Source organism: Zingiber officinale, chromosome 10B, assembly GCF_018446385.1.
Source record: "Zingiber officinale cultivar Zhangliang chromosome 10B, Zo_v1.1, whole genome shotgun sequence".
Taxonomy (NCBI): domain Eukaryota; kingdom Viridiplantae; phylum Streptophyta; class Magnoliopsida; order Zingiberales; family Zingiberaceae; genus Zingiber; species Zingiber officinale.
In genome coordinates this window covers 4,549,095-4,619,828 of record NC_056005.1, presented here as the reverse complement: position 1 = coordinate 4,619,828, position 70,734 = coordinate 4,549,095, and the positions used below count along the sequence as shown (strand labels likewise).

General features: G+C 38.6%; 6 protein-coding genes across 26 annotated transcripts in view; 2 read left to right on the top strand and 4 right to left on the bottom strand.

Annotated features, from left to right (window-relative positions):
• LOC122029603 (probable trehalose-phosphate phosphatase 6) overlaps nt 1-1,836 on the bottom strand; it is a 2,233-nt gene extending 397 nt beyond the window's left edge. The window contains exons 1-10 of the mRNA XM_042588666.1: nt 1,505-1,836; nt 1,283-1,423; nt 1,114-1,185; nt 948-1,043; nt 803-859; nt 626-727; nt 430-507; nt 255-324; nt 92-162; nt 1-7 (exon numbers count right to left, since the gene is read on the bottom strand). The exon at nt 1-7 is cut by the window's left edge and continues 86 nt beyond it. Coding sequence (XP_042444600.1) covers nt 1-7; nt 92-162; nt 255-324; nt 430-507; nt 626-727; nt 803-859; nt 948-1,043; nt 1,114-1,185; nt 1,283-1,423; nt 1,505-1,741 — 931 coding nt within the window. The 5' untranslated portion in view covers nt 1,742-1,836. The remainder of the gene's footprint in view (nt 8-91; nt 163-254; nt 325-429; nt 508-625; nt 728-802; nt 860-947; nt 1,044-1,113; nt 1,186-1,282; nt 1,424-1,504) is intronic.
• Nucleotides 1,837-4,383: 2,547 nt separating this feature from the next.
• On the bottom strand, nt 4,384-6,708 carry LOC122030043 (protein FAR1-RELATED SEQUENCE 5-like). Its single transcript, XM_042589191.1, has 3 exons — nt 4,745-6,708; nt 4,595-4,657; nt 4,384-4,504 (listed from the first exon to the last, which is right to left on the bottom strand). Exons 1-3 carry the CDS (start codon nt 6,497-6,499, stop codon nt 4,427-4,429), a joined length of 1,896 nt encoding a protein of 631 aa, XP_042445125.1. The 5' UTR covers nt 6,500-6,708; the 3' UTR covers nt 4,384-4,426.
• Nucleotides 6,709-16,195: 9,487 nt separating this feature from the next.
• LOC122029691 (translation factor GUF1 homolog, chloroplastic-like) lies at nt 16,196-20,298 on the top strand. 20 transcript variants are annotated; one of them, XM_042588787.1, is made up of 11 exons: nt 16,196-16,458; nt 16,587-16,730; nt 18,044-18,151; nt 18,246-18,290; nt 18,362-18,418; nt 18,513-18,557; nt 18,691-18,786; nt 19,574-19,609; nt 19,692-19,755; nt 19,846-19,944; nt 20,029-20,298. In XM_042588787.1, exons 6-11 carry the CDS (start codon nt 18,535-18,537, stop codon nt 20,125-20,127), a joined length of 417 nt encoding a protein of 138 aa, XP_042444721.1. In that variant the 5' UTR covers nt 16,196-16,458; nt 16,587-16,730; nt 18,044-18,151; nt 18,246-18,290; nt 18,362-18,418; nt 18,513-18,534; the 3' UTR covers nt 20,128-20,298. The 20 variants fall into 20 exon arrangements, 11 of the variants coding, with proteins under 11 accessions (XP_042444721.1, XP_042444717.1, XP_042444719.1 ...); XM_042588788.1 differs by having other exon boundaries at nt 16,197-16,458; nt 18,372-18,418; XR_006125145.1 differs by having other exon boundaries at nt 18,044-18,106; nt 18,372-18,418; nt 18,691-19,609.
• A 1,753-nt stretch (nt 20,299-22,051) lies between these two features.
• Nucleotides 22,052-23,136, bottom strand: LOC122029873 (chlorophyll a-b binding protein CP24 10A, chloroplastic-like). The gene is made up of 2 exons (XM_042589015.1): nt 22,843-23,136; nt 22,052-22,751 (listed from the first exon to the last, which is right to left on the bottom strand). Exons 1-2 carry the CDS (start codon nt 23,067-23,069, stop codon nt 22,202-22,204), a joined length of 777 nt encoding a protein of 258 aa, XP_042444949.1. The 5' UTR covers nt 23,070-23,136; the 3' UTR covers nt 22,052-22,201.
• Nucleotides 23,137-43,147: 20,011 nt separating this feature from the next.
• LOC122030392 (uncharacterized J domain-containing protein C3E7.11c-like) lies at nt 43,148-60,611 on the bottom strand. Its single transcript, XM_042589599.1, has 3 exons — nt 60,240-60,611; nt 43,590-43,687; nt 43,148-43,409 (listed from the first exon to the last, which is right to left on the bottom strand). Exons 1-3 carry the CDS (start codon nt 60,609-60,611, stop codon nt 43,148-43,150), a joined length of 732 nt encoding a protein of 243 aa, XP_042445533.1.
• A 3,560-nt stretch (nt 60,612-64,171) lies between these two features.
• Nucleotides 64,172-70,734, top strand: part of LOC122028777 (uncharacterized protein DDB_G0271670-like) — a 10,035-nt gene continuing 3,472 nt past the window's right edge. The window contains exons 1-4 of one of the 2 annotated variants that reach the window (XM_042587663.1): nt 64,172-64,426; nt 66,850-67,018; nt 67,088-67,773; nt 68,188-68,340. In XM_042587663.1, coding sequence (XP_042443597.1) covers nt 64,295-64,426; nt 66,850-67,018; nt 67,088-67,773; nt 68,188-68,340 — 1,140 coding nt within the window. In that variant the 5' untranslated portion in view covers nt 64,172-64,294. Of the gene's footprint in view, nt 64,427-66,849; nt 67,774-68,187; nt 68,341-70,734 lie in introns of both variants that reach the window. The other variant, XM_042587662.1, reaches the window with a different exon arrangement.

Here is a 70,734-nt window from a genome sequence, read left to right as displayed (position 1 = left end):
TCAAAACCTATTAGATGATATGTTAATGTTTACACCACTAGCTATTTAATTTAGCTTGCAAACTAGCTAGCACGACTTATATGAAGCTCGCCTTGAATGCATCTTCATCGGTGCGATCATCGCCGATGTAAACTGGCATTACATTCTTGCGGTCGGCGTATCCTGTGAGGGAAAAGAAGATTTTGTTTGGATGTCAATGAATGAACCAAAAATGATGGATGTGTTGTGATGTTAACGCATGCTTGTGAGCATACCAAGTGATTCCAATAAGAACTCTAATGCCTTCCCCTTGTCCCACTTAATAGTGGGACGAATCTCTAGCACCTACAGTTGAGGCCACCAATAAATCATGTCACAATCATATAATAGCCAGACGGTAACGTGCAATGCTCCCTTGGCCAGTGAAAGATACACAGAACAATATCGCACCTTTCTTCCTTGAGTGAGCCGCAGTTTGGGGTAGTCCTTCAACACAGACCTCACTTGCTCGAATAATGCACTCCATCCCTGACAAATAGATCGGAAGAATAAAATGGCAGAATTTGATAAAGCAACAACGATTTGTGTTCGTCCCGTTCTTGCATAAGGTAGGATGTCGATGTCAAATTTGATGCAAAAATCCAACCTTTTCATCCACGCATCTGAAGTGGACAGATACGCAGAACTTGTTGTTCTCCACCCTGGCGCCGGCAGTGGACTTGGTTCTCTCCAGCAATGCTCTGTATATCTGAGGAAGCGCGCGGTGGCGTATTAGTCGACAGGAATGGTAGATTCATGAGGAGAATAGAGAAGAGAGACGAACCGCATCTATCATTGGGAGGAATTCGCATGCTGGTTGAAAGAGGACGGGCTTGGTAGCCTGAACCACCCAAAATGAGAGGTGAGGATAAGCACCAAAGCAGAAAGTTATGAGAGGAATGTGAGAGTTTGATGTGCAATTCACTTACCCTGGACTTGGTGTGGCTGGCCTTTGCGGGGCCTTTGATGTCCATGCCGTGGCTGCCAGCATAGTATAGTCCGCTAAGCTTCACGAAGTTAATCACCTGAACGGCGTTGTTGTAAGTTAACGGAGTCAGTTAAGAAACAGTAGCCAGATTGGCAGTCGAAATGTACCTTGTCGAGGCGTCGCCCGCTAACGATGGCAGTGGGGAAGTACATAGCAACGTTCTTGACTGCTTCTCTCATCTGATAGCCGAAAAAAAAAAACAGAATCAATATCGCTCGAATCCTTGCATAAGGATGAAACATGGGAAGAGGAGAAGAAGAAGGACAAAGAGCTGACCGCCGTCGACATGAAGGCGGAGTCAGGATCGTCAACGATGGGCGAGAGCGTCCCGTCGTAATCCAAAAACATGACGATCCGCTTCCCTTTGGAGTCTCTCACGATCTGCTCGAACATGCTTAACGCCGAGGGATGCCGCATCTACCAAAACAGAGTTAGCGGCGAACGGGACGCAGGGATGTGATGAAGAGGAAGCCCGAAGGAGAACCTGACACCACTCACCACCCACTCTGACTGCTCGTCGTCGACGTCGGTTTCCTCGGGAGGCGCCAAGGCGACGGCCGCCTTGGCGTGAGTAGGGGAAGAGGCCTTCATGGACTCCATCCACGACTTGATCACGCAATCGCCGAGCTCGATTTGCGAGAGGTACTTCACCCGGCTTCCGGCGAGGGGTGTCGGGTACGGGAACATGGGGGTGGCCGCCACGGCCTCCGCCGGCATGACATTCTGCTTCGTCATGGATCGACGAGACGGAGTCGCAGCGGTGATCGTGAAAGCTCAGGAAAGACTGAAGCTTCCGATCTCCCTCCGGATAAAAATCGGATTTTTGTGGGGTGCGGAGCACGGGGTGGAGGTGACGACGGTGGGAAGGCGAAGATTTATAGGAGGAGACGGAGGGTGGAGTCGAGGAGGAGGGCCCGGAGCAGAGCAAGCTCGAGGGAGGGGTCCGTCCTAGTAGACTCCCACTGCACGTGCGACATCGTTGGTCCCACATGGCGTGTACACGTGTTGGCTTCCGGAAAACCCCTCCTCATTTGTTCCGAGAACGGATCTTCTGCGCCCGCGTCTCCTGCGCCCTCTGCGCCCGTCGCTACACGACAAACAAAAAAACACGTGCTTAGCGCAAAAAAAAAAAAAAAAAGAGTAATAATATTTGCCTCGACAATTCGCCGCTTGCCGCGACAACGCACTGATCGGTCTGTAGACCGATCAGGAGGCAACCTGATCGGTCTACAGACCGATCAGTAAAAGGGAGCTGAACTCACTTGTTAATGGCTTTCAGAATATATGTCAATAAGCCACTTATAGATTTTCTGCATTCTGCAAAATTCTATGTAGATAATACCCAAAGTCCAAAGACATATGAAATATATCATTGAAATTCCATCTTCACCTTCTTTTTCAGTTGATAGTATTTTCCTGCATTTATCAAGGTTATTCATATTGATACTCATCACTGTTCCATGATACGTAGATACTAGAACTTAAGCATAATTTGAAGTCAATCTCCAAGTCATTACATGGAATCCTGTTCTACTAAACATGACATTACTGATGTATATCGTATGCTCCCAAATCAGTGCTGCTAAATGCCCCCAAGGCACATTAACTGGTCAGGTTTGGTATCTTATTTTGGGACTCTAAAGAGCATTATCATAAAGTGAGCCTGGATCCTGTAGTGTTTGCAGATCAAATGATGCAGTTTATGAACAATGACAAGAGTTTGTCAGCTGAAAGCCTCCTAATTATTCAAAGTATAGCTCAGAAACAATTTAGGCATGTTCCTATATTCAGGCATGTTCCTATATTTTTAAGAGTATTTCCTATATTTCACGAGAAAGCCATTACTGATCGGTCTGTAGACCGATCAGGTTTCCTCCTGATCGGTCTACAGACCGATCAGTGCGTTGTCGCGGCAAGTTGTCGCGGCGAATTGTCGCGGCAAATATCATTACTCAAAAAAAAAAAAAGCCCAATTTTTTTTTTCGAACTCACCGAGAATTACTGATCGGTCTGTAGACCGATCAGGAGCAACGCATTGGATCGGTCTGTTGACCGATCCAGTGGTACTATGGATATCTGATCGGTCTGTTGACCGATCCAGTGATACTATGGTTATCTGATCGGTCACCAGACCGATCAGTAACCAATCAGTAACTCACTGTGAGAATTACTGATCGGTCTGTAGACCGATCAGGAGAGTTGCTCGGGAGAAAGGATAGGGGATCGGTCTGTGGACCGATCCACCTATAGCTTGATCGGTCCACAGACCGATCAGAACCCTCATGGACCGATTCTGATCAGTCCAAAAAGGATGTGGATCGGTCTGCTGACCGATCCACAATAATGTCTGTAGTTGTCTTTATTGTCTTTATAATGCTTGAGGGTGAATGCTCGAGTTAGGAACTAATATGTGTTAACTTTGACCCCGAGGCTAGATAGGAGTCGTTAGATGAGTGATATAAGAGTTGTTTTCTCCCTTATACAGATATCATCGAGGAATTGATCAACAATGGACATCAGCTAGATGTAATAAGCTTTGCTCATGAAGCTGGTTTGCAGGAGAAGTTCCCTCTAGTTCAATTGCTAAAATCCTTCCAATATGGATCACAGATAGCAACTTCAACTGCAGAAGACAGCAACAACAGTGGGCAAACTGTAGTATGTCAACTCATTCTGGATTTCATTTTTCTATAAAGCTTTAACTTATTGAAAATGCATAAAGTAAATACTAATAGTTCTGTAATACTCAAGTATTGCTAGCATTTGTTACAGAATACCACAATCCGCTAGCATTTGTTACAGAATACAACAAGCCGCTAGCATTTGTTACAGAATATCACAAGCCGCTAGCATTTGTTACAGAATACCACAAATGTATTCAAGAATACCACAAATGTATTCGGCCCGCTATCAAATGTATTCAAGAATACAGAATGTACTCAAGTTTCTGAGCTATTTAGCTCAAGAGGTACCATGTTTTTCCTTTTGATGCCCGTGATGTCCGCCTGTATCTAGAATATGCCCACATGTAAACATCATGTCACCTATAAACTTGATATGTGAATATTGGTAATAAAAAATGAGACTCACCGTGGTGTGGAGCTGATGTACCAGGATACTCAAAGAGTGGATATCCAGAAGATGGATAACCAGCTAGGGGATATCCCGAAGGTGGATAACCAATTGGAGGATATCCGAAAGGTGGATGTCCTGGAGGAAAAAATCTGGCAGGCGGTATCCAACAGGTGGTATCCAGCGAGTGGTATCCAGTAGGTGGATAAATATAACTATGTGAGAAGTAGAGAGTAGGCAAAGCAATAATAAGCAGATTAGGCAAGACAATAATACTCATGATGTATTGTAATAAACACATAATGTAAATGTCAAACTATCATAATAAAATATGATAGCAGGCGGTATTCATCTTACTTGTTCTTCGTTTAATCTGTTGTCCAAAGCTGAGATAGCAGTCTGAAATTTTGAAGTTGAGGAAGTCACCTGATAATAATCACTAACAAAGTTAGTCTAGATAGTTGTCTGAATTTATTAATAAATATTTAATTTTGGAATGTTAAAAAATAAGTAAACCTGAGATAGTTGTGTTGGCAAAAGTGGTGGAAATTGATCTTCTATATTAGGATCTTCTATACCCTATTAAAAAAATAAAATTATTTAATTCTATATGCTTTTTAAATGTAACATCAAACAAAAAAAATCTAATATTAGTAAGAATAAAACCTGAACAATTGTTGAAGTTTGGTTAGTTTTGCTTGCCCCTTTCTTTTTTCTAGAAATTTGTTCTATGCCTCTTTTCAACCTCTTGCCTGAAACTATTTTCTTCTTAGGTTTAATTCCTTTGACTGTAAGATTGTTTTCTTCGTCAATTTGATAGTCTGTTTCATTCAAATTCCTTGTTGTGTCATCTAGAGATTGAACCAACTGACTAGCTTCTTGGCTAAGATTTGATTGATGCACAATTGATTCATTAACTTGTAATTTTTCATCAACCATCTTACATAAGCTCAACATAACATTTTTAACAACCATGTGGGTGTCATCCCTTTCTGCTGCTTTGGTAACCAATTGAACAGATAACCCACACAAATCTCTATATCGCATATTGTGAAGAATTTTTTGATCCAAACTATCTTTGTTCACAATTGTATCATTACCTTCAAAGTATCCACCTTTTGCATTTCTTGTCCATCTTTTCAAAATATACTCATTTGGGATCTTCATAATATTTTTCATAGAAAATATTCTCAAAATATGAGAACATAAAATCCCAGCAAATTCATATTTTCTACAACTACAACTGCACTGAATTTTTTCAGAAGATGAATAGAGTGTAACTATATGATGGTGTTTCTTTTTGTGCGAAGTAACTTTGTATGTTGCATGTGATCCAACAATCTCACAAATTTCTACAATAGAATCATGAGATTTATACCATTCTTTTTCAAAACACTTGAATGCCTCAGGAGTATAAGTATAACTAGCATGTTTTAATATTTCAACCGGATACAATAAACATGGAACACTTGAATTGGATCTAAAATCTGCTTTTAACTCTTCATATCGACGATCCTGAAGCAATCTTTCGAAGTGATTGAAAAACTCTAAAAACTTATGCTGATAAGTGACATACCTTTTCAAAATGCTATTCATGCTCTCACTTCTTTGGGTTGTAGTCATATCCGCACAAAATATTTGTCTTCCATATACTAACGCCCATTTTTCCTTTATGCTAAACAAACGTCTCAACCAATCATTATCTTCAAGTGCATACTTAGTCAACATCAAGTTCCAAGTAGAAAGAAAGTCTTCCTCTTCATCAAAATCATATATACAAGAGGCAAAATCTTTAGCAAACTCTTTGAATTGAGAAAAAACTCCACTCAAATGTATTGCGGCATTTTGATAAATGTGCCAAATGCATAAACGATGATGTGTTTCAGGCCATCTGGAAGCTAAAGCCTTTGCCATTGCAGCATCTTGATCTGTAAGAATAGTTGTTGGTTTTTTCTCAGACATAGCTTTAGTGAAGGTATCAAACAACCATTCAAATGACAAAGTAGTTTCATCATATAATAAAGCTGCACCAAAAATTATGGATTGCTTATGATGATTAACACCTACGAACAATGCAATTGGACGACCTTCATTGTTCTTCCTATAGGTTGTGTCAAAACAAACAACATCTCCAAAATTGCCATAATCAGCTCTCATCTTAGCATCAGACCAAAAAATGTTTGTGATCAAATCATCTTCATCAACTTGAATAGCATTAAAAAAATTTGGATCATCACATTGCATTTTCTGCAAATATTCTAGAACACCTCCTGTATCCCCCACTCTCATATTTCTTGTTCTTTTAGATCGCAAGTAGTTCTTATAGTCTTCAGGAATAAACCCTAAATTCTCCCTCCCACCTGCTTGTCTCATCATAAGATCATGAGATGCTTTTGGGGGGATTCCCACCTCACTTGCCATCTCAATTTGTATCGCTGCAGAAGAAGATATGTTCCTATGACATCTGTAGAGATGTGTTTTGTTTGGGCTTGAAAGATAATGATTATGCTCTTTAATGAAGTTCACCACACAAAACTTGTCATTATTTCGACAACTAATCCTCAGTTTAGCATCACAACCAAATCTTGTCTCAGCACGACTTTGCTTCACATAAATATCTCGTTTGTCCTTTCCCCTCACTACAACAAAACGTCCTGTCAATTAATCTGCCCGAATTATCATTATGGGTTCTTGTCCTTCGTATGCCAAATCCAACTTGTTTAGCATATTTCAAATAAAAGTCATACGCTTCCTCTTCTGTTTGAAATTTCATACCAATTTTTGGCACCAATTCATCTGTGCTTAATGGGGGGGAAATCTCTATATCATCTTCATTGCCTTTAAAATTAATCAATTAATGCAAACAAATCAATTAACAATGCACATAGTTAATCAAATTATGTAAAAATCGAAGTATATAAAGTTCAATATAACGCACTATGACTCTTATTACCTTCATCAGCCTTTTTTTCTACATTAACTTCATAATCAAGCCTTGGTTTGCTTCAGAATACTCTTCAATTGACTCATCAAAATTCAGCCTACGACTACTCGTAGATTCGCCCTCCATGATAATAACTTTAAACCTGAAAAAAGTGCGCCACAATAAAAGATTAATATATAAATTTAAGTACATTGTCAAAATCTAGCAACATCATTGTCAGAATTCAGCTCCTACCTAAAATTTTATAGTATTACCTAAATGTTTGTCTAGCTCTTACCAACAATAGTGACAGATAATTTTTGAAGATAGTATGACAAGTTATTATCTAGTTAAGACATTTCTTTTTAAATCTAAGAAACAAGATAGAAAACAGTTGTACATGGAAACATGGCGTCAAATTAATAGATGAACATATACAGAAGTAACATAACACAACAAAATGCAGGTTTTTGAATTAATAGGTTGCAGTTTGCATGAGCAAGTAAGATAAACAGAGAAATATTGAGGTTTCCTACTCCAACATAAGGATCAAGCATGTCCTGAGATACAAAACCAATATCTAGGATTTTAGTAACATGGTTGAGCAATAGATTGCACAGGGCATTGTTGTAGATGCAGCTTGATCTAATAAAAATTAAGAAATGCACAAATAAATATGCTATCCCTCGTAAAATCATATGTTAATAATGATTCATTATGATACAATCTTGACTGTTTTGTTACCTCCTGGCGAAGAGGAGGAGACACTTCGACGGGCGAAGAGGGCACGCGGGCGCAGGGGGCACAGAGGGAATCGGCGGGGAGCTAGGGATCGCGAGGTAAGCACGTGAAGAAGAAGCGGAGAAGGAGGAGGGTTGGCGTCGGCTGGAGAAGCGAAGAGGAGCTCTGCGTCGTCGGCTGGAGAAGAAGCGGAGAGGAGAAGAGGGCTTTTTCGGCGGGAGAAGAGGGCTTCTTTTTTTTTGCGCTAAGCACGTGTTTTTTTTGTCGTGTAGCGACGGGCGCAGAGGGCGCAGGGGACGCGGGCGCAGAAGATCCGTTCTCCATTTGTTCCACCCCGAACAGCTGATTCGGATGATGATCAGTCGCTTACATGTTATTTATATATATTTTTTATTATTTCCATGTCTTCTTGTTAGTATCTTGGTCAAGTACTCATTATCAGTGTCATTAGTACTAACAATGATCTATATTGCTTAACGACACTTGTTTATCAATGCAACATGTTCTGACTTCTGTCATACCAAATTGGTAAGAAAGAACTAAAAAAAACTAAAGACTTTAGAGTTCAGGCACTCATGTGCTTGGCACTCACTTTGGGCTTCATTATCCATCTTTTTTTCTGGTAAAATCCTTCCTCTGCCAATGATTATTGATGTCTAAATAATAACTAAGAGTGCCTGAATATAGAGAGAAAAAGAGTAGAGGAAATATTAAATATTTTTTAATATTTAATGTAGTAGAAAAATAAGGTCAACAAGTAAATTTTTTGCTCAACAATTTTTTTATTCATCCACAAACTTTGGAACCTATTAAGGTTTTATTCTGTCCTCCAAATCTCCATTCTTCACTTTCATAGTTTCATTCATGCAGACAAAGATCAATTTGAGAAGCTAATGTGGCTGACCAAACCAAGAAGGTTGGTCGAACAAATTCGTTGAGCCGAGTGATCCGAGCAAGGTGGTTGGGCTGAGTGGTCCAAACAAATCCGATCAATTTTACATTCCACATCGATCTCTCTACGCTGGAAAATGTTTGGTCCTGGTCCTCCAATGATAGAGTTTCACGTGGTCGCAAGCTTAGCTCAGACTGTTGAGAACAACATGAACTTATTAGGATAAGGTCGTGCCTACTACAATCCAAATTGATTTAAATCATGTCGAGCTCAACACAAGATCGACTTGATGAGTCGTATTCAATCTTTACCGTATATTAACCGGCGATTATAATTAATTAATTAATAAAATCGCATTCAAATTAAATTAATACTGTTTTAACTTTCGGCAAAAATGTCATTTTGCAGGCTGCCATCAGCCTCCAATCTAATTGACCGTCACATCACGTTTCATCATTTTAGAAGTGAATTTTAGAGGAGTTGGATAGTTTTTTATTCGGGGCTAAAAACTTAAACAAGTCTGTCGTTATTCATTCCAAATGGAATAATAGAATTAAACGGAACGAAAACTTTCATTCCCTCAAAGAACGAGGTGCACTTGCTACCAACTTTTTTTAAGAATGATCTGTGCCATCGTTATCATAATGTCTCCTCGAGTTCTTTATGTCGCCTTACGAAGGAACCGCGAGCACCATGCAGTTTCCGTTTGAGATTCGCGACGCCTCCTTGCATGTGCTCCTGCGGATCCGCCTCCTCCTCGACGCTGTCTCACACTTTTCGACGGAGTATTGGCGGCTTGCGTTGGACTCGACAGCCTTATGCTGTGCCGCCGGTACAGTGGAACCACCTGTATTGAAAAGTGTACATTAATGCCCACGATTATAGTATTTTTTTTTGATTTATTTTGGTATTTGGTGAAAAAATTTTAGGGATTCAATCGTTAATTTTTTATACTGACTATAAAATTAAAAAAAAATGATGATGGGATATCCAACAAATGGAAAAACACATTGGCCGGTAAAGATTTAAAGCGAATACTAAAAGAAAAATATTTATATTGTAAACTTTAGCAGCATTCATAGTATATAAAATAATGGGATTCATCGTCACAGGATACTCATCTCTGCGATCTCTAAGCCATCGTTGGAGGTTTTATGGTCCTACCACATAATTAGCTTTAGTTCCCCAATTTATTTCTCTCCCCACAAAAAGAAAAGGAGTTAATAAAAAGAAACAATCAATTCCTTTGGAGGAATCTAATTGGAGATATCAATCCACATCTCCATTGGTCCTCTTGTCTGGACTCCGGTTGGGTTTGATTAGTAAGTACATGAGATAATAATTATAATAGTCAGATCAAAATTTGATAGAGAATTTCATTATCTCGGTGAGCTCCGGCCCATATACTCTCTTTATGTGACTAACATGATGATACCGTACCACTTTCTTTGTGATCGTTGTCTTTTATCATCATTATCATTAATGTTATCTCATTAGGCATAATTTTTAGCACTATATACCTAGACCTTGTTTTAACCAATTAATAGTTTAATGATTGATGATGTGCCTTTCTATTTGTTCGGGTTCCTCTACTCTGGGAAACTGGATCATTCTCTGAACTCATGAAATCCGGTGGCTTGAAAGGTAACACATGTTAGGGGTTGGCCTATGATATGGCCGGATCCTACCGTCTCACGTGTCCTGTGTAGTCAAGAATCGTATTGAGTTATCAGTCAAAGTCAAGGTGGATCAAACGTGATCCAAAGAGAATCGGACTTGGCCTACAAGGGACTCGAGTCTAGTCTAATTGGCTTGGTACATTCATCCCAAGGAGTTAGTTCAACCAGGGACAAGTCATCTCTAACTCAACATCAAACGCCAACCTCGTCTACAATTCAGTAAAGGCATCTCCCTTAGATCCCGGTATCATCTCTCAGCCTCAGATCTCGGCATCATGACTCGACCTCAAATCTCAACATCAAGTCTCGGTCTTAAGTCCCGGCATCATGTCTCCAGTTTAGATCTCGACATTTCGTCGTGGCCTCAAATCTCAACATCTTGTCTCGATCCTAGATTCTGACAACCTATCTTGGCCTCATCTTATCTCGACCCTATATATCAACATCCTATCTCGGTCTCATCCTGTCTCAGCCCAGATCTCAGCATCTTATCTCAGCCTCATCTTGTCTCAGCCTTAGATCTTGATATTCTCTCTCGGCCTCATCCCGTCTTGCCCCATATCTCAACCTCATCTTGTCTCAGCCCCATATCTCGGCAATCCCAAATCCCAGTCTCAGTCTCAGATCCCAACATCACCTATGTCACGACCTCAATCGCCAACTTCATCTATCCTCAAAGCCCCTCCGTCCTCGGATCAAATCCATACTAACCTCTCATTATTGAGGCTGATTTTCCAAAGGTAAAAACAACAACAATGAATATTCTAGAACATGTGACACAAGATAAATAAAGAACCGATTAAAGGGTTGTCAGATCTAGTCTCCTAGATTCTCTTTCAAACATGTGGCACATAGATGATGGAGAGACAACTAATGATGATCGGATTAGATCCCCTCATCGATACTAACATGAAGATGCTCTTTTAACAGATATATAAACTCTAGAGAAGGGAAATGCAGGAGGCTTCTCCTTTTTAACTCTGACACACCCTCTACTATATCATTTATACCCTTCTTCTTCTTCTTCCTGCTACTCTAGCTTCAAACTATTATATTCGAGAGGTGTCCTAAAGCACTCATCTTAGATATTGTATTATTTATTGGATAAATAAATTTACTATTTGAGTATACATTCTCAATATATATGATTGAATCTTAAACTAATTTATTAAATATCCGCAATATAATTCATAACATGAGAGAATTTGTGATTAAATCATAACTAGTGAGCATCTCTACATGTATAATGATGCAGCGATAAAGGGGGGCCCACCCAACACAGGTCAACTATCGAGGTGGAGGTTAAAGTCAATTGTCGAGGTGGAGGTCAAAGTCAATGTGGTCAACGCCAGGGTGTCAGAGGGCTTGGATACGGTGGACTAGTGGAGGACCATAGTAAGGCCTGCGGCAAGAGACTTGTCCAAGCTGACCACCCATCCAGCTCCGGATAACAGTAAGATAGCCAAATGCTTAGTATGGAACAACAAGACGCTGAGGAGACCGAAGAGCTTGTCTAATCGGGAGAGACAAGCTACTACACCTAGTCACAACAAGGAAGAGCAGCTGATGCAGATAGAACGAAGGAGTCCCAGCCGAGCGGCTACCATGCTCGGCCAAGTAGCGAGACCATTATTATATCTCTCGATATCCTTTTGGGAGATAGTGTCGCTGACACGAGGCATGGTTGATAGGTGGATCGTACGACGGAAGCTTCTACTGTCTTATTAGGGATATGCATACTTTGTTAAGGTATGGTGTCAGAGGCACTTTCCTGATAGGTTCTTTCATAGGACATATTGAAAAACGTATCTATGTCTCGAGGAGCGTGCATGTTGTCCACCAGGGCTCTATAAAGGGGGATCCAAGCACCGGTGGAGGTACGCGTTATTCACTATTTGTGCTTGCATTATTGTTGTTCCTTTGTCCTCTAAACTGACTTGAGCGTCGGAGGCCAACCTCGGGGACCCCTTCCTTGGCTCGACACTGACGTTACTTGTTTTACAAAGTAGGATGTGGTCTACATCCAATCAACGCAGCAGCCAACATCCCTAGCTTTCCACCTTCCCATTTTTGGATAGGATCATTTTGGCACCGTATGTGGAAACGTAGTCTGCATCCAAAAAGAGAAGATGGAGGACTCTGGACAAATCATCACGGTGACGCTGACAAAGGACGAGCTTAATATGCTTATACAAGCTTGAGCGACGAGGATAGTAGAGCAACAACAACAACAAGCGCTAACCGAGCACCAAGCGCATGAGCCTGCGACATCAGCGACAAGGCATCAAGCAGGATATGGAGATTGAGCAGAGCATGCATCCGCTCAGGGACAGAACAAGAAGTTGACCGGCAGATATGGGGAGACATCCAATATGTCGATCCCCTTTCATCGTGCAGTGTTCCGGACTCTATCAGAGGAACGGGGCCAAGCAGACAAGAATTGGGGGTCTTCCTTGAATGACACACCCGTTCGAGACGCGCGAAAAGGGAAGACACCAAGGGACAATGAATCGCTCAAGAGGATCAATCAACAATTCTTGCAGGGGATTCTGGATGATCCTCTGTCCAAATACTACACCTCGTTGACGGTTGGAGAATACAACGGAACTACCGATCCGGACGACCATTTAGCCAAGTTTGACAACGTGTCCACACTTCATCAGTACACCGACGGGGTGAAGTGTCGGATCTTCCTCATCACCCTCTCCAGATCAGCACAATGTTGGTTTAAGATATTGTCGAACGAATCAATTCACAATTTTAAGGACTTCCGAGCGACGTTTTTACACCACTTCGCCAATAGTCGCCGCCACCAGAAGACAAGCGTCAATATATTCTTCTTGAAGCAAGGGCCCACGGAGACACTGAGGGCCTATATCCAACGCTTCAACCAGATGGCATGAATATTCTCTCGATCTCTATAGAAGTATTGGTGAACGCCTTCGCCCAAAGCCTCACCGAAGGGGAGTTCTTCTGATTAATCATTTGGAAGCTGTCGAGGGATTTCAACCACCTGCTCAAGAGGGTCACGGAATACATAAACGTGGAGGAAGCCCAAGCGGCCAAAAGAAATGAGGCGCCTGCCGAGCCTATAGCAGCGCCCAAGCGACGACCATCGAGTAGCCATCAACCCCCAAAGCGATCTCGATCGGGAGAAGCCCAACAATATCAGGAGCCAAGGACATATGACGTGCAGCATGTAGTAGCCGATCACCTAAAGGCTACAAAAGGAAAGGCATGGACGCCACTATTCTGCTTCTTCCATCAGTCAGCGATGCACAATACGTGTGATTTCTATGGTCTGACTCTGATTGCAAGCCGACCGGCTCCACGAGGATATCATCATCAGTCACCATCACCCGATAGGCATCATAGACGCTGATCAACTGGCTAGAAGGAGGAAGAGAGAGGGGTGTCTGAGCGGTGCCATCAACAGCCCCAGTGAAGGAACAACACGAGTCTCATCCGAACTTCTACTGAGCAGGATAGACCCTCGGCTCAAGAGGAAGAAAACAGGAGCAATGCCACTCGGGGAGAAATTAGAATGATTACTGGTGGGGCGACCGACAGTGATTCTAATAGTGCGAGAAAATTAATTCTTATGAAGCTATATATATGTTTATATAAGGTCTAACCCCATAAATAAGAAAGCAAAGAAATCTTAATATATGGACTACAATTTAAAAAAAAATCTTTCCAGAAAAAAAATCTCTTGATAGAAATTAAAATTAATAAATAGACTAACTATGAACTATAATTATAGAAATATTAAAAATATTTTAAATATTATAAAAATAAAAATTATTAAAAATATTAATAAAATATTAGAGGCTTAGTTGAAGGCCTGCATAATTTGAGCTTGAAAGTTGGTGAATATATATATATATATATATATGTGAAATTTACAGAGCTTAATTTTAGGTTTAGAATAAAAAGTTACGACCAGTTAAAGTTAATAAATTATATTGGAATGATTTAGATTAAGACGGAATGAAATAAGAATTGTATTTCAATGTCAATTTTTTTTTAGGTTAATTTATTGTTCTATAAAAAAGATAAAATTATTGAGATGATAAAATCTAGTAAATAGTGCTAAACCGGTCTCTGACTTAATTAATTCCTCTGTATTAAGTCTTGTCGTCGTCCTTCAGCTGAAAGTACACCGATTTGATCCATATATATCACATCGCGATCTAATTAAGATGAAAAATATCATCTAATAAAACAACGAGCGTATCTGTTTGATACAAAGGTGAACTCTAATTAGCAGTGGTGCCAGTGGCTTCCTTTTGATGTTGAGCTGTTCGAGCACATGGCGAGCTTTGTTTGGAAGCTAAGCAAATTTCCTTTGATCATGTCGTCGTTTTCCAGTGGTACAGTTGTTTTGAGCGTTTTTTCCCCTTAGTTTGAATATGAAATATTCGGTGCACGAAGCCCACCATGCATAGATTTACTTTAATCTGAGGTAGTTAGCTGTATATACATTGGTTACATGAACTCGGGCAGAGCAAAAGGATGATGGTAATTGCTGGTTTAGTGTATTATTTCAGATAAGGAGTGAGAAAACATACGCTTCTATCGAGCAATTTTAACCTTATTCACTCGATCGGCGCGCGGTCAGCTCGAGGAGAAAGAAACCGTAGTTCCACTCGTCTGTCTTCTTGGACACCGAGCGGATGTGCAGGTAATCCGGCGACCTGTAGCTCACCCTTCTACGGACCGCACGCGACGTGAGACACCAGAGGCAGAAGAAGGCCGTAGCTGGCCACTAACCATCGCTTGTGGGCAGCTTCGTGTGCCACTTTCAGTCTGGAGACCTACGTAAATGGGCTCCTGTCGACGCCTCTGCCTGTTCAATTTGATTCCGACAAATAATGAAATCAACTCTGAACAAAGCTAAGGAAGAAATGACATCCTAATAGTGTCCATTAACTCAAAAGAAGGATCCCATGTTTTGGTATCTGTACTTAGTTGTCATTTATGATTTCCTCTCCATATTAGCTTAAAGATGGGTTGACAGGAACGCTCAGACAAATGAATCCCCTATTTTAAGAAGGATATTTTTACTAATAATATTTTAGTCTAATAGCGAAGTGAATTAGATGAGAATAGTTTTCGTCACAGTCCATGTTTATTTTAAATTTGCACATGTGGTCTAATCTACTAAAGAGGAGGATGACAGTAAAATGGTTTTAGCACCGTGTTTGATAATGTTTCAAAATTGAAGAGATAATGTGCTGGATCGGTGGTGATGTGGTTGACTGATTGAAAACTTTGTGAGGGTGAGAAGATGATAAACTAGAATAAAATAAGAGTTCTAAGTACCTTTCTCTATTCTATACACACTCAAAAGAGTAGATAAGATGTCAATACTTAAAAATCAGAGAACAAGTTTCTGATGATGGTTCTCCAATGTTCTAGTACGATATTCGAGCAGGTAAAACAGAGAGCAGAATAGTAGAATGTGTGCGCGTATATGTGTATGAGTGTGCGTACCTTACCAACAGAGAGGATCCCTTTTATATACCACCTCTTATAGCTTCCGCAATCATGAAGTGACAGAGAATATCAAATGTTGTTGATATATATGTGAAAATCGGCAATAGACTTCGTTATTATTTACTTCGACAATCAATAATTATGAAATAATATATTACAATTAACTTCGGTACGAAATTTAATATAGTAAATACTATTTTAGACTTCATAGATTAAAAAAATATAAATTTTACTTCTAATTTTATCTAATATTTTACTTCGTAATATATATTTAATGAAGTAATAAGTCATAAAATTAAACTATATGTCTAAATGTTAAGTAATAAGTTATAACTTGTAAAATACTAGCTGAATCGGTCGGTTTATTTTTTTTCCCACGCGGGAACCCTAATTACTTTACTTTTCTCCCGCCGTGCGCCCTCTGTCTCCTTCTATTTTCTTCGCCTTTTTCCTCCTTGCGCCTCTTCGTGTTTTTTCGCCCGACGCACGATTCAACTCCACTCGACAACCTTCGACTCCCCCAGCGGCCTTCCACTCACCGCTGGCGACATTTGACTCCCTCGACAGCAAATCTTCTGCACCCAGCCGACGGTCTTCGAGTTGTTCCCCAGAACGCACAAATATCGTTTCCTCTCTACAGAGCTAGGTTTGTTCCCTCTTCGACCTCTTCTTTCCTCGCCTCTCTGCCTCGCCGTTAGATTTCTTTTCCTTTCCTCTCTGTTGCTTTGTCTCTAACTGATCCTAACTATTGTTTTTTTGTCGTGTGTCGTTTAGGTCTTCTTCGTGTTTTTAGCCTTGCACCCTCTGCTTGTTTTTTCGCCCGACGCAAACAATCGACTTCACCCGATGTCCTTTGACTCCACAAGCGACAAATCGACTTTACCTGGCGGTCGTCCTTCAGGTTTTCTACAGCTCTAGGTTTGTTCCCTCTCCGACCCCTTCTTTCCTTTCCTCTCTACCTTGCCGTTAGATTTCATTTCCTTTCAACTCTGTTGTGCTGTTTCTAACCAATTGGCAAGTCTGATGGAGCAAGACAAGAATTATACATATGAACTAAGGCATCTTGCTTGGGGTTTGTAATGATTTCTTAATAGCAGATTCTATTATATACATGTTATAAAGAACATATTTTCTTGAGGATGTATACCTTGTCAATACATGTTATATAAGAACATAATTGCATTTGCAACCATAACTTTTCTATTACAAAGTTTTATGCTTGCTCAGTGTGTTTATAGACACCTGGATCACTAGTCATTTTGAAACCGTATGGATAGTTACTTATTTTCAGAGTACAATTGGCAGCTTTCCACCAAAAGATACAATATCTTGATGTAGGATAGTCTGACTTGGCAACTTGTCATAATCTAGCTGTTTTTTTTCTAGCTTGCAACTGGAAGCTCTTTGATTGTCAATCCATCAACCAAATCGATGAGGAGTTTTCCATATGTGCCCTTGCAAGAACATACTCCCTAAGCTTATAACTTTCATTCTTTTTTATACTTGTTTTAATTAGGTTGACTTCTCCCCACTAAGTTAGATTGACTTCCGCATTGGAGGAGGAATTCTAAGAACCTTCTGAGGTATTCTTTCATGCAGGATACAAAAACTTGTAATTTGGGATGCTATACTGCTACGTAGTAGTGTAACACCAATCTTGTGAAGGCCATCTTAGGAACATCTTAATTTGGCTTAAGCAACTTAGTTCGTCATTCGTCCTCTCTGTCATCCCATGTAGACACTTAGGCTATCTTTTTAAGTGTTTCATATCATCAATAAGCTCTAAAAAAGAGCATGGTTTCTCTCCAAATTTTTTTTCTTATAATTTCACTTCTTGTTATTCTCGTTTTCCAGTAGACAACTCTGCTTATATTATTTTGACTTCATATAATAGATAAAAGAGGTACTAACTAGTTAAAGCGATTAGCTGTGGCTCTGATGATAAGAACTAAGTTCTTGGGCAAGTGGCCTCCTTCAAACTTCTGTATTCAACATCTATTCAAGAATGATCAACAAATGTTTGAAATTGTGACTTTCTTGGATGCTTGTCAAATTCTAAGATCAATCAACAACAAATTATCCTTCAAGATTTATTTTTTTTCCTTAAAAAAGAAGTTATCCTTAGAGATAATTAATTTTCAGTTTTAATTGAATTTTCTGTTGATTATCGTTTTACATGCACTTGATTTGAGGTTCATAATCAGAAAAAAAATGTATTTGTCTTGATGTAGGTTTTGAATAAAATAGATCTACCAGGTGCTGAACCTGATCGCATTGCACAGGAGATTGCAGAGGTTTGTGAAGGAATGCTTGTTTCTCATACTTAAATCTTGTCCTCAGTAAGTTTGTTACCTGTAATGAACTTTCCAGATACTACTCTAATACAACCTTCTCTACCCTTTACCTATGATCTCTGATATTCTCCTTTTGCAGATTATTGGGCTCGACTGCAGTAATGCGATTCACTGTTCAGCAAAGGTTTGTTTGTTTGTGTCTGAACTGATTATTTGATCCTTTATTGGGCTAGACTGCAGTAATGCATTGCACAGGAGATTACAGAGGTTTGTGAAGGAATGCTTGTTTCTCATACTTAAATCTTGTCCTCAGTAAGTTTGTTACCTGTAATGAACTTTCCAGATACTACTCTAATACAACCTTCTCTACCCTTTACCTATGATCTCTGATATTCTCCTTTTGCAGATTATTGGGCTAGACTGCAGTAATGCGATTCATTGTTCAGCAAAGGTTTGTTTGTTTGTGTTTGAACTGATTATTTGATCATAAAAAGTCATAATTATTTGTTGGACATAGTAGGATGTCCCATGTTCTTTTCAATGAGAAATGTAGATCACTTAACATTGTGTCAATCTGTTTATAGGAGGGGTATAACTGAATTTTTAAATGCTATTATAACAAGGATTCCTCCTCCAAAGGATATCTCAGAAAGCCCTATGAGAGCTCTTATATTTGATAGGTGACTACAGATTTTGAACATAATTACTTTTTGTTTTTGTTTTCCTTATGTTTGTTAACTTTTTTCGATATTTTTGTTGTTTGTGTTTGACCTCTTTGTTTCCTTGCTATTAAGATATAAAATGTAACTATGTTACTAGGACTCGAGTATGATTATTCAATATGGGTGTCGATTTGTGTGTTTGACATGGTATTTCTTAGTTTTTTACACAATATCAAGAGGAATGTTGAGTTTTGACTTGGAGTGTCCATGTCAGACATGGGTGAAGAGTCCAATTGTTAGAGATTATGTAATATGCTTCTATTTTCTTTTGCTTGTCTTCTAAGCAACAGAGAGATTGCTGCTTGCTCTAGGGGAACTTGCAAATGACATAACCCTATACCTTTTCCTTTTCTAGTTAATAAAACATTTTTTTGTAGATAAAAGCTATTTCTCTACTCTGGTGCTTGCACCAAGTTAATGGCCATTTGAGCTTGGAATTTCATTACTGACGTCATTTACATTGTGAATGAACCATTCCTCCAACTTATGATCTCATTACCTACTCCATACCTTCTATCATAAACACTCCCCCTTCATTAATTGAATCGATGCCTTTTCCTACTTACACTTGCTATATCTGTTTAGGGGCTTAACTCTGTATGATTTGTTGTTGTACTATAGTACCTTGAGTTGTACTTCCTCAGGTTTGTCTACCTTCTACTTACCCAATTTTGTAATGATTGTTCCGGAGCTCTCTTAATGAAGATAAGAATATGATATATTTATTGAACTCTTTGAGTAACAGAAATCGAGATCATGCTTGGCAAACTATTGTGACCAAGTAAGTAGTAACTTATGCTGATTTTGAATGCATTCAATTCATTATAGATTGAAAAAATAATTTTCTATTTTTTACAATGTAGTGGGGTCAAGATATACAATGCATCAAGGGGTATTTCAAAAGGACCAGGTTTTAAACAATTGACAGTACGCATTGTGGCTATGTATTTAGATATCAATTAATAATTCTTATTATTTGGATTGTGACTTCTTGCATGACATTTTCAATTTCATTAGGGTAATCTTAAACAAAATGGTGGCGTTAAATGTGGATATTATGTGATGTGGTACATGAAAGAAATAGTCTTGGATGAATATCCACAATTAGAGAGGAAGGTGAATATTTTTTTTATGAAATATTTTTTTTTAAAAATATTAAGTCATTTTTCATTGATATTCAAACTTTTGTTAATGATTCAGTTTACAGCATCAAAAAACAAACAGTATTACAATCAATCTCAGTATGATGAAGTCAGAAGTGAATGGAGCGAATTCGTCTATTTCTATGTGGGTGCCTAAGTGTAGGTTATGATATAAATTTTAGATTGTATTTAGAGATTTATGGATATAAAAGTTTTTGGGTTATGGTTAAATAGTTCTTTTATGAATACACTTTTGGATTGTATTTGATAAACATTTGTGATATATTTGTTCAATTTTAGTGATGAAAACTATTGTGTTATAGTAAAATATTATGATATACACTTTTGTCAATTAAATTTGTATTGTAGTAAAATATAATCAACTACTTCGATACTATAAATACAAATGATAAAGTAATACAACACATAAGACTTCAATAAATTTAAATAGTGTCGTAGTTAAATAAACTATTTACTTTGTCATGTGATTAAAATTGTTGAAGTCGTTCGTATGTATTACTGCGCTAACATAAATTGTTGACGTGTAGTAAAATATGCTTTCCTACAGAAGTAATACAATAACAATTATTTTGATCAAGCTAAAATATGTATAAGTAATATTAAATATTTACTACACCATAATATAAAAAATTATGAAGTTATAACTCCTTTAAACTTCGTCATATAATGTAACCTATGCGGTAATATATCATCAACTACTTCGGTATTTATACTGGTCTTGATGAAGTAATAGTATTTTTTTACTTCAAAAACAGTCTGATTTTAAACCGATTTTGGACCGGTGATAGACTTCGGTAATTGTGTGCTGAAGTAAAAAATTAACCCTTTTACTTCACATGCATCTACTTCGATAAATATCTACCTATTACTTCGGATAATATCCAAAGTCTATTGTCGATTTTCACATAGTGGAGGGAAGACATATAGCCTCGGTGATTTACAATAATCGTCCGATGAGACTTTCATTATCCATATGTATACCTCTTTTGTCTTTTGTAACTTACGTCATTAATGAGGCGGTTGAATGAATATTATGTCATAAGTTGTCGGCTGATGGGAAATACAATCACCTTCAAAGAAAGTTCTAGTAAATGATTATATTAAAATAGAGGAATATGCTCTAACAAATGGTTATTATTTTGACAGGTTGTTGTGATTCTAGTTCTGACCATATTGTCTACTGAGTATATCCTGGCTGAGTCTTTAAACCGGTCGACTACATATCTGTTCTTACCTTAATTAAGCCGCTCGGTTATGTACTAGGTGGTGTTGAAGATCTGTTCTGGAAGTAATATGAAACTAAGTCATCTACATCCGGTCGACTTTTTAGCCGACCAACCATATATTGGGATATTTACATTTAAGGAATGGGGAACTGAGTCTCTAGGGATTCGATCAGTACTCTAAGCCAATCGTCCATATGAGAGAAGCTCGCCTTTAAAAGCAAGAACCTGAGATTTGAAAATCCGACTGAGTTTATAAGGGGAATTGTTTTTCTGTATGTGTAAGAGACGGGCATGCCGAGTTATGTAAATCTGACAGAAGTTGTTAGTGATTGGCTATATGAAAGAGGACTACCATGTGAGAAAATCTATAGGGTCGACCTCTAATAAAGTCGACCGGTCATATATTGTAAGACTTGTACCGAGTGGGAAGCTATGTTCCCTTACTCTGGCTGGATTTATGACCGGCCATATATGTGATAGGTTAGGCCTTCTTTAATTAAACTCGGTTGATTATCGACTGCTTGGATATATGATAGATGTCTTTATATAGGAATCAAACACTAGATTCTCTAAATCTGATCGATTTATAGGCCAGCCGTCCTCATACCAAAGATCTTAACACTTGGCGTAAACAAAATCTCATAAAGAGTGATACCCTGACTGCCACTCCTCTTATCCTTACCTTAACCTTCGGTCACACCACCTTGATTTTAAGAGTAGCGTCATATCTGAGTCCCGTTGACATCCCCGTATCAAACAGAGATATTTTTCTCCTGCAATCAAATCCATAACGCGCCTCAACTTTGTAAACACAAATTAACTTCTAATTTCCCAGATAATAAATAGTGGCTGTTATTAAATGACAGCAATTAATCTACAAGATCTTTTACAGGAGAAGACTAATGTTCAGAATCATGACGAACGATGCACACAGTAGAGTAGATTAATACATCTGTCCAAGCCTCATGTTTACAATTTAATAATTTACAATCCCAGTGCACCAAGGGGGGTCTTGCCCTGTCCGGCCTCGAAGTAGAAGATGAGCATGGCGAGCATGGCGATCCTGGCGTGCTTGATCTCGGCCAACTTGAGCCGCTCGAGCTTCTCGAAGTCGGGTACGTACACGCCGTTATCGACGGTGCCAGCCAAGCCAAGGGGGTCGAAGAACTTGCCTCCAGGGTATCCCTGTTCGCCGGTGGCATTGGCGAAGTTCTCGGCGGTGCGCGACCACGGCGTGGCCCACTCCACGGACTGCGAGTCCTGGTCGAAGAAGTCGACCCACCTCTTGGACTCGACCCATCCCATGAGGATGAGCTGCGTGCCGAGGAGCGAGCCGAAGGAGAAGGGCGCGACGGCGCCAGGGTCTGCGCCGGCCTCAAACCACGGTACGCCGCTCCACGCCTGCCCCACGAAAATGCCCACCACCGCCGCCATGGCCCACCGCCCGTGGATCAGCTCCGCCTCCCTGTACCACTTCAGAAACGCTGGGTCCTTCCCCAACCCCAGCGGATCGAACCCGTAGTCGCCCGGCAACCTGCACTCATCATATGGGAGAAAAGACGTTGTTTCTTCGGTTAGTCTCCAATTCTTGATGATGGAGATGATGGTGAAAGGGAAAAACATACGAGCCATCGAGCCACTCTGGGTCGATGAAGTTGCCGCCGCCTCTGACGCCGGGGAGCCAGGACTTCTTGGCAGCGGCCGCGGCGACGACGACGAGCCGACGAGACGCAGCCGCGGAGGACCTCCCGCTGATGGTGGCATTGAGAAGAGTCCGGGAGCCGGAGAGGAAAGGGGTGGAGTGGCCTTGGAGGACTACCGCGGCGGAGGTGGAGGCCATGGCCACGGCCATTGCGGATGCTGCTTGGATTGATGGGTTGGTTGAATTCAGTGGTTGAGGTGTAGATGTGAGGGGTATTAGTGAGTGGAGACGGATGCCTGGGATGCACCAAATCTAAGGGAGATCCGGTATTGGAAAGAGGATAGATTGCTCACCAATGGGGAACTTCGAAAGGATCTCTCCATCTGCTGACACGGCTCTCTCTACCTCACACGTGGATATCGGCCTCTATTTTTTTTTTTCAAATTAGATTGATATATAGGGGTGTCAAAAATAAACTCGACCCGACGATTCAACTTGAATCGATCCGAAAAAATCAGGTTCGGATTGGGTATTTTCGGGTTCGGGTTCGGGTCGGGTTCGGGTTGATTCGGGTTGACTTAAATATAGAGTTTTGTGGGCTATTTTCGGGTTAAATCAAATTTTATTTTAAAAATTTAGATATTTTTATGTATATTAATATCATGTTTGTATGATAATGATTGAGTATTGAGATAAAAGTAAAGAATTATAGGGAAAATAGTCCAAAAAAATCATTTTGAATAGGATTTTTGGATTATATGGGTCGGGTTCGGGTTGATCGGGTTGGTCAGGTTCGGGTTCGGGTTGAGGTGTTTTGGGTTGAACTCAGATTCAAATTAGGTTCGAGTTGGATTAAAAAAAAAAAACTCAATCCGACCTAATTTGATTTGATCCACCCAAATTGACATTTCTATAAATATGTGTTGGGCATGCCTGTACTCTTGATTTTTTTAACATAATTTATATGCATATTTAAAAAAAATATAAAGAAACTAGATCACATCATGAGGGTCCCACAAACATAGTATGATCAAAGTAACTTCGCTCTTCTTTTGACCTATAAATGACATTTAGTGTTTTTTACTCCGCGGGATTGAGCTAGTCGGAGAATCTTCCACAACAACGAAGAGGGTTGGTCGGAGATGACAAAAATAACTGATGAATTGAATTTTACTTTAAAATTAATTTTAGACCAGTTGAGAAGACTTAAGTTGACACTATCAAAAACTGAACTACTTTGTATGATTGACTGTTGAATCAGCCGACTACCGAGTTGGTCAACTGTTGAATGACTCGAGTTGGTCAACTATCGAGTGACTGAGTTGGTTAAGCTATTGAGTCAACCTGAGTGTTGAATTAGCTGACTACCGAGTTACTAAGTTAGTCGAGTTTTCGAATCACCCGAGTACCGAGTTAGCGGAGTGTCAACTCGTCGGCTGTCGAGACGTCAATTGCCGAGTTCGAGTCAACCAACTATTGAGTGACTGAGTTGGCCAAACTACCAAGTCACCTGAGTGCCGAGTTGATCGAGTGTCAAGTCATCGACTACCCAGTCGGAGTGGCCGAGTGGGAAGCAAGTGTTGTCGAGGCCCGCATGATACATTTTCCTTAAAATGGATTCGTCTTCCTCCAATTGTGCTTCGAGATTATGATGAACATCTATTTCCCAGGATACAATAGTAGACCTATTGGTGCAGGGAGCACTAAACGATTGAACATGAGTTTTGATTATGTCAAAAGTTCAAAAGTTAAAATGTCTTGTGATCTAACAAGTGTGATTGAGCTTGTAGGAAAGTTCTAAGTATTCTTAGGCAAAAGTCCTAGTAGATTCTAAACAGGTAGAAAATCATAGGAGGAAGCAACCCTAGATCTAGTGGGTGGTAACCCTAGGTTATGGAAAGTCATAGTTGCGGCTACGCAGCCAAGTTCTGGTCTGGGGGACTGGGCAACACCTTGGCGGTTGAGGACGTTGGGCGAAATCCTAGGGGTCGCGAACACCAGGTGGAAGACTGGATGTGTCAGGATCGGACGTTCAGCATGAAGTCCTGACGTCTCAGACGCTGAGCAAAAGTCCAGACGGTCTGGAGGACTGATCTTTGAAAAAGGTAATTTCTCCTGGGAGGAGTAGGTGAAGACGCGTCCCCCGTTGAGGGAATAGTAGGCTTTGACTCAACCTAAGGTTTCCGAGAAATCTAAAAGTCAGAATCGGATAGTTCGGAGACTGTCAAGAAGTTCTATTATTCACACTTTATTATACTAACTTCGTATTGTAGAGTATGTTTTATATTTTGGACAATATGGCTTACAAAGAGTGAAAAACACAAAATAAGCTCGGATGAATAATGCTCAAGGCGCCTCCGGGGAGGTTGGAGCCGCCTCGAGCAACTTGGCTGAAGGCTCGCGTGGAGAGGTGGGGAGGTGCCTTCCGTGTGCCTGAAGGCGCCTTGGAGTTGGGATGGAAGGCACTTTCCATGACTTGAAGGCGCCATCAAATGGATAAACAGGGCAGGCTGTGAGCTTATTGATACTGAGAAGATGGGGATAAGTTGTAAAGCTGGAGGCACCTTTAATGGGATTGAAGGCGCCTTCAACGACCCATAAAAGGTTGGTTCGAGCAGAGGCCTGATAACAACTCATTCTCTCAATCCTTCACTCGTGCATTGCTTCAAGGACGATCCTATGCCTATACGACGCGGCTACGATGACTGAAAACATGACTTTCCGGATACTTAAGTTATCGGTATATTTTACTTAATGTAAAGTTGTAATTCAATATACTTGTAATATTCGAACTGATAGTGGATTGTCCAATAAAAGCGATCGACCATTGTGGGCCTGGAGTAAGAGTCGTCAAAGGTGCGAAACCAAGTAAACCAAAAGTGTCAACATTTGTTTAATTTTTCCTTTCTTTCATTTCTGCTGTGTTATTCTCTGTTTTCCGAAAAGTGTGAAAAAGCCGCGAGTGCTATTCTCTCTCTCTAGCACGTCTCGATCCAACAATACCACGTACACAACTAAACACTGGTTATATGTGATGAACTAGAAAATACCTGATTGATATCATGATTAAACCACCAAGCAAAAATGCACGTTGGAGAGAAGATTTAGGGGAACGAATGTGGAGGAAAATCTTTATTTGATTTTTTGGTATCTCTTTGCTTTTAGTCACAACCTTCTTATATAGTAGCTTAGATCCTTGCAACATTACGAATTAATGTCATTTACTGCCATTAACCTCTCCGATTGAAAACATTTGGAAGTTACGAATTCTCCATTAATCAACAATTACTGTATTCGTTACCTTTGAGCAATTAGAAAAAAGATTTTCATATAGTAAAGCATAGGTTTATTCACTTGGGCAACTTTTTCCTCAATAGGTCCAACATTGGACGCGTGTAGGTCATGCTTAAATATGAGTCACCTTTAGGTCAATGCAATCTGGACCTTGAATTAATTTGTATCCCCTAAGGGCTTATGCGTGAGAAAGAGTCTTTCTCCATGCATTTGTTCATAACTATAATGCTTGTGAATTAATATAAACCATCAAATATGTCTTTAAACTCCCAATATGGGACTAAAGTCTCATTTACTTTCCATTCACATATATCCAACAATCCTCACGTGAATAGAAATGGGGTATTCGATAGCATTCAATAATTGAGTCTAGTATAAGACAAATAGGTTTTATGCTTTGAACATTTTGTTAGTGCAATTTATACCAATGGTTAAATCAGAGTTTTGATGAATGAAAAATATGTTAAAGTTAGAAGTGTTGCGATCTAACCTGGTTACCGAGTGTGCAGGGTTGATTAACGCCAGTCAAGATGTTTGATTCATGATTGCTTGAAGACTAGATGTGTGATTCTGGCAAGTCAGGATGTTCGATTCCAGACAGGTTGAAGTCTAAATATAGGATTCTAACAAGGGTCAGGATGTGTGATTCCCGATTAGAGAAGACCAGATGTGCGATTCTGGTAGGTTAGGATATGCGATTCCCGATTAGAAAAGACTGGATATGCGATTCTGGTAGGTCGGGATGTTTGATTCCCAAAATCTATATGTGTGATTTCGGAAGGTAACTCTACACCTGGTAAGTAGAGGCAAGTTACTGGAGGAGAATGACTAAGTGAGGACACATCCCATTCAAAGGGACAACAAGCATCGGTCCAATTTAGGTCCATTTTAGAAATCTAAATTGAGACCTTGACTAGATCCTGGTCTTGGGGAGACTGGATTTAATTACTACTTATTATTATTACTATGCTAATATTGTCTTGCATATTATTGGACTAACAGTCTAACACTTTTTACAGGGCAAAAGGAGTACTGTTCACAGAAGGCACATTCGGTGCTATGGAAGCCGCCTTTCATAAGATAAAATTTAGACTTCATTGTAGATAAGGAGTAAGAAGTTCAGGATCAAACTTTACGGGTTGGAGGCACCTTCAAGGCTATGGAAGGCACCTTCCACACCCTTTATAAGGGTATCTTGACCAACTACAAGGATCAACTTCTACACGAGCTTCTACGCACTCGATTTGACTTTCCGACTGCTCCAACTTCCTACTGCTACCTTGTTGTGGCTCTACTACGCCCGACTGCCACCGAGAAGTCGTCCATACACCAAGCTCAAGCAAACCATCTATGAAAGTGTTTGGTAACATAACACAATTTCTGTTCTTGATTTCTGCAAATGGAAAGTGTAGTCTGTTACACTTTTCAGACTCTTTTATGTTGGAGTGCTAGAGGAGGAGGGGGGGGGGGGTGAATAGCGATCATGACTTTCACGCGTTTCGGATTCGAAAAACTCGACGAGTAACGCAGCGGAATAAAACAAAACACACAGACAGAGAAGAGCACACCAAGATTTTACTTGGTTCGGAGCCTAGGGCGACTCTTACTCCAAGGCTCACGCTCATTGAGCGTTTACTTTGGGCAATACTATAATCGCGCAAAATGTACAAGAGATTATTACAAAAATAATACTGAAAAAGTATACCGACAACAAGAATTAGAAGAGTCGCAGCTTTAGGTCATCGGAGTCTCCTTGTAGCTCAACCGGAATGTCTCGTTAGCAGCAAGTTGATGAAAGATCGCTTTTCAGGTGATTGAATTAGGTGTTGCTCAAACCCTTCTTAAATAGCCTGCTTGAGGCACCTCAAACCCCTTCCAAGGCGCCTCTATGCTGATGCTGTCGAGTCAGTCATGTGGATCAGCACTGAAAACTTCTCCTTTGATTCACTTGAAGGCGCCTCCATGCTAGTCTAAGGCGCCTCCAATCTGCGGTCCAAGGCACCTCCAGCTCTGCCGCGTGTAAGCTCTACTCCTTTGCACCCGAGGCGCCTCCAAGCTCCATGGAGGCGCCTCAGACACTGTTCATTCGAGGTTTAAAGTTGCTCCTTTGTACCTGCAAGATACGTTAGACCAAAAAATACCCTGCAATACAAAGTTAGCACATAATATCATAAATATAAAGTCTGATAGTCATCGGACTTGTTGGGACCGAAATGTAGCTAGAGGGGGGGGGGGGGTGAATAGCTCGGTGCGATCTCGTGCTCGTCGTTGCTTGTTTCTTCAAGATGATAGCAGCGGAAAATACAAAGAAACAACATTCAACGCTAACATTAGGGATTTACTCGGTATCCACCTCAAGAAGAAGTGACTAGTCCAAGGATCCATACACTCACACACCCTCCACTATGAAAACACTCCTTTACGGTAACTACCGAAGGCGGAGAAGCCTTACAAGCTCTCAGTACAAGAAGAAAGGAAAGGGAAACAAAATACAATAAGATCTTACAAGTTTGCACACGAAACCCTAACCCTAACTTCTTCCTTGCCTCTTGACTTGGACGTGCACCAGCACAAACCTCCAAGAATCTTCAAGAACTGGCGGTGAGAGCTGTGGAGAGGTCGCTGTAGGCGTGGAGAAGAAAGCTAAAGAAGATTTGTCAAGTGCTACCGTAGAAATCGCACGCCAACGTCTTTATCTAACGTCAACGGTCGGATCCCAATTGATTGGATTGCTCCCAATCGATTGGGGAGGCTTTGGATCAATCACTGGATCGATCCAGAGCACCTCTGCGCTCCTGGGAATTTCCTGGATCGATCGGCTGATCGATCCAGGGCTTATCGCGCAAAATCGCAGCTCCCAATCGATCTCCCGATCGATTGGGAGGCTTTCTGTTCACGCGACACTTCTCCCCAATCGATCCATTGATAAATTGGGAGGAGGCTTGTCGCGGGGACTCACCCGATTGATCAGTCGATCGATTGGGCATGAGCCAATCGATCGGTTGATCGATTCAGCTCCTGTTTTTGCCCAAAAACAGGTCCAAAGTCCCCTACACCAACATCCGGTCAACCATGACCTGTTGGTTCATCATGCCTAGCATCCGGTCACCCTTGACCTGCTAGGACTCCCTCACCAAGTGTCCGGTCAATCCCTTTGACTCACTTGGACTTCCACCAGATGTCTGGTCATCCTTGACCCATCTAGATTTCCTCATGCCAAGTATCTGATCAATTCCTTTGTCCTACTTGGACTTCCCAACACCAGATGTCTGATCAACCTTGATCCATCTGGATTTCCTGTGTCTGGTTTCACTCACTAGGACTTCCCTTCTGCCTATCTTCACTCACTAGGTCTTTCACCTGGCTTCACTCATCAGGATTTCCCAACTGCCTAGCTTCACTCACTAGGACTTTCCAGCTGCCTAGCTTCACTCACTAGGTCTTTCACCTGGCTTCACTCACCAGGATTTCCCAACTGCCTAGCTTCACTCACTAGGACTTTCCAGCTGCCTAGCTTCACTCACTAGGTCTTTCACCTGGCTTCATTCACCAGGATTTCCCAACTGCCTAGCTTCACTCACTAGGACTTTCCAGCTGCCTAGCTTCACTCACTAGGTCTTTCACCTGGCTTCACTCACCAGGATTTCCCAACTGCCTAGCTTCACTCACTTTCCAGCTGCCTAGCTTCACTCACTAGGTCTTTCACCTAGCTTCACTCACAAGGATTTTCCAATCAAGTATCCAGTCAACCTTGACCTACTTGACTCTTCTTCACAATCTCCCACATGAACAATTACACCTGCAATCTCTATGTCTTGTCTCCATGTATTGTCAAACATCGAAACCCAAACATCAAGACTCGAGCTTAAACCAATTCAAGCTCAGTCAACCAGGTCAACCTTGACCTAGGGAATATTGCACCAACAGGACTATCCGGTTCTGACTTCGGATTTCCGACCGGAAACCCTAGGTCGAACCGACGCCTACTGTTCCCTCTTTCGGGGAACGCATCCTCACCTACTCCACTCAGGAGAGCATATCTATTTGCCAGTCCGGTCCTCCAGACTGACTGGACTTTTCTGCCTAGGGTTACCGCCCCTAGGGGGTTTCTCCACCTAGGGTTACCACCCCCTAGGACCTAAGGTTCCCCCCCCCCCCCCCTTCTTAAGATTTCTCCTCCACCTAGGGTTACCACCCCCTAGGACCTAGGGTTACCTAACCCTAGGATTTTTCTCCACCTAAGATTACCACCCCCTATGACCTACGGTTACCACCCCCTAGGGTTACCACCCTCTAGAGTTTTTCTCTTGCCTAACTACAGTTAGGACTTTCCAGCAACCTTGTTTTAAGCACGTTAGATAACAAGAAATCTTAAGTTTGAATCTCTTTGTCATTATCAAAACTTAGGTTTGATCGTCGGATGCTTCCCGCACCAACAATCTTCCCCTTTTTGATTATGACAATAAAAATTCAAAGTTAAGTAAATAATGCTATAAAAAGATAAGCATGAAAACACAGCAAAATGATAATAAAATTAAGTGCAAAGCTAGATTAAATAAATAATGCTATAAAAAGATAAGCATGAAAACATAGCATAATGATAATAAAATTAAGTGCAGACTCCCCCTTGACAAAAGCTTAATTTCTAATTTCATTTCTTTTGAATTTTCCTTGTACTCTCCCCCTTTGCCATATATCAAAAATAAACAAGAGAGTAAAAAGAAATAGTGATCAATGGTCTTAGTTTATTCTGAGAAAACTTTACTCTTCAAAAATCTTATTTGTCAAAATGAACACTTAGTTTTTTAAAAGCGGGGATGAAAATGTTTAGAAAATAGAGGGTTTATGCACTTGGATTAAAACACTTAGCATTTTAGTTAATTTTCGTGTAAAATTTCTAGCTAAGTGAGATTTATAAAACTGATTTCTTAAAATACTTTAGCTAAATTTTGTAGTTCGAAGACATACTTAACTTAGCCAAATTTGAAAAGTACTTAGTTAAATTTAGAAAAGCTTTTGAGAAAATATTAGTTAGATTTAAAACATCTTAGTTAAAAGTTTTAAAAGGTTTAGTTAAGTTTGAGAGAATCTTGTAAAATACTTAATCAAATTTTGAAAGAGCTTTAGAGGGAACTTAGCTAACTTTTAAAAGAGGCTAACGTATCTAAATTTGAAAGACTTTTGAAAAAAAATACTTAATTGAGAATTTTTGCAACAACCCGGCCCCTCGGCCCCTTGGGCGGCCCAACTGGCGATCCATTTGGCGGCCCCGACGGTCCCTTGGATGGTCCAACTAGCGGCCTAACTGGTGACCCCTTATGTCGTCAACCGACGACCCTCGGCTGTGCCGTTACTCACTAGGTCTTCCCACCCCTGGCCAGTGGATTTTTGCCTTCCCCAGGATTCAAACTCTAGACCTCCAGGCTAAGTACTAGAGTTTATGAATCCTGGTAGCTAAGTGAGTGGCTTGTCACCCCCCAGGTTGTTCCTGCCCGAATAAAATTTCGACAACATCTCCTCTGTACGGGTGACAATCTGAAACTTTATACATTGCCCTCAGTGCTACATATACCTCGTCCAATACGGCCAGAATAATAACAATAATAAAAATGCAACAACCAAGTATCCACGCAGTTTAATAGTAAACAAACTAAAGCAGTGATAAGAAAACTCAAAAACAACCTTACTCAACTACACCTATAAAACTCAAAATCGATATCCTACTCCACTACACGCATAAAATATAAATCACAACGAACTTACCTCTTCTGCCATCCAGGCAGGCATGTAGCAAAAACACATCCAAATAAAACTCATCGACAATAAAGCAAAACCATATAGTGTCCAGGTGTCAAAAGTAGAACAAGTCTAAAGGTACAAGAAGAAACCAAAAGACAAAATATATCCTCGATATACAGGGGATTGATGACTAGAACTCTCCGGACAGCCTCAACCTGAAATGTAATAATAACCACGGGGTGAGTCAACTCCTCGGCGGGTAATATCGATATACATAGTAAGAAAATAACAACTAGCAGTAATCATGCGTACAGTCTTCTGATATAAGAAAGATAAATATGCAACTGAATAAATAGGATAAAATTGTACTAACCAGGACCTAGGTATAAATATAACAAGGTCGTCAGACCGAGAGTGTCATAAATCATGTATGCATGTCAATCATATGCATCCATCCAAATGCAGCAAATAAATGCAGCAAACACAAGCAATAAATGCATCATGCATATGATGCCAATGACATGTCCTGGTCACCCCTACTGCCAGTCAGCCATCTCACACACGATGGTGAGACTGAGTGGGTAGGGCTGTGACAATCGTGCACTCTGCCATCACTATTCTTGATGAGTGACCGAGTGGACGGGATGCTGTTGGAGTACACCTATCCTCCTACCCCAAATCATAAGTGGGGGAGCACAATACTCTCATCTCCCAGTACACGATGACGGGGAGGGATCCCGGCGTACTACCACGCTGCAGTCACACTACCAATGAGCGTCCTAGCTAGGGATGTAAACGAGTCGAACCGAGCCGAACAGTATTAGGCTCGAGCTCGGCTCGTTTAAGTTATATTCGGGCTCGAGCTCGAATCGAGTTTTTATCACAAGGCTCGAGCTCGGCTCGTTTTAGAATTATCAGGCTCGCAAATAGTTCGAGCTCGGCTCGTTATTAGCTCGATTATCAAAGTTAACGAGCCTAACTCGTTAAGCGAGCTCGGACTCATTTTCGGGCTCGTTTAGAGCTCATTTTTTGGCTCATTTTAAAGCTCATTTTAAGGCTCATTTTAGAGTTTATTTTTTGGCTCGTTTTAAGGCTCATTTCTTGGCTCGCGAGCCTATAAACGAACATGTTCACGAGCTTACGACCCGAATATCCTTAAGCTCGAGCTCGACTCGATAAAACTGTTGAGCTCAAAATCGAGCTCGAGCTCAGCTCGATAAGATAAACGAACGAACTCGAATGAGTTTTTTACCGAATCGAGCTCCGAATAGCTCGCGAACCGTTTGGTTCATTTACATCCCTAGTCCCAGCGGAGCACCACCGAGCACCTACTGCAACACACCCTGCCTGAATATACCACTAACTCATGAGTGATGGTGTGTGCAGATCCATGTAACTGGCGATGTGTTCAACAATAATGGAGCCGACTATCGCACAGCATGCAATCATACGAGATGGTGCATGACACTAAGCATAGAAAATATCCTGAACCTATCCATATATATAATGTGTACCCTAGAACAAATTGACCAAATCAATGGTCAAGGTACACAGGTCAGATAAGGTATCAAAACCTAAGTCCTGAACATAATAAAAACATGGTTGTGTCACTACCCCTATAAGTATGTATAATCAGGTAGGTACTAACATTAAGTGCATAACAAGTAAACAAAACAAGCATGTAACAGATCGGGTAGTGACCAACCGAAACAGATAAGAAACATAATCATTACTATTTGTTAAAAACACTACTATGCATATTAAATGACATAAAGTCAAAGTACCCGCCTCCAATCGAAAAGTCCAATCCAATCCAAATCCAACGTCGAGATACTCGTCTCGCGTCAAAGTCCTGTAGTACATGGTATCCAGATTTAGCTAATTATATATAAATAAATTAGCTAAATCAAATCCTCGAGAAGCTAACATAAATCTAAATCCAATTAACCTAAAATTCATCACTGTACAGACACCCACCTGAAGGTATAGCAGTCAATCAGCAACTCACCGCCGTGTTTCAGAGAACAAGATCTCTCTTCACACCCTCCTCTACTGATCCACAGTCAAGAATGTGATTGCTGAACCAAAGAAACACCCCACCGCAAGCACTTCTCTTCTGAATTCCAATACACTGTTCGGATCAAGGTGAGGTCAAGAGTGGAGATCACGGATCAGATTTAGGATCCAACCATAGCATAGAATCAAATCCCTATTAACCTAATACCAACCAAAATTGAACCTCACCATGGATTGATCAAGGGCAGAGGGCACTAGGGCAGCGGCGTCGGCACTGTCCAGAGGGAGACGGCGGTGGTGGCGTCAGCTAGGGCAAAGTGGCGGTAGCCGACGCTAAGGCACAAGGAAAAGAGAAGGTCGGCTGGAGAACTCGTTGCGTCGGTGCTTGACGCGGGAAGAGGAGAAAAACTCGGCACAGGGGAGGCGACCGACGTCGTTTCTTGCTGTGGCGGCACATTGTAGATCTAGGGCACGACTAAGAGGTTCTGTGCGTCAGCGTCGGCGCGATGCTTGGGCACAAGGGAGGTCGGCGGCACTACGGTGGTCGGTGGCGCTGAAAAGGGGCAAAGGGAAAGGTTCGGGTGGAGAGGAGGGAAGGAGAAGAGAGCGATGCGAGGCTTCCCTTGGCCTTTGGGGTCTTGTATGCGAGGAGAAGAGGTCGCGTGTGGCGCTGGTTAGAAGCGGTTAGGGCACGGGCGTGAGAGGAGGCTCGGCGCACGAGAAGTGGCGTCGGGTGAGAGCTTCGGCAGGGGAGAAAGGAAACGAAGAAATAAAATAAAATAAAGGAAAAAGAAATATAAATATAAACATTTCCTCGCTTAAACGGGGTAGCTTAAGCATGTTTTCCCGGGGCCCAGTTTTTATCCTCGTAATCGAAGCCATACGACCTCCAAAAAATTCTCAGAAAATTTCTAAAAATTCCGGAAAATTCCCTTAAGGTGTTACGCCCATTTTCGGTATTTTACATTCTCCCCCACAAATAAAAATTTGGTCCCTAAATTTCGTTATCTACCATCAGTAAATACTAACAACAGATAAAGAGTATAAATATTGAACGATAAATTAAATCACATACCTCAAGTGAAAAGATGGGGGTATCGAGCTCGGATAGTATCCTCGAGCTCCCAGGTAGCCTCCTCGTCCGAATGATGCTGTCATCCGACTTTAACCAGTCGGATAGTCTTGTTCCGTACCTGACGCTCTTTCCGGTCTAGAATCTGTATCGGAACCTCCTCATAAGTGACGTCAGGCTGAACGAAAACTGAGATATCTGTCAGCACATGTGTCAGGTCGGGTACGTATCTCCTCAGCATAGATACGTGAAATACATCGTGAACGCCTGCCAGGGACGGTAGTAGTGCCAGACGATAAGCTACTGCTCCAATCCTCTCCAGGATCTGGAAAGGGCCAATGTACCGCGGAGCTAGCTTACCTCTGAGGCCAAATCTCTTCACCCCTTTCGTGGGTGAAACTCGCATAAATACATGGTCGCCTGTAGAGAACTCTAGGGGTCTCCGTCTCGGATCAACATAACTCTTCTGGCGGTCCTGCGCCTCTGACATCCTCCGTCTGATAGTACGGACCAACTCTGCCTCATGCTGAGCTCTATGAGGTCCCAACAGCTGGGCCTCCCCAACCTCATCCCAGAGGGTGGGTGCCCGATAAGGCCTACCATACAACGCTTCAAACGGTGTCATCTGAATAGCCGAATGAAAGTTGTTGTTGTAGGTGAATTCTACCAATGACAAATGGTCCTCCCAACTGCCTCCAAAATCCAATACACATGACCTCAGCAAGTCCTCTAGAGTCTGAATGGTCCGCTCTGACTATCCATCTATCTACGGATGGAAAGCTGTACTGAAATGGAGCTGAGTGCCCAGGGCCTGCTGCAGACTCTGCCAGAAACGAGACGTGAACCGGGGGTCTCTATCTAAAATAATAGTCAAAGGGACACTATGTAATATGATGATCTCCCGACAATGCAGATCTGCCAATCGATCCAGGGAATCAGTCTTTCGAATCGCTAAGAAGTGCGCCGATTTGGTTAATCGATCAACGATTACGCAAATCACGTCATGGCTTCGTCGTGTCCTCGGTAAACCCACTACAAAGTCCATGGTAATATGTTCCCATTTCCACTCCGGAATAGGAATCCGCTGAAGTAATCTTGCAGATCTCTGGTGATCGGCCTTCACCTGCTGACAGACCAGATATCTCGCTACAAATTCCGCTATGTCTTTCTTTATACCGTTCCACCAATATGAACGCCTCAAATCTCGATACATGCGGGTTTCACCTGGATAGATCACAAATTGAGAGCGATGAACCTCTTAAAGTAGCTCCTGTAAGATCGGGTGAGACTGAGGTACGCATAATCTTCCTCGGAAGTATATAATACCCTCCTCATCTCGTGTGAACTCGGTCTGCTGCCCGGAAGCTATCTGGCTGCCAATAAACTACAAATGCTGATCACCGGTCTGGGCCTCTCGGATCCTCGTCCTGATCGACGACTAAGCAATCATGATAACCAGAATACCCTGCTCTGTCTGTCCCTGCTCCTGAAGGCCCAACTCGGAGAATCCCTGAACCAAGTCTGTGACTGAAATTCGGTGGCAAGCCAAAGTCCCTCTAGACTTCCTGCTGAGTGCATCGACAACCACATTAGATTTCCCTGGGTGGTAGCTAATGGTACAATCATAATCCTTCAGGAACTTCATCCATCTCCTCTGTCGGAGATTAAGCTCCTTCTGAGTGAAAATATATTTGAGACTCTTATGATCAGTGAGAATCTTAAATGTAATACCGTACAGATGATGCCGCCAAATCTTCAAAGCAAAGATGATGGCGGCTAGCTCCAGGTCATGTACAGGATAGTTCTTCTCATGCTCCTTCAACTGACGAAAAACATAGGAGACTACTCTGCCATGCTGCATCAGAACAGCGCCCAAACCCTGTAGAGAAGCGTCGATGTAGAGTACAAATCCATCCTCTCCAGCGGGCAAAACCAAGACTGGAGCCGACACTAATCTCCGCTTCAACTCCTGAAAGTTGGTGTGTTTGTGAGATGCTCTGGCTGAATCTAGGGGTATATGATATCTAGGGGGTAAATTCCTAGGCTAAGTCCAAAATTTGAAAATCTAAGGAATGGGATTTTTGAAAAACATTTTTCTTAGAATTTTCAAAAATCCTGAAAATTATATCAACAACTAAGTATAACTAAAGAGAGGTACTCGTAAGCAGAAAGTACAACTAATAAGATATCTAAGCAAACAAAGTACTAGTGAGATGTCTAGAACCAATATACAATGCATGGATGTCGAGGACCAAAATACAATGCATGGAAGGATAGAGTCAGGTAGAAGGATCGTCAGCTGGTGGTGGGGGCTACTCGTGTGCAGGCTGTCCCTGACGAAGAGAAGAAAAGCCGGAGGCTATCTCTGCGTGAAGCATGCGAAACTCGTCCAGGATAAACCGTCATGTCTGTATGGACTGAATCTCGAGACGCGTAAGTCGGTCCTCGATCGATAAGGAGTTGGATGGTTGTCTCAAGGTCGAGGGCCCTACCGAAGTGGTGGGTTGTCCATGAATATCCTCGACTGTAAACTCTAACCAATCCTCTCCCTCGGCTGGTGTAAAGAAGGCAACAAACTCGTCGTCTGCCTCGGGCTCTATCGGAGCAGCAGCTAGCTGTGGTCTACCTTTCCAAGTTAGGATGCCCTCAGCGGTGACGTCAATACGGGCTAATATGAGATTACACTGCCCTAACTCATCATAAGGTCCTAAAGGGACAACTGTTCCCTGGGTGGTATCAATCCCAAGGGTCAAGAAAATAGATGTCAACAAGTGACAGTAGGGCATGTGGATCTCAAGGGACGTGACTAGACTGGATGCATGAACGATGTTATGGAACATATGTAATGCTATATCGATGTTTAAGCGCTGACATAATGCATACAAGAAAAAGGAATGCGAAGGTCACATCTTCGGGACATCCCGAGATGTGATCGGCAAAATACAAGCTGTCAGGACTCTGTGCATAACATAGTCCTGAATCCTATGGGAGAGTGACCTGAACTCAGTCAGGATCTCTAGTCTATCCTCCCCAAAGAAATACATGCAGATGTTGTTAGAGTGTATACTAAAAGCCTAGCTTTTGGTATAAACATTTATCTAGAAATAAGAATCACATTGGTCAAATGTCTACATTTGTGATAAATGTAGTTGTTCAATTAATTTATATTGTAGATAACATGGTGTGTGGTGTCACACACAGAGGATCATGTTATCAGTACCTTATAAATTATAAACAGTAGCTCACGACCAAAATGGAAAGGAACAAACCATTAGAAGGTCGCAGTGTAATTAGGTATCAGTTTATCTTGACTGTATAATTACACTAGTACACTTAGAGTGTATTGAGTAGGACCATTTGAGGTCGTTTCTTTTATACTGATTTTATAAAGAAACAAAGACCTCGGTTATTATGGAAGTGTGTGCTCTTAATCCTAATATAATAACAAGCACATATATTTGATATTTATTTCTTTTATTTATCAATGGGTGAGATTTAGTTCGATGAATCAATATGCCCGATAAGTTGGGAAATGGTATCACTTATAGTGTGTGTTGTTGATTATAGAAGGAAACTGTGTCCTAGAGATACTAGGTTGATAATGTCCTCAAGAGGAGCTCATAAGGATTGTCATGTTAAACCCTGCAGGTGGACCTAGTCCGACATGATGATAAGGTTGAGTGGTACTACTCTTGGACTAAGATATTAATTAAGTGAGTTGTCAGTAACTTACTTAATTAGTGGACATTTGTTATCTTAAACACAGGGAGACTAACACACTCATAATAAGAAGGAGCCCAAAATGTAATTTGGGATTGGTGCGGTAGTTCAATAATAGTTCTCTAGTGGAATGAATTATTATTGATAAAATTAAGTTGTGTGTTCGAGGCGAACACGTTTAATTTTATCAGGAGACCAAAACCAATTCCTCCTGTCGGTCCCTATCGTAGCCTCTAGTATATAGAGATTTATACCCACCGCATACCCACCTTCTTACCCATCCAATGGGGCCGGCCAAGCTAGCTTGGAACCCAAGCTAGGGCCGGCCAAGACCAAGTGGATGAGCCATGAAGGTGGCCGGCCAAAGCTTGGGTCCCAAGCTTAGGTGGCCGGCCACTAGAATATTAAAAGGATTTTTATTAAAATTATTTCTTATGTGGATATCATGTTTTTAAAGAGAGTTAAAAAATTAAAAATTTCCTTTTATAACTTTCTACAAAAGATTAAGAGAAGAGATTAATCTCTTTCCTTATTTGTAGTTTAAAAGGATGGTTTTAATTTTTGGTAAAAACTTTCCTTATTTGTAAATCATCTACATGATTAAAAGAGAGTTTAAAATTTGAAATCTTTCCTTATTTGTTGATTAAAGGAGGATTTTAAATTTTAAGAAAACTTTCCTTTTTAAACATGTTCATGATTTAAAAGAGAGTTTAAAAATTAAATATTCTCTTTTATAAGTTTCTACAAAAGATTAAGAAAAGATTTGATATCTTTCCTTATTTGTAGATTGAAAGAGATTTTAATTTTTAGAGATAACTTTCTTTTTATCCACATGTTTAAAAGAAAGATTTTAATTTATTAAATTTCCTTTTTATAAACCAATCATGAAGGGATAAAATTATTGGAGAAATTTTTATAAATTTCCGGAAACAAATTAGGAAGTTTTAATTCTTGTTTAATTAAAACTCTCCTTGATTTGAGGAAATAAGTGGCCGGCCATGTTTTAATGAGAAGAAAAATTATTTTAATTAAAATAAAATTTTCCTTTTCATGGAAAAAGAATTAAGGAAGTTTTTATTAAAATTTCCTTATTTGCCAAGACCAAGGATTATAAAAGAGGAGGTAGAGGAGCCTTCAAGGGTGAACAACCTCTATTATTTTCTCCCTCTTTTCTTCCTTGGTGTGGCCGGCCTCCTTCCTTTCTCTTCTCTCCATCTTGTGGCGGAACCTCTCTTCCTCCTTGAAGATCAAGTGGTGGCGGATTTTAGCTTGGAGAAGAAGGAGAGAAAGCTTACATCCCTTGGAGCTTGATTGATGGAAAAGATCTTCATCTCTTGGAAGCATAGTGCTTGGCGAAACTTGAAGAAAGGAGAAGAAGGTGCTTTGGTGGTTTCTCATCTCGGAAGATCGTTGCCCACACAACGTCCGAGGTTAGAAGAGGAATACGGTAGAAGATCAAGAGGTTTTTCTATAAGGTATAACTAGTAATTTTTCTTTCCGCATCATACTAGTTATTTATGGAAATAATACCAAATACAAGAGGCTTACGATTCTAGTATTTCAATATGTTTTTCGAGTTGTGTTCTTTTATTTTCTTTTCCTTGTGATTTGATTGTTCCTTTTGGTTGACCTAAAGTTATTTTAGGAAATTAAATATTAGCTTTCCATAAAAGGTTTTGTATAGTCGGTGGTGGTTGTTCCCATATCCAAGAAGGCCATGTGCCTCGCCACGTCAGTACTGGGAACCAATTATGGAAATTAATATTTAATGGAATTAATAACTTAGGTGATTTGGATCAAACGTGTTAAGTTCCGCAGGAGATCCAAGTCTAAACCTTAAAGAACAAATAGATTAAGTTTTGGATCAAACGTGTTAAGTTCCGCAGGCGATCCAAAATTTAATTTAAAAGAACACATGGTAGCTAGGAAAAGGTTCAGACCTTTGTACAAAATTTTTGTACAGTGGAACCTTTAGGTTTTCCGAGTAGCAACCAACAGATGTTGTCTAATGTGAAGTGGGAATAAGGGTCAGCAAATGGCAGCTCCCTAGCCGAGTAACACAAAAAGGGACATGTAGATGATTTAAGCTCTAGACTAGTACAAATCAAAGAAGGGGTAAACTGGATATCCTGTCCCCCAACTCTGGTGGAGTAGGTCAGGTCATCAACCTTCTCGAGGTTATTGAAGAACTGAGCACATAGGTCCTGATTTACTGCATGACTGCAATAAACTAGTTTACTAAGCTGATAGTGCTCTATCATCTGGACCGTAGGCTGACAAAATTGAGCAAAAAATGACCTACTCAAGTACCTAGGTTTAATAGGGGTAAACTTATGTCTAGTGAACTCAATCCTATGTCGCTCTGAGGGGAACCTAGGATCGGTGGAAGGTATGCTAGCGGGAGCAGGATCAACGCGTCGACGTTTCCTATTTTGATTCAAGCAATTCATACACCAACGAAATGGACAAAAGTAATATATACGAACAATAGATAAGTTAAGATTATACCTAGGAGGCATCCTGAGGTTTTAATGGAGGTAGAAGGCAGAAAATCGGGGTTGAAGGCGCCTTGGATCGTCGGTTTATGGCGAGAGAGTGACTTGCAGCGAACTCTATGTTCGTTGCATATGTTGACATTGAGGGCCCCTTCAAGCACTTTGAAGGCGCCTTCAATGTTGCGTTTAGGGCGCCTCGGACTCGGTCCGAAGCGCCTTAGTGGATTTAGGTGGGAATTTTCCCACCGATCTTGGAGGGCGCCTCTGCCTTAGCAGAGGCGCCTTCGTTCGGCGCCTTTAGAATTTTTTTTAAAATATATTTTTTCAAAAAAAGATTTTTAAATAAGTTTTTTAAAAAGATTTTTAAATAAGTTTTTTTTTTAAAAAAAAGATTTTTAAATAAGTTTTAAAAATATTTTTAAATAAGTTTTTTAATAAGATTTTTAAAAGATTTTTAAATAAGTTTTTTTTTAAAGTTTTTTAAATAAGTTTTTTAAAAGATTTTTAAATAAGTTTTTAAAATATTTTTAAATAAGTTTTAAAAAGATTTTTAAATAAGTTTTAAAAAGATTGTTAAATAAGTTTTTTAAAAAGATTTTTAAATAAGTTTTTTTTAAAGAAAATTTTTTTTAAATAAGTTTTAAAAAGATTTTTAAGTAAGTTTAAAAAAGATTGTTAAATAAGTTTTTAAAAAAGATTTTTAAATAAGTTTTAAAAAGATTTTTAAATAAGTTTAGCCTAGATCCAAATTTGAAATTAATTAATTAAGTTTAAATTGATTAATTAAGTTTAAATCGATTAATTAAGTTAAATTAGATTAATTAGAACTAAGTTTAATCTAAATCCATCTCATCCGATTCTAAGTTAACAATCAAGGAACTTCAAGTAGTTTTTTGTGAGATAGTTATCTTTGATTTAGATTATTTCTATGGATTAATTTATATTTGAGTTAAACTTAGGTTTTCCAATTAGTCAATTAAATATGTATTTCAAGGATTGGTTCCCAGGTTGTGGCGAGACACTAGGCCTTCTTGGGTATGTGATCATCCACCGCTTCCTAGACAGAACCGCTCAAAGAAATATCATATTTAATTTTCTTTTTGAAATCCCTAGGTTTAATTGAACAAGTGTAAATTATGCCTAGGTCCTTAATCTATCTTAGTCTAACCATGCATATTAACAGGAAACTAAATAAATAATCATCAAACAATTCTATTTATTTATTAAGATAGTTTTTCTATTGGTTCCCCCTAGATCATAGCCTCGATATGGTTTATCAAGGTAATGTACTTGATCCTTAGGAATCCAATATTGACCAAATCCAACTTGATTGACCAAGTTGGACTTAGGTACCCATGCTTGGACTATCTTACGATTCGGTCTGTTAATAAGCGATAAATAAGATCGATATTTCTTTTTAGCTTTAAATCCAATTCCAGATCGATTGTATACGACTTTCTGTTTTCCAAGAATCAAGTCAAGATTCTTGGAACACAGTGTAAACTGTTCCAATGTAGTCTTCAAATCCTTGACTTGACTTTTCAGGCTGGAATTCTCTTCCTCAAGTTTTTGGACTTGAGTTGAGGTTCCAGTCTGAACTGGGTCAGTCAAGGATTCGATATTAGTCGCTTCTTTAAAGGATGTTACTTCCTTAGAAGCGACTTGATCCGAACATTTGACTTAGCTAATTTACGCATTAAGTAATTAATTAAATTATATAACCGACTTGTACTTACAATGGGGTTTGGCCCTTCAGAAACATATACAGATCCGTGGCTTCTCTCAGACTCAGCTTCCGACTCGTCCTCGCTTCCTGATTCGTTGATGTAGTCTCGGGCTGTCATTGCGAGAAAACTCGTCTACTCGAGTTCTTCGTCATCGGACTCCTTTGAGGATGACTCGTCCCAGGTAGCCTTCAGGGCCTTCTTCTTCCTTGGTTTCTTTGGATTATTCTAGTTCGGGCAGTTCGCCTTGATGTGCCCTTTCTGATTGCATCCGTAGCATGTCACCTCAAACTTTACCTTTGGTTGGGCTTCTTTGGACTGAATGATTTTTCTGACATTCTTTTTGTTGAAGCCCTTCTTCTTCTTGTAGAGCTTTTTCACCAGGTTGACGAGCTCAATCGTGAGTTCGTCATCGTCATCGTCGTTATCTGAATCTGGTTCTTCTTCTGATTTTGGTTCGGTTTTTCTCCTTGGTTTTGACTCACGTGATCTGCAGGTACCTACAACCAAAGTTATACCCTTTTCGACTGGGCGTGCATTAATCTGCTCATGTAACTTGAATTCATAGAATAACTCATCTAATTTAATAGAAGAAAGGTCCCTAGAAACCTTGTAAGCATCTACCATGGATGCCCACAAAGTGTTCCTTGGAAAAGCGTTCAGAGAGTACCTGATTATGTCGCGGTTTTCCACTTTTTGTCCGATCGCATGAAGTCCATTGAGGAGATCTTGGATCCGGGTGTGGAATGGGCTAGCCGTCTCACCTTCCTGCAATTTTATATTGTACAATTTATTGAGAATTAAATCTCTTTTGCTTACCTTGGTGTCAGACGTTCCTTCGTGAAACTCGATCAGCTTCTCCCACATCTCCTTGGCGCTCGTGAATGGGCTGACGCGGTTCAGTTCCTCCTTCGTCAATTCACATTGGAGGGTGCAGGTCGCCTTGGCGTTTGCTTCTACCCTTTTAATTAGTGTCGCGTCCCAGTCCTCGTATGGTAGTTGCTTGTCGGCGCCGTCAGTTGGTAGTTGGAGCTCGATTTTGACGATCATCCAGACTTCAAAATGAGTTTGGAGATACGCCTCCATCCGACCCTTCCAGTACCCGAAATCATCTCCGGTAAAGAGCGGTGGTCGAGCGGTGCTATAACCTTCTTGAAGCGCCATTTTAAAACTTGCACACAAAGAAAAGAAAGAAAAATCTATTCCAAGACTTGGTTTTGGATTAGCAGTGCGGGATGTATAATAAAGAAAAGCGAACTCGAGTGGTGTTGCACCAACTTCGAGCAAAAATCGATTCGAACGAAAAAATAGATTGGAATGTAGCAATTATGCTAATTCCAATCGACTCCGAAAAATTTAAAGGACACCACGAAAAATTGCTTGATTGGTGGTTGCACCAAATTGAAGCTACCCCGCTCTGATACCAATTGTTGGATCGAGATCGCGCTAGGGGGGGGGGTAAATAGCGCTAGTGGCTTTCACGCGTTTCAGATTCGAAAAACTCGACGAGTAATGCAGCGGAATAAAACAAAACATACAAATAGAGAAGAGCACACCAAGATTTTACTTGGTTCGGAGCCTAGGACGACACCTACTTCAAGGTCCACGCTCGTTGAGTGTTTACTTTAGACAATACTATAATCGTGCAAAATGTACAAGAGATTATTACAAAAATAATATTGAAAAAGTATACCGACAACAAGAATTAAAAGAGTCGCAACTTTAGGTCGTTGGAGTCTCCTTGTAGCTCAATCGGAATGTCTCGTTAGCAACAAGTTGATGAAAGATCGCTTTTTAGGTGATTGAATTAGGTGTTGCTCGAATCCTTCTTAAATAGCCTGCTTGAGGCGCCTCAAACCCCTTCCAAGGCGCCTCCATGCTACCGAGTCAGCCGCGTGGATTAACGCTAAAAACTTCTCCTCCGATCCACTTAAAGGCGCCTCTATGCCAGTCCAAGGCGCCTCCAGCTCAGTCCGAGGCGCCTCCAGCTCTGCCGCGTGCAAGTTCTACTCCTTTGCACCCGAGGGGCCTCCAAGCTCCATGGAGGCACCTCGGACACTGTTCATCCGAGGCTTAAGGTTGCTCCTTTGTACCTGCAAGATACGTTAGTTCAAAAAATACCCTGCAATATAAAGTTAGCACATAATATCATAAATATAAAGTATGACAGTCATCGAATTGTCCGGTTCTGACTTCGGATTTCCGACCGGAAATCCTAGGTCGAACCGACTCTTACTGTTCCCTCTTTCGGGGAACGCATCCTCACCTACTCCACTCAGGAGAGCATACCTATTTGCCAGTCTGGTCTTCCAGACCGGCTGGACTTTTTTGCCTAGGGTTACCACCTTCTAGGACCTAGGGTTACCGCCCCCTAGGGGTTTTCTCCACCTAGGGTTACCACCCCCTAGGACCTAAGGTTACCCCCCTTAGGATTTCTCCTGCACCTAGGGTTACCACCCCCTAAGACCTAGGGTTACCTCCTCCTAGGATTTTTCTCCACTTAGGGTTACCACCCCTAGGACCTAGGGTTATCTCCCCCTAGGATTTTTCTCCACCTAGGGTTACCACCCCTTAGGATATTTCTTTTGCCTAACCGCAGTTAGGACTTTCCTGCAACCTTGTTTTAAGCGCGTTAGATAACAAGGAATCTTAACTTTGAATCCCTTTGCCATTATCAAAACTTAGGTTCTATCGTCGGATGCGTCCCGCACCAACATTTTATACTCAATCTCCTTTTCTGGCAGTTCTGGAAGAGACCTTTAGTAAATTACCCATCGATAGGTCCATGGGACATGAGTCTTGGAGTAGGAGTCGCCAAAGGCTCCAAACCAAGTAAATCCTTGTGTTTGTGCCGTTTTTTATTTTTGTCTATTTTTTTCCGCTGCGTACTATTGTTTTTAAAACAAAAAAGATAAGCTTTTCAAAACCATGTGATTCACCTCTCCTCTTACATGCATCTCAATCCAACAAGTGGTATCAGAGTAAGGTTCTACTCTGAATTGGTGCAACCACCAATCAAGGTGGGGGAACCGATTTTTTTAAAAAAATTTGTTTGTTGTATCTTAATTGAATTGGTAGAACTTGCCCTTTTAAATAACTATTTCTTGTTCGATTTTTACTCAAAATTTATACCACACCACTCGAGTCGTTGATATATTTCTTTTTCTCAAACACTACTAATCCAAGATCAAATCTTGGTACCTCCTTCTAACTTTCTTTTTCAACAATCAAATGCCCCAACTTGAGGGCTTTAGCTTTGCTTGCTTGTCCTTCTCTCTTCAATGAAAATGACTTTCCATACTGGAAGAAGAGAATGGAAGTTTACTTAAAGACAGACATTGAGTAATGGTTCATCATCTGGCGAGGGTACCATACGCTTGTAGACAAAGCAACAAAAATACCACTCGATTCAAAAAGATGGAGTCCAGAAGATAAGGAGAAAGCCCAGATCAATTTCAAAGTATTGAACACAATCCAGTGCGGACTCACAAAAGAAAAACTCAACCGAGTCGGCTTGCATGAGAATGCAAAGGAGCTATGGGACAAGCTCATAGAGTTACATGAAGGAACTCCCGATTCGAAGGAAATGAAACACGACCTACTTCTGAATTCATTATTCAACATTAAAATGCAGGATGGTGAAACCATGAATAAGCTCTATGCTTAAATCAAGGACATCCTCAACAGTCTTCACCTAATTGGACACCAGATCAAAAACTGAGACATAATAAGATACGTTCTTAACTCGTTTCCTTGGAACGCAGTATGAGCACCAATTATAGATGCCTATAAGGTTTCGATGAATCTCTCCAAGTTAAAATTAGATGAACTATTTTATGAACTTGAACTACACGAACAAACTAACGACCCCAAAGGTAAAGAAAGGAATTGCTTTTCTTACATGCACTTCAAAGGGAACTAAACACGAAGCTGAAACTAAATCCAAATTAGAATCAGACGAAGAAGAGCAACTAGTGAATCTGGTAAGGAAGATGTTCACTAGACGTAAGAAAATCTTCACCAAATGCGATATGAAGAAGATGTCTAAGTTTGCATCCAACAACTTAAAGGCAAATGTCACATGCTATGGCTGTAACAAGAAGGGGCATTTTAAACACGAATGCCCAAACGAAGACCAAGTCAAAAAGACAAAGCAAAAGAAACACTAAAAGAGACTTAGGGCGAGTCTTTAGATGGATTAGGAGCAAATGAACCGAAGAAAGCAAGCTACCTCACACTGATGACAACCAGAGGTGAATCAGACAAAAAGATGAGTCTGAATACGAGTCGAGCCACGAATCTTCATCCGAGTCAGACCGACCCGAGATAAATTCCTTTATCAGCATAAATTCATTTAAAGTAATTGCTTGCCTAAATAAAATATTAATTAAAATCGATGAACACACTAAACAAGTCCTAAAGGAAAATAACATCCTTAAGGAACATCTGAACATGAACTCCGTGACTAGCCAAGTTCAAGACAAAGGTTCAACTTAAGTTACAAAATTTGAGAAAGAAAACTCTGTCTTGAAAAGTCAAGTCAACGAGCTCAAAGGGCAGTTGAAAAAGTTTACCTCGGGAACCAAATACCTAAACATGATGCTTGGTTCCCAAAGAGCGATGTACAACAAATTCAAACTCGGATATAAACCCAACATAAAATACAAATCATTTTTAATGATAACTCAAAATTCAAAATTAACTAAAGCTTAGGTTCCGAAAGTGTGCCTAACCACACAAGTAGGACTCAATCAATACCATATACCAAAAGATAAAATTTACTATATAAATCTAAATAAACCAAATAAATCACTCTCGATCTCAAAAATTAAATATCCAAAAATAAATTCAAACCTAAAATCAAATAAACCCAAATTAAACAAGATTAATGTAAACTTAAACTATAACCAAGTTTATTATAGCTATAAAGTAAATTGACATAAACCAAAAATCTAAACCCAAAGTCCAATAATTCAGGGGAGACTCCAAAGAAAGTTGGCACCTCCAAAAATAATAATTTACCCGGTTGGGTAATTAAGACTAGATTAAAAAGGGACAAAAGTTTAACTTGGTAAACAATACTGGAGAAGTTTTGAATGATAGTAGGTTAGGAAAGTTCTGTCTATGCATATCTAGGAAGATATGATTTTGATTTGATGCATTTGGCTTAGTGAAACTAACTGAAACTATCTCTTACTAATCCTAACTGGTTAGACCAAAGTTTTAAATTAAGTTCAGTGGATAGGACTATTTAGAAAATTTTGAAGGTGTGGTTACTCTAATGATGTCCAGATGACTTACGACAGCTTAGAAGTTTATCTAAAAAAAATACATGTTTGTTGAACCTAAAGCTAAACTTGAATCTAATACTAGTTAAACCAAATCCTGAATTTTAACCTAACTTATTGTATAAAATTATAGGATTCCCTAATTGAAAATATAGATTGGGTGAGACGACTAAGAATTAAAATGAAATTCAAATTAAATTAAAATTAAATTAAAATTTAAATTAAAACTCAAATTAAAATCAAATTTAAATTCAAATTAAAATTCAAATTAAATTAATTAAAAAATTAAACTCCTAACAAAAAAATTTGATACTATTATCACCACCGAAGGCGCCTTTGATACAATCGGAGGCGCCCTCGGAAGGGTGGGAAAAATCTCATCCTAACCGACTGAAGGCGCCTTCAATTGGTTAAAGGCACCCTCCATCGCGCATGAAAGGCGCCTTCCATCAAACTGAAGGTGCCTTCAACCTAACTTTACACAGCGAATAAAGGCAAACTCTGTTCGTGTTTTCCTCTTGTTTAAAGCACCTTCCATTAGCGAATCTTCACCATTTTCTTCCTCTTTTCCTCTCAAACATCAACAATGCGTTCTCGATATACCCTATCTCAATCTATCTAGTTAGTTTTGGCTATTTCTATGTTTCTTTTATAAATTTTTATGTGTATACGCTATTGTGCTACTTTAGGAAATGATGAAATGTTACTCCTAACTCGAGCAGTACCCCATTTACTGATGCTAGATTTTTCACTGAGCAACTTAGGCTAGATTTTCTATAGCATGCATATATTACACTTAAATTTAGGTTTTTGAGTATGTCCTTTTTCACCCGATATTGTGCCCCCATTATAGAAGTCATTGACTATTACCAATTAGATAGGTTAGTTTACTGTAGTCATTCAGTTAACCTAGACTTGTGCCAGTTTTATAATAATCTGGTTAAGATTGATGATTTGATTTACTCCACTAGAGTTGGTGGAAAGGGCATTAGCTTCTTCCCCACTCTATTGTATGATAGCTTAGGACTTAGAAAGTCTGCCTATTTTTTTTTTTGTGTTACCCTAGTAGGGACTTGCCATTTAGCGAGATCTACTCCCATATAACATTGAATACTATCCACATGCATTTTTTTAGGGAGGAGAGACTACCTACTGTGACTGACTTTAGGTCTCTCTCTCTCTGGGTTCAGGACTATTTCCTATATCAAGTTCTGACCATCTGTATTTTGCCGATCACATCTCGTAATGTTGTGATGATGCGAGCCTCCCACTCTTTCTTCCTGTATGCACTGTGCCAATGTCTAGACATCGAGAATGTCATTCATGCATTCAGTCTCATCACTAGGCGGCAGGTTTATATGCCTTATTGTCACATTTTGACGTATATATTTTCGACTATAGGGGTAGATATGACCCAAGGTACATCCACTTCCCTTAGCTCATATGACGAGATTGGTCAACATCAGCTTGCATTAGTGCATATAGATGTCACTGCTCAGGGGGGACTAGCTTAGAGAGTGGGACCACAGTCAGACGTTCCAGACGGGGCTGAAGAAAAATTTCCACCCATCATTCTGGTTGAGGGGGAGGAGTTGCCGACATTTATAGTTGAGGAGCTCCTTGGACCTTCTCTAACCCAACCCTCGACCTCGACCTCGACCCAGCCATCAACTTTACTTTCCGTTGAGGACCGACTTGCTCGACTTGGGAAGTCTTTCACGTAGATCCAGTAGTCAATCTTGGAGAGTTTCACCTCTCTCTGGGTGGAGATGACCATTGAATTTCGGTAGCTAGACATACAGATATAGTCTATCCTTCGAGCGATACGAGTGCCTGAGCAACCCCCACCTCCACCTGATTATTTTTAGTACACTGTTATATATTGTATATCTAGTTGACTTGATCTATACAGTTAGTAACTCTTTATCGCGTTTCTTTGACTAATCTAGGAAATTCATTTTTAGACTAGGACTGCTATTTTTATTTTTTTTTCAAATAGTTTGCAAATTCTAGGGTAAATTCTTTACTTATATTCTTAAAAAACTCACATTTACTTAGTGTTTCAAAATTGATTTTGAACTTAGACTAGATCAAATTCATAAAAAGCATATTCCTATAGATCTAGGAATTGAGCATCTCACAAATACAATAGATCTACCTTGTGTTGGTACCCCAAGGTAGTTTTAATGTGATTAAACAAGTTATGTTAGGTTCTGTTGTGCTTAACCTTGTGTCTAAGTGTGTAGGAACTTAAGAGCACAGGAAGTCGAGCAAAAGACGCAGCTAGCTAGAAGGACGACACAAGAGAGAGCTGATGGGCTCGGTGCATCTGAGGGACGAGGTGCTATGGAACATTACACCAGCGGATGAGAAGGGCGCGTGCGGTGTTTCCAAGGGACGAGAAGCTAGAGAGGAAGATTGATCAAGGAGCAAAAGATGCAGCTGTCCGAGGGGCGAAATGATGTGGAAGAGTATGCTGGCAAATGAGAAGGAAGCACGCGACGATTCCAAGGGACAAGAAGTCGGAGCAGAAGCTTGCTCGAGGAGAAGGCCGGAAGTTAGGTTCGGGTGAGCCCTATTCCGGATGGACGAAATCACCCAAGCGAACGGAGCTGGAGCGGAAGACTTGGACCGATGCAAGCGAAATCGGAGCAGGAGATCGGGACCGAAAGTCAATAAAATGTTGACTTTTGGTGCTCGGGGCGCCCGGACCAGGTCGGGACACCTGGAACCCAAGTTTTAGCTAAACTCGATGTGGCATGTACCGTTACGTCAAGGATAAAGTTTTATCCTATTCCAGGCGCCTGGAACCCTTCCAAGCACCCCGAGCAAGGTTATATAAGCAGCCCTGCTCCTAGAAGCTAATAAGAACAAGAAATATCCAAGCAACACTTGTACACACTTTCTTTTCTATTTTGCTTCATCTTTTTGTGCTTTCATTAATGTAAAGAGGCTTCTCCATCTTTAGGAGAAAATAGTGCAATTTCATCTGCCTTGAATTAACAACCTCCCCGGTTATAACAAAGTAAACCTGTGTGCCTCTGTCTTTCAGTCTCTTTAGTATTTCTCTTATGCAACTGTTATTTTAATTAAGTTATAAGTGTAGAAAGGTTCGTTTGCTTAATTTGTGTAGCGGCTATTCACTCCTCTCTAGTCGGCCACCAAGGGTCCTAACACCTTGATTGTATATTCACAAACTTAGAACGACGTGAGATACATAGGCTTACTACCTGAACTTCAGATGCTTATATCAGTGCATCAATACAAGTCTAGGTAAAAAAAAATACCAAAATGACAATGATCAAGTTAAGTAATCCATTTTAGTCAAACACTAACTGGATACATTTACTTAACTTGACTAACCAAGTGAACACTGCTTTCTTCTTATAGTTAGTTAGTAACTAACAGTTAGACATTTAAGGATAATTTCTAGGTAAACATTTTTCTTAAATAATATCACGTTTAGGAGGAGGACATTTGAAGAATAATTTTAAAAATATATTTTTCTATTTTTGAATTTAAAAATTGTATTTGAAAATTATTTTTACTTAGAATTTTTTTTTCTCAAAGTAACTTAAAGTATTTTAAAAATATTTCTAAGTTAAAAACTCTTGTTTAACGTATTTTAAAAATATTTCTAAGTTAAAAACTCTTGTTTAAAGTATTTTGAAAATTTTTCTAAGTTAAAAACTCTTGTTTAATATATTTTGAAAATATTTCTAAGTTAAAAACTCTTGTTTAAAGTATTTTGAAAATATTTCTAAGTTTAAAAACTCCTGTTTAAAATTATTTTGAAAATATCTCTATCAAATTCTTAGAAATTGTTTTGGTTGAAAAACCTTATTTTAAAAATTATGTTGAAAAGAATTTTGCAACCCACTCTTCAAATGTTTTGAAAAGTTAGTTTGAAAAATATTTTGCAAAAGTTAGCTTTTAAAACTTGTTATGAATTTTAAAAGTTTTTTCAAAATTAAGTAGAAATTTTTCAAGCACTAAACTCCTCCTTACAATTAAATTACAAATTTTTATGCTTAATTTTGAAAAGTTTATACTGACTTATGTGTTTCCATATTTTGGTATACTTACTTGCATATTTTTTTGATGAAGGCCAAAAGGGGAGAGTAAGAAATATGTAAGAAAAAAGGGTTACGTATGAAAAACTAAAAGCGTGAAAACCTTAACTCTAAAATATTCAAGAGAATAAAACAGAACTTGCTTAATTTTTATTGCTATTGCTTCTGTATTATTTATCTAACTTTAATTATTTTTCTAACTTTAACTCAAGTTATCATTATATTAAAAAGGGGAAGATTATTGGTGAAATTTACACCAATAGTCAAACCTGAGTTTTGATGAATGTCAAATAAGTTAAAGTTAGACATGTTGCGATTTAACCTTATTACCGAGTGTGCAGGGTTGACTAACCCTAGTTAGGATGTTCGATTTCTAATTGGTTGAAGACTGAATGTGTGATTCTGACAAGTTGGGATGCTCAATTCCTAAGAGGTTGAAGTTCAAATGTGGGATTCTAGAAAGAGTCAGAATGTCCGATTCCTAATTAGAGAAAACCAGATGTGCGATTTTGATAGGTCAGGATGTGTAATTCCCGATTGAAGAAGATCGGATGTGCGATTCTAGTAGGTCGGGATGTTTGATTCCTGAAGTTTAGATGTGTGATTCTGAAAGATAACTCTACACCTGGTAAGTAGAGGTAAGTCACTGGAGGAGAGTGACTAAGTGAGGGGGCATCCCCATTCGAAGGGATAGTAGGCGTCGGTCCAATTTAATCCTATTTTAGAAATCTAAATTGAGACCTTGACTAGATCCTGGCCTCGGGGAGACAAGATCTAATTAGTACTCATTATTTTACTATGCTAACATTGTCTTGCAGGTTATTGGACTCACACTTTTTGCAGGGTAAAAGGAGCAAAATGACCTTAGGTGAACAGTACCTGAGGCACCTGCAAGCATTGGAAGGCGCCTTTGGTGCTATGGAAGGCACTTTCCGCAGAATAAACTTCAAATTTCATCGCAAATAAGGAGCAAGAAGTTTAGGATCAAACTTTATAGGTTGGAGGCACCTTCAAGGCTATAGAAGGTGCCTTCCACACCCTTTATAGGGGTATCTCGACCAAGCTTCAAGAATCAACTTCTACATGAGCTCTTACGCACCCGATTTGGCTTTCCAACTGCTCCAGCTTCCTGTTATTGCCCTGTTGCGACTCTACTAAGCCCGATTGTCATCGAAAAGTTGTCTAAACACCAAGCTCAAGCAGACCATCTAAGAAAGTGTTTGGTAACATAATATATTTCCGTTCTTAATTTCTGTAAACGGAAAATGTAGTCTGTTACACTTTTCAGACTCTTTTGTACAAAATCCCTCTTTCGGCAGTTCCAGAAGAGGCATTTAGTGAATTACTTATCGATAGATCTACAGGACCTGAGTCTTGGAATAGGAGTCATCGAATGCTCCGAACCAAGTAAGTCCTTGTGTTTGTGCCTTTTTTTATTTCTATCTATTTCTTTTTTTACTGCGTACTCTTATTTTTAAAATGAAAAAGACAAGCTTTTCAAAATCATGGGATTCACCCCCACTTCATGTGCATCTCAATCCAACACATTCCCTTGTGAAGATCTGTTTATTTACTGGTTGACAGTAGACATGATGTCTTTGAACTATTCTATCATCAGTGTAAGTATTGATATATCTCACCCATGACTTTCCCTAATACAACTAAGTTCTCATGAGTGTGTCCGTTCTTGGCCATGAACACACCTTGTTTTGTAAGAGATTCTAAGAATTGTGCCTTAAATTTTCTTTGAAGCGACCCTACTTATTTCCTGCATAAGTGATCTTTTAAGAGTATTCCATATTACTTCATTGGATCATTAAAAGTCGTATGCTTAACTTCAATCTTTTCATTGGATAGTTCTCTCACTTAGTAGTACAGTTAGGTTGTCCCATTAAATCAAGTTCTTGAGATCTCTAGTCTGGAAAAATTGAGTTTTTTTTGCACCAATATTTTCCATTATCATCAAACTCATCCCTCACGATGAGTTTGTAATTAACTCCCAATTTAACTCTTTAGTTAACAGATCTGCTAGGTTATCTTTTGACTTTACATAGTAATTCGTGATAACTCCCGTTGAGAGTAGTTGTCTCATAGTATTATGTTTACGATGCATATATCTAGACTTACCATTATATAAATGGCTTCGTGTCTGATCAATTGTTGATTAAATATCACAATATATATAAGTTGTTGGCACATGTTTCAGTCATTTAGGAACTTCTTTTAAGAATTATTATAGTTATTCAACCTTTTCACTATAATTGTCAAAAGATACAAACTCAGAATTTATCATGGATCTGGTTATGTCAGTATGCGTAGAAGATTCCACAAAATGGTTATACTTCCCAAAGTGAATACATATCCACTTATAGATTTCGAGTCTTTCATGTTAGATATCCAATTCATATTATTGTATCCTTCGATCATAGAGGGATATCTAATATAGTGCAGTTCATATTTATGAGTATATCTTAAGTATAGTTTTCTCTTTATTCCTTTCCAGCGCTCAACATCAGGATTACTCATGTATTTACTCAGTTTACTTACTATATAGGCTAAGTGATGTAAAACCAACATAGGAGGATCCAATCTTTAATGGTTCATATCTTTTGATTCAGATATCGAAGTAAGACTCTGTTTGGCTCACACATAGCTTTTTCAAAGATCTACGTTTGTTATAGGGTGGAACCAATAACATACAAGTTTCAGGTCTAAAAAAACACCATTTAGTACCTTTTCAAAAAAATTCCAAACATATTATTATTATTATTTTTAGTAATTTCTATTTTTATGATATTTAGGGTATTTTTAGTATATCGAGTATTTATGGTTTGGGGTTTATATAGTAAGTGTCTTATTTAGTGGTTTGAGGATGATCCTCTATTCTTAATAAAGTTTCCTTTTTTTAGTAAAAACTTAGAGAATGATAGGTTTCTATTTATTTTCGACGGTTTCTCATTCTTGACTTCTCCTCAATTCCCTCTTCTTATTAGCTCGTAAGATAATCATTATCCTATCCAACATCACTAAGTCTAGTCATGTATATATAACTTATTAGGTATATTAGATTTCCAATCACTCAAGAGTATTATATTTGAGAGATACTTTCTTCTCGATTCTTTGATAGATATTAGCTCGTATCTATCAGCATTCATGCCAACATAGAATCACCTTTGGTGAATTTCTCAATAATTTTATCCAAATAATGAGACTGCCTAAGAATAAGTCTTTCTAGTGTTTTAAGAATGTTAATATTTAAAATCACATTCGCTAGACCCATGTCTTTCATATCAAATCTTGAGTTCAACATATCTTTAGTAGATTTGATTATTATATTATTATTCTCAATGATAAGAATGTCATATACATATAGGCACAAGACGATATAGTTAGTCTATGTAGTTTTCATGTAGACAGATTTATTATATTCATTGATTTTGGATCCACATTTCTTTATGGCATTATCAAATTTTTTGTCACTATTTTGGTGCTTGTTTCAAGCTGTAAAATGACTTCACCAATCTAGAAACTATGTTTTTCTGTCCTAGGATGGAAAACCTTCCAGGTTATTTCATGTAGATTTTCTCTTATAAATGCCCATTTGAAAATATTGTCTTTATATCCATCTGATATATTTCTAGATTCTATAAAGCAATAATAGCCAACAATACTCTAATGAAAATTATTTTCAACACATGAGAATATGTATTAAAGTAATCAAGGTTTTCTACATGTCAGTAACCTTTAATTATCAATCTAGCCTTATACTCATCAATTGTGCCATATAATTTTTTTTTGAAGATCCATTTGCACCTAGTGGTTTACTTCCCTAAGAAAGATCCACAAGTTCTCAAGTGTGATTTTGCAAGATAAAGTTTATCTCAAATGTAATTATCTCTTTCTAGTAGGTCAATCAGAAGAGCTTATTGCTTCTGAATAACTTTGGGGCACATTTTCTAATATGAAAGTGATAAATTTGTTCCATAGGATTTTTCCACCTAAATTCTTTTACTTTATCTAAACTCATCCTCCATTGGTTCATCATCTTCTTCTTACTCCTATGTTTTAAATGTATATTTTGAAGAACTTGTTTCCTCTCAAGTCTTATACGAAAAAACATACTCAAAGAATGAGATATTTCTTGATTCTATTATCAAATTCTTGTGTATATCCGATATTTGTGTCGCATATACAAAAAAACTAATACGCACTACTATTATGTGCATATCCAATAAATATTCAATCAATAATTTTTGGTCCTATCTTAATCTTTTTCAGATCAGACACTAAAACTTTAACAAGACACCGTCACATTCATAAATATTTATAAGACGATTATCTTCCATTCCATAACTCATAAGGGCTCTTATTTATTTTCTTTCAGGGCATCTTATTTAAAAGATAATTAGCTGTTAACACAGCTTCTCCCAAATGAACTCATGTAGTTTAGAGCTCAACAGAAGAACATTCATAATCTCCTTTAGAGTGTGATTTTTCTGCTCAGCAACTTCATTTTACCAAGAGTATAAGAAACTATTGTTTCGTGTCAAATTCCATGTTTAACACACAACTCAACAAACAATGATACATATTTACTGTCCCAGTCAATTTGAATTACCTTAATCTTTTTATTAAGTTGGTTTTTAACCTCATTCTTATAGAGAACAAATTTCTCCATAACTTCATCCTTACTTTTGAGAAGATATACATTATAATATATTGTGTTATCATTTACAAAGGTGATAAAGTACTTATTTTCATCTCGTGTCGATGTACCTTTTAGTTCACACACGTTTGTAAATTAGACTAAGTGGTTCATTTTCAACATATTGAAAGGATGCCCTTATCATTTTTTACTTTAACACAAATCTCACACTTGTATTTCGGGTCAAAGTGAAATGTAGGTATACTTTGCATGTTAATTAATCTACATAATGCATCGTAGTTAACATGTTATAATATACCATACCGCAAATACTAAGAGTCAATCATATAAATGGAAGAGCTTTTAATTTTATTAACTTTAGGCCTAATAGCCATTACACTGAACTTGACTAGCTCATCAATTACATAATCCTTTTTTAAAAATACTATTTTTTTATAGAACAACTCTGTCCAACTCAAAAATAATGGAAAAGTCATGTTTACTTAACAATGATCCAAACACTAGATTCTTTCGAATCTCTGGAACATACAACACTTTGTTCATAGTGAGCACCTTGCCTGAGATCATTTTAGCACAACTTTTCCTTGGCCTAGGATATCTAAGGTTTCTGAGTTCCCTATGAATAATTTATCCTAATCTTTGATTTTTTTTTTAAAGTTGTGGTATAGTTTCTTGTTGCAGCATATATGTTTGGTGGTATCGATATCAATCCACTATTGTCGTGGATCTGAACCCACCAAGTTTAGTTCATAGACCATGGTGCAAAGGTCATTCATGTTCTTTGTTCAGGTTGGTCTCCTACTTCTTCTTCAGCTTTTTGCACTCTAAAGATTTGTGACCGGCTAGGTAAGAGTTGAAGCACTTCTTAGAAAACTTTATTTTTCTTATGCCTTATCTAGTCTCATTTTGGAAGACTTAGGATTCTTTTGTTTCAAGTTTTGATAGTGCTTGACCACATTGGCTTTCATAGTAACTTGAGAGAATAACTTTCTTTTGAAACTATTTTTGTCTTCCTTAATTCGAAGTCTAACAATGAGTTCTTTTATGTTCATCTCCTTCTGCTTGTGTTTCAGGTAGTTATTGAAGTCCTTTCATCCGGGAGACAAATTCTCAATAATAGCAGTCACTTAAAGCATTTCACTCAGAACTATACCTTCTGAATGAATCTTATTCAAGATCACCTGAAGTTTATGGACTTGGTTGATCATAGTCTTGGAATCAACCATCTTGTAGTCTAAGAATCAGCCCATGATAACCTTCTTAGCCCTCGTATTTTCCATCTTGTATTTCTTACCTAGGCACTCCACGACTCTTTAGTCGTTCTCTTTGTTATATACGCAATATACAACAAGTCAACAAAAAAAGGCGAGGATGTAGTTTTGACATATGAACTCAGAATGAGGTAATGCCTCTACTATACTGATGATTTAGATATCAATAGCATTCTCAGCGTACTTGGGAGGTTTTTCGACTATGAACCAAACCAAATTCAGTGTTGTCAGATAGAAGAGCATTTTTTGTTACCATCGTTTGAAGTTCAACCCAGAATACTTCTCTGGCCTTTTCTCGTGATTGATTGAAATATTTCCAATTAGGGTGATTCCACCTCAACACTTTTCATGGTCATCTCAACAGAAATGAGTCTGTTTTAAGATTGTTGAACAATCTTCCATAATGAAAATTATTTATCGGAGATTGCAGGAATAGTTGTTGAATCAAAATCTACTTCAAAAATCAACTTTATACATGTTGAGATGAACCTGAGATGATAATCTTATGCTACTAAGCAAGAAAGGAAGAACTATTTGAGATGACTGAGCGAGTTGGAAAACTTGGCTACCTTGTATTTGCGATTGTTGACTACCGATTGTCAAGTTAGTCAATTGTCAAGTGACTAAGTTGGTTGAGTTGCCAAGGCACTGAGTGTCGAGTCAACTAACTGCCAAGTCACTAAGTTGGTCGAGCTACTAAGTCACTTGAGTGTCGAGTTGGCCAAGTGCTGAGTTAGTCAACTGCCGAGTTAGCCAACTATCGAGTGACTGAGTTGGCCGAGCTGCCGAGCCACCCGAGTGTCGAGTTGGTCGAGTGCCAAGTTGCTAACTATCAAGTCAGAGTGGCGAGGTTGGATGAAAGAGTTGTCGAGGCTTGCATGATGCAATTTCCTTAAAACATATTCATCCTTCTTGATTATACTTCGAAGTTATGATGGTTGTCCATTTCCCAGGATACTATGGTAGAAATATGTACATAACCAAATACTGATTGTTCGTGATGAACTTAAAAAATATCTGAATTACTGTCATGGATAAACTATACCGAGCGAAAATGCATGATGGAGAGCAGAATTGGGAAAAGGAAAGTGGAGGAAAATCTTTACTTACTTTTTTCGGTCTCTCTTTGTTCTTGGTCACAACCTCCTAATATTGGAGTTTAGACTTTTGTAGCATTCAAATGGATGAATTAATGCCATTTATTGTCATTAGCCTCTCCGATTGAAAATGTCCAGAGATATGAATTTTGTTACCTTTGAGCAACTAACAAAAAAAAAAAAAAATCACGTGGTAAAATACAAATTTATTAATCTGGATAACTTTTGTTGATGTGTATAAATTTTGGATCAGTATAATTTAGGTCCTAAATTTACAATCCCTACAAGCTCATGTGTATGAGAGAATCTTTTTTCGTGTATTTATTCCTAACTACAGTATGCTTGTATTAATAAATTAGATATACCTTATAACTCATAACATGACATTAAAATCTCCTGCAAGTGGAACTTTTTACATGTAACCTTTTTCCATTCACGTATATCTAACAGAACTTACTTAGATCCCCGGGTTCACTGGAACGAGTTCTGACTGCCGAGGGAGGTCAAAACTACTTAGCCTACATGGCATGGTTGGTGCAGTTGAACTTTAAAAAAAAAAAAATCTGGTGGATTAAGCATCTTCTATATTTACAAAAAACATCAACGACGTCTCACAAACTTCAACCGTCAAAGGCTCACCTTATTGATGTCTGCAATCCACTTGTAAGATATGTAGTCCCATAATTACAAAACAAAAATTTCCATGTTTATAGGATATATGAAACTGAAAGTTACTGAAAATCATATCTTAGTTATTATATAGCTCTTAGCTTATGCATTCAGCTGTAAATTATTAACTGTTCTCATCAAAATCATTCAAAAGAAAAAACGTTTTTTTTGGTTTTTTTTTAATTTCAGAATTTTTCAAAGCACCCATCTCCTTCTTCTTCGCTCGTCTCCTCGACCTCCCCTTCAGTTCCTGAACCTGCTCCATCCACACCTCCCTCGGAAACAGCACTCTCCTCTTCTCTTGCTCCCTATCCGCCGCTAGATCCGGCAGCCCCAACTGGTGGTCGTACTTCTCCCGCAGCACGGGGTTGGATAGCACGTCGTACGCCTTCTTGATCTCAATGAACAGTCTCGTCGCCTCCTCCTTCCCCGTCAGCGGGCACACGTCCGGGTGGTGGCGCCGCGCCATACTCCGGTAGGCTCTCTTGACCGCCTCGACCCCGTCGACGTTCTCCGGCTCGAGCGCCAGCACTTGGTACAAGTTCTTGCTCGCTCTGCAAGCTGCGGGCGACCTTGCATTCATACTCGGTGTCATCAGATTGCCATAAAGCAGAGCGCCAGTGGCCATGACAGTGTGAAGCACAGAGCTATGTGACCACTCGATGAACGCAACATTCGGCAGAGAAAGGTGCCTTTTAAAGACAATTGTGGAAATATAACACTAATTTCCAAATGTCAGTCGACGAGCGACTTGGTTCTTGTCTGTTGTCACTATCCATGCAGGATCAAAATGCACTGTTATATAGATTTAAACTTTTAACGATAACAAAAAAAGCTCCAAATTTAATGCATTTATCATTACACTAAATATTTGTTAGTATCAAAATGCATATTTAAAGTAAATTATTTTGATCATCTCATGCGTGCACATTTATGAATAGCTCCTCTTAGTTAGCATTGATAGAGACATGAATATTTTGTTTTTATGTTGTAAATTATATATTGAGGATAAGATATAGTATTCGATTAGAGAAACAAAATGAAAAAAAAAAAGCCTAATTATGAGGAACTAAATAATTTTTTTATACAGACCAAAAGCTCATGAAAGAAAGTTCCTGCCCCCTTCACTAAAAGACTACTTTATTAGCTAAACTAATTTTTTTCTTCCATTACCTAATTAATCAGCTGTGTTCTTAATTGGGAAGAGGAATGGGGACAATGGCCGGCCATGGTGCCATAACGGAGATGATGTCATTCAATCTGTTCAGGTGCATTATTTACGCAGTAGACGACGCAAATCTAATCTTCATTCTAATTTGTTTGAGGATATTGTTATCCGTTTGTCTGGATATCTACATAGAGGAAGAGTCAATGTTCATATGGAACCATGAAGAAGCCTTTCACTTACTAGACCCAAATCAATGCTATGGAGAAGTCACCTGCCACCATTTGTACGTGGTCTTGTGGCGCCTGGCATTGAACAGCAGACTCGAAATTTTTAATCAAGTAAAACAAGAAAAGATTTTTTTTTTAAAAAAAAGATAATTAATAGAGAGGCCGGTTGTCCACTTAGTCGTGTCCAGTTATTATGAACTAAACAATAACTGAAAGAGAGAAATTAAATGAGTTGTTTGAACATCCGGACATCAGAATAAATTTCATCACCTTTTGTCTTAATCTTAGCAGAGCACATCTCCAATCTTGCCATTATCAACACGTTGAGAAAAATTTCTCTTCCTTTGCATTAATTGATCAAAATCAATCGTCAATACATGAAATTTCAAGTTATAAGACCACAGATGATGGAATACATGTAACATGTTCCTCACAGTTTTATAATTGAGAGACTCTTTAGCTACAGACTGCTGCAAAATTAATGACCGAAAAGAGACCTCTTACAAAAATTACTTCTCTTTAATTTATTTTGAGCATTATAGACGAAGATAATTAAGATCAAACACAGTCAACAAGAAATGTGGCTTGCCTTTTCATTTAGGGGACGTTTGGTTCTTTTCTAGGAATAGGAATCGGAATGGGAATCATTGTATTGTGGAATGGGAATGAGTATGAGCATGAATATGACTCTTAAAAATAATGTTTGGTTAGTTGCATATTTTCTATCGGAATAAATCAAAATTTTCTTTTTTATCCTTGAAGAAAATAAGAGAAAAAATTAGATGGGAGAGAAAGATGAATGTGAGAGAAAAATATGATGAAAGAGAATGATGAGAGAGAAAGTACGATGAGAGAGAAAGTGCCATGAGAGAAAATGAGAAAAGAGAGTGTGATAGGAGAGAGCGTGATGAGAGAGAAAATATAATGAGAAAAAATAAGGAGAGAGTGTGAGGAGAGAGAAAGTATGGTGAGAGAGAAAGTATGATGAAAGAGAAAGTGTAATGAGAAAAAAAGAGAACAGTGAGTGTGACGGGAGAGATTGAGGGGAGAGAAAGTATGATGAGGGAGAAAGTATGATGAGAGAGAAAGTGTGTTGAGGAAAAAAAAGGAGGGAGTGTGACAAGAGAGATTGAGGAAAGAGAAAGTGTGATGAGAGCGAAAATGTGATGAGAAATTGAGGAGAGAGAAAGTATGATGAGAGAGAAAGTATGATGAGAAAAAAAGAATAAAGAGAGTGCGATGGAAGAGATTGAAGAGAGAGAAAGTATGATGAGAGAGAAATTGTAATGAGAAAAAAAAGAGGAAAGAGAGTATGATAAGAGAGATTAAGGAGAGGGAAAGTGTGTGATAAAATTATGAGAGAAAAAATATGATGAGAAAGAACAAGGAGAGAAAAGTGATATGAAGGAAAAAATAAATAAATATATTTTGATATTTGATATTAAGGAAGAAAATTTTAGTTTTAGGTCAAGGGTATTTTTGGAATAAGGAAATATTTTGATTGATGAAAATATGGTAATGACTCATTGAAGGGAGGTACATGAAAATGAGTTATTACCCAATTTCAAGGATTAATTCCCTTATTTGCATTCCTATTTTTATAATCCAAACATTAACAATGACAATCAATGATTCTCATTTCCATTCTCTACTCCTATTCCCTTAAATTAAACGTCCCCTTAGTTGCATAGAGCATCTCCAGAGTAGGTGTTTCCTGTATGATCAGAAATAATTAGCAAAAACATACACAGTTGGTCAGATTATGCTCTGAAACACTAAGTTCTCAAAAAGAAGCATAAAGTGCGTCTCAAGTATGCCACATTTCTGTTTTTCTTAGTGGTTGATTTTAAGTCTACATATCGCATAAAATTTTGTAAAGAAAAAAAATCCCTCTACCCAATAGCAGAGCTAAAAATCTTATAATCCCGGCCCGGGCTATCTTCCTTTCTTTTCTTCCCGGGCTAATTTAGCAACCAATCTCCTTCGCCAGTGTCTATTTTTTTTAAATTTTTTTTCAAGGTTAAATTAGAATTAAACTGTGTTTCCACGTTTACTACTGCTCAAACCTTATCGAGAGAAGAAATGTCTAAACTGTCATTTCTAGAAGGTCATGTTATTCACAGCAAAGTGGGACATCCCAATAAAATTATTGAGTGAAAGAATGCAAAGACAGACCTTATCTCGAACAAACATGTATGGGCAAAGAATCTTTAAAGCAAAGGAACCATGCTTTAACAGCGCTATGCTTTCAACATCAGTAAGACTTTCACATACTGATCATGTTTAAAGCCACAATCACATTTTGTTTATCGGTGGTAGTCATCGTCGAATTGGTTTATTCAGAAGAGGGCTTCTCAAATGTTCTCATATCCTTTATACATATGTTCTCCTATCCTTTATACATACGCAACAGTGGAACAGCTTGCAGCAGTAGGCAAAAAGACACGCAGTGACATATATGTCCATATGCTGTGTAGCATGTGGTTAGCTCTAAGGAAAGGTGCATGATCCAGTGAATGACCCAACAGCTCAATGCGTGGCCCAAGCATGGCCAGTGCATGATTTGATTCTCAAGCAGCAGGAGACCAATAAAATATGTATATTAACAAATACATAAGATATTCAATAAAATTATTAATTCCTTCTTCCACTATCCTCGTATAATATTTCCTAATTTATTATTATTATTATTTTCTAGCCGCGTATAATATTTCTTCAAATTATCGGATAAAATGGGGCACAGCCTCAAAAATATACATACTTGTATTTATTATTTATAAATTGCGGTGTTCTTTTATTCCTCTATTTAATTATATTTCCCCCCTTTTCAGGTTAACAATAAGAAGGGGCTAAACCTCGCCGGCGTCTTGTTCTGATTCCGTCGTCTTCTCTCGTCCCAACCTTTTGAATCGAGAAATGGGCTCCGGGAGCAGTCGCCTGGACTCTCGATTTACGCGGCACCGCCCGGAAGGCCAACCGAGGGTTGGAATTGCTGCTTTCCTCTGCGGCGGAGCCGCGGCGGCAGCCTCCTGCTCCGACCCTCCTCAGGTCCTAAATCGATGATCGGGCTGAGACTTCAGCCCTTGTTTTTCGTTTTCTTCAGTTACGGTGCCTATTTACTGGTGAACGACTTGTTTTCGCGTTTGGCGTAAGGTTGCTTGCTTTTCGCGCTCTTTTCTAGTTCATTTTCAGGTGATGTATTTTTTTTCTTCTTTATCTCAAGTGGTTTTTCTGATTTTCGTAATGATGTGAAATTGGTAATCAATTTAGATCCGTTTAATGGATTAGCTCCTCAAAATTGGACCTTACGTCGCGACGATGATATTGTGATTTCGTCATGATTCTAGGTTCTTCAATTTTATTAAATAAGGGCTTCTATGCCGTGTAAGGTGATGAAATGTACTGAATGATGAAAGCCTTTTAGATGTAATTGGATGAGTACGATTTGGAGCATCTGATGACAGCAGTTGTCTTGGAATGAAAAAGAGGCTCTTGTGAGTTACATTTTATCATCCAAGGAAGCACATGAAATTGCAGATGCTATGTGGTTACACACAATATACTCCCAAGTACAGTCTGATTATTCAGAGGACGTCGGAGTTTCCATGCAGTAATTAAAAGATCTTATAACTTTGTTAACCTTTTAATTTGACATTCTGCACAATTTATCAATCCAATTTAATCTTTTGAGAAAATGAAAGAGAGACTTACTTAACTAGTTATTTGATCTAGATAAAAAATGTTTGATATTGCTTTAGGATTTTGGTTTCCTCCAAATTTTAGTGTAGCTACAATATAATCAATAATTCCTTAAGCTACAAACATCAAATTTGCATAAGAATAGACACATTTTTGAGTTCTTACTTTGGCATATATATGTTTTAGGATGAGTTAGAAACAATCTCGAGGTTTTAATATAGTGATTTATATAAATGCTTATGAATGTTGTCATTAAATGGATTGGTTGTTTGAATGTGATATGTGTTTTGCGTATTATAAACAATCAAGAACACCTAGTCAAACACATTTGTTGATTCACGTTTGTTTATGGAGTCTTCTATAAATAGATTATGCCTGAGAATTGTGAAAGAATTGCATTGTCATCTTTAGTTGCTTTATTTGTTAAAGTAGGAAAATTATGCATGAACTCTGGATCTTTTATACCTATATTGAGAACCATCTTGGGTGAAATTTTGTGAGATACATATCCTTCAAGCAGTAACAAAATCATTTTGGGTGAAGTAGAAACTTTGAATATTGTTGTTAAATTCAATTCTATTTTTAGATATTTTTTTTCAACTTTAGTTCATGCATGTTTGTAACAAAATTTCTTTTGCTCAAGATAATATTTGTTTATTAGAGCATTATAGGCTCCTTGTATTGAAGTAGATGAAAACAGTTACTTACTCTTTCAATTTCCAGCCTAAACCCACTAGTAAATCGATAATGGTTCCACCAAGGCCATTGTGCTATAGATTTTTTAGTGGTTGTTTTGAACACTTTGCTAGAATTCCTTTGAGGCTCCAGTGAGCTTGTTGTTGGCAAATCATGCTTGTCATTTAAAATCACAAAGTAATCTTATTATTGATGAAGATGTGTGAAAAGAATTATTTAGATGGGGCATTCTAATTCTCATGAATCGAAGATTGCTTTCTATACAAGTACAATTTGATTTATGCCCCTCACTCCCCTTCCCTACATGTCCACGTCATTTTAATGCCTCCATTAAATACCCACCAACCCAGATTGATGCTACTGCATCACCAACAACTTTCGCCGCAAACCAGCGAGCTGCAGCATTTCTGACAAACTCCATCCATGCTAGGTTCGATGCCTATTTGCAGAGCACCTGATTCCTGTTCTGTTGGTCTTATAATACTTCTCTCCAGTCAGATCACTTCCCAAAGCGCATCACCTCATCCTAGATAAACAATTTTTGTCCATATTGATGCCTAGAAGGTACCAACCCCTTTTTTCCAGGAGGAATCAGCAGTACAAAAAGGAAATTGATTTTGTTGTAAGATTTCTAAGAGTTGTATTAATATCTCTTTAGGAGAAGAAACCCTTAAAGGAAGTTCCAAAGCTGTTAATTATATTCTTTTGATCTGTAGGAAAAATTTGGTAGAATTTTGAGTTAATTTAATTCATTTCCTAGTGTATAATTTGTCTTTTTCCTAACTTAGTTAGAGCCCTTTTAGGTGTAGAATTATCTCTTACCTTGATTGATTTTAGTTTATTTGCATTTTTGTGTTGGAATTCCCTAAAGGATTCCCCTCATTCGTATAAAATTTTGCCTAATAATATTTGTGTCTTTGAGTTTTAGTCTAAATTAGTTTATTTCTCTATTTTTGCCTAATGCTTTGGTTCCATTTTTGGTGTTTCCTAAGAACTCTTAGAAATTTTAAATTTAAAAAAAAAAAAATTCTGTATTTACATTAATTCTTTTTATGATTATGCATTGTGGTTGGCAGATTGAACATAAACCCACAGAGAAATCAATCATCCAAGCAACACTCAGTGGTTCTCTGATATCTTCTAATATCCAAATCTCAGTCAAGGAGTCGCCTCTAGACATTACCCAAGGAAACAGGTCTTCTAGCTCCACCAGTGTTGACAATTTGTCTAGTCAAACCAATAATGGTGCAAATTCTTCTAGCTCCACTAGTGTTGACAATTTGTCTCATCAAACTAATAATGGTGCCAATTCAGATAACTTGGAGAACTTTTATGGGCAAATATATCATTCCGGGACGGTTTCTGATCTACCAAGTGCCTCTATCCAACATGAGAGTACTGATACTGTATCTCCATTGTGCAAGGTTGCTAATTGCACAAGTCAACACGATTCCTTTAGTTTGCTAAGCTTCGCAAGTAGCACAAATCAACTCCAACCTTTGGATTTGAGTGCAAACGAGATTTTAGCTAATCCTTATGAGTCTGTGAGCATCCCTACTAGTGATACAGACCATGTTCCTACTCTTCCAAGTGTATCCACAACAATTTTTCCAGCTGAAGATTTACTTGTTGCATCTTCTCTCGGCTCAGATGCCCCAACATCAACAAGATCAAGTGAGGAGAGAACTGGAAGTGTCCTTCAGGTTGATTTGGTCAGCCTCTCCTCTGATGTTTCCAGCAATCCTGGAGAGAGAAGCAGTAGTGAATCGCGAAGGAACACTAGAAGGCTTTTCTGGGATGCCTTCTCTAGACAGAGTTATAGAACTCTTGACTCGACGCCATTATTTTCATCTCCAGAAAATAGTGATCTAGGATATCAAGATAGGTGGCTACTAGACATTGGTGATCGTGCTTTTAGAGATAGGGATGATGATGATTCAATATACCTACGCCGTAGACGCCATGGTTTAAATGGAGTTAGTTGGCATTCAAGATCTGAGGTGATCTTTTTTCCCATCTATTTTATTTTCTCATATATTAATAATTTAATTTCATATTGTAATTTTTGTTATTCATGGCTCTTGACATCACACTAGCTCCTTTATTTCCATGATAGCATGACCTCATGTTTGATTAAATTATTGATAACATCTGCTTTATGAGAATTACATGAATAATATTGTTTATTATTATTATTTTTTAAAATTTGTTGAGTATATTGTTTTTACTGTTCTGTTTTTGCTATTATACTTGTTTGGCAATAACATGCACATTTATGATGGATGATGCATATGCAATACCTTATATCATTCAAATACTATCATACATTTTTTTCTTACTCAAAATATCATTGGCATTAGTCGTAGCATGTAGATAAATTTTTGCTTGTTGATGTTGCATTCATTTTGGTACAGATAAGGGAGCGGCTTCGCTCTGGCTTAAGTAATAATGATGGACAAAGATGCCCATCTGGTTTGCACAATGATGGGGCATGCTCTTGCACACTGTTAGTGACTGAGGTGTCAAGCATAACAAGAATTTTTGTATTAGCTGAAGCCTTATTTGAGGTGGGTATTTTTGCTATTATTGTTGATGCTCATATCTGTTCATAAGCTAGCCCCATGTGTATTTAATTTTTGGTTGAAATCATTGTTAGTGGATTAACATGTGATATGGTCGAGTTCAGATATAGAGGTGTGAAAATCTGCTGGTCAATCCAAAAGCTTGAAACAAAAGTGAGACTTTGAAACTTTGTTCTATTGGTTAGACTTTCTTCTGCAATTGACAGTTATGGTTTAGTTTGAAGAGGATAAGATTAAGAAGTGAATGACTCTTCTTCCATTTACTTTAAGATAAGACTGTTGGAACTGACCAAACTGTTCTTTGATAGAGATAGGTTTCTACAAAACATTACACATATATTAGAATATTGAGTTCTATATTATAAATGTGATTAAGGATATAAGTTAATTAGTTTATACCACAAGAAATTTCCTCAATATTTGCATCTTATATTATATATTTAACAATCTTTGATCAAAATCAGTTATATACATGTTGGTGAATGCTTTGATATTGAACAGATTCTGTTCAACTAAAAGTTCGCCATCTATGATGAAAACTAAAGTTTCCTTGATTATGTTTTAGCATATAAGGTGTATATTCTTAGTCTGGTAGCCCTTCTTTGCCAGTTATAGAAGCTGATATCCTACAAGAAAACAAGGCTTTAGAGATAAAAATAGAAAGCCATTTTTCCGTCTCTAAAGAAAGTTTGAAACGGATAATTCTGTCTCTCAAATCCATTATTGAAAGTCCCGTTGCTAATTTAGGAGACGGAAATATTCTGTCTCTAATTTAGAAACGGATTAGAAAACCATTTATAAATTGGTTTTTAAATTGACCAAATGAAATTAGTTTCAAATACAGATTCTATCTTTAAATTTTGTTTTAAATCCATCATTATTCTGTCTCAAATAACACATCAAATATAATTTTAATCTGTTTATAAATCCGTTTATAATTTTATTTATATATCCATATATGATTTCATTTTTAAATTTATCACTAATTTGTTATTATATTATATTTCCATATTCTTATTTACAATTACTTTACACACCCACACATTTCAAATAAAATAAAAATATTTAAAGCAACTAATTTCTAATCCAAAAGTATCATAGAATTAATATTGAGATAAATAAATATTCACATCATCCAAATAAATTTCACCATTAATCAAATTGTTAGAAAATGATAAATTTTAGATCCAACTACAATACTTTAATCTTTATTTCATCTATCACAACACTCATGGGAATTAGATCTTCCTTGATACAAATGATTTATATATCTCATCTCTTTAATCATCTCCTTGAGATTTTTTTCTTTGTACCTACCTTTCTTGATAAGCTTTTCTTCCCTCTGCCTATTTTTGTGATAGAGTTCCAATTGTTTTGGCTTTCAATAATTTCTTCCTCCATCCTCTTGCTAGTAGCACTTATGTCTTTAATTTCTTGTGATAATTCTTTATTCTTCTCGGAGCACATTTCGTTGGAACTTTCATTGTATGATCTTTCAAAGTGTTGATTGCGTCCAAATCCATACACCCTCCCCTTCCTACCATATCACACCATGATTTGTGATTGAATGAAGGATGAGTAGAGTGATCATCAACATTTTGTCTCTCTATATTGTTCCTGTATATATTATAATCTTATATTAGTCTAATAAATATAAAAACAAACAAGTGAGATGTCAATACGATATAATAAAAAAATTAATCAACAATTATTTATTTTGAGTTACATTAACTCGGGCCTATTTGTTATCCATGAGCTCTTCGATATCTTGCTTCCCCTTATGCACTCATTCAAAAACCTCTAATTCATCCATTTCTCGCCCTAAATTTTTCTACTCAATCGTATATGCAAGTTGCTAAGCACGTGAAAAATTTTCCTATAGCAGAGTAGTCCTTAAAAAATTGAACCAAAGACCAACCACTATTCCTTTGCTGTTATTGGAGAGCAATTAAAGCAACTCCAAATTCTGAGGAGGCATATCAGCTATTTCATGAAAATTTAAATAAAGGAACTAAAATGATCACTTTACCATCTCAAAAGGTCACATAGTACAGAGAATCTCTAACTAAATCATTAATGCATATCACTTTCTACGAAGTATCAACAAAATTTATATAAATATGTCTAGTTATTCGAAACACATAAAAACTATGGATTAAAGATTAACTAAAGAATTAGCATATTTCCGTACCCTTAGGAAGATGATTTTGGTGACTTGGAGATACTATCATACAACTATGGCAAACAAGCACCAGCTTCAACAAGCATTGAAATTATATATGGTGAAGAAAGAACATACCAACTTCTAATCATCATTAATCAGAGAAAATCCTGTAAACCTGTTCTCCGTTAACATCTGCAGTGCTTTTAACAATAGAT

Coding starts and splice junctions, on each gene's coding strand:
- LOC122030043 (XM_042589191.1), bottom strand. CDS start 6,499: ATGGCAAGTGAGGTGGGAATCCCCCCAAAAGCATCTCATGATCTTATG. Junction 4,658..4,744: donor AAACTTCAACAATTGTTCAG/GTTTTATTCTTA, acceptor TTTTTTTAATAG/GGTATAGAAGATCCTAATAT. Junction 4,505..4,594: donor TGCCAACACAACTATCTCAG/GTTTACTTATTT, acceptor GATTATTATCAG/GTGACTTCCTCAACTTCAAA.
- LOC122029691 (XM_042588783.1), top strand. CDS start 18,635: ATGTTCTTTTCAATGAGAAATGTAGATCACTTAACATTGTGTCAATCT. Junction 19,610..19,691: donor TGGCAAACTATTGTGACCAA/GTAAGTAGTAAC, acceptor TTTACAATGTAG/TGGGGTCAAGATATACAATG. Junction 19,945..20,028: donor ATCCACAATTAGAGAGGAAG/GTGAATATTTTT, acceptor TTAATGATTCAG/TTTACAGCATCAAAAAACAA.
- LOC122029873 (XM_042589015.1), bottom strand. CDS start 23,069: ATGGCCGTGGCCATGGCCTCCACCTCCGCCGCGGTAGTCCTCCAAGGC. Junction 22,752..22,842: donor CCAGAGTGGCTCGATGGCTC/GTATGTTTTTCC, acceptor TGATGAGTGCAG/GTTGCCGGGCGACTACGGGT.
- LOC122030392 (XM_042589599.1), bottom strand. CDS start 60,611: ATGGCCACTGGCGCTCTGCTTTATGGCAATCTGATGACACCGAGTATG. Junction 43,688..60,239: donor GGGAGGTGTGGATGGAGCAG/GTTCAGGAACTG, acceptor ATAAAATTGCAG/GAAGGTGAGACGGCTAGCCC. Junction 43,410..43,589: donor GAAAACCGCGACATAATCAG/GTACTCTCTGAA, acceptor AGGTACCTGCAG/ATCACGTGAGTCAAAACCAA.